At 40.4% G+C, this 72089-nt stretch overlaps 3 protein-coding genes and 1 long non-coding RNA gene across 5 annotated transcripts; 3 read left to right on the forward strand and 1 right to left on the reverse strand.

Annotated features, from left to right (window-relative positions):
* The first annotated feature begins 3941 nt into the window (after window positions 1-3941).
* On the forward strand, window positions 3942-12690 carry LOC139390052 (ectonucleoside triphosphate diphosphohydrolase 4-like). The gene is made up of 13 exons (XM_071137166.1): window positions 3942-4112; window positions 4356-4469; window positions 4627-4821; window positions 4967-5172; window positions 5603-5753; window positions 5862-5965; window positions 6330-6389; window positions 6548-6678; window positions 8380-8546; window positions 8664-8988; window positions 9136-9221; window positions 9326-9487; window positions 9624-12690. Exons 2-13 carry the CDS (start codon window positions 4462-4464, stop codon window positions 9856-9858), a joined length of 1830 nt encoding a protein of 609 aa, XP_070993267.1. The 5' UTR covers window positions 3942-4112; window positions 4356-4461; the 3' UTR covers window positions 9859-12690.
* Window positions 12691-31746: 19056 nt separating this feature from the next.
* On the forward strand, window positions 31747-42427 carry LOC139389324 (solute carrier family 25 member 37). 2 transcript variants are annotated; one of them, XM_071135990.1, is made up of 4 exons: window positions 31747-32053; window positions 37940-38168; window positions 38403-38459; window positions 38625-42427. In XM_071135990.1, the coding sequence occupies exons 1-4, from the start codon at window positions 31859-31861 to the stop codon at window positions 39155-39157; spliced, it is 1014 nt and encodes a 337-aa protein (XP_070992091.1). In that variant the 5' UTR covers window positions 31747-31858; the 3' UTR covers window positions 39158-42427. The 2 variants fall into 2 exon arrangements, with proteins under 2 accessions (XP_070992091.1, XP_070992092.1); XM_071135991.1 differs by lacking the exon at window positions 31747-32053 and adding an exon at window positions 37135-37254.
* Window positions 36230-37123, forward strand: LOC139389325 (uncharacterized). The gene is made up of 3 exons (XR_011629400.1): window positions 36230-36299; window positions 36490-36693; window positions 36892-37123. It is a non-coding gene; the product is annotated as an uncharacterized lncRNA (long non-coding RNA).
* Window positions 42428-56786: 14359 nt separating the features above from the next.
* On the reverse strand, window positions 56787-57951 carry LOC139390029 (homeobox protein koza-like). The gene is made up of 2 exons (XM_071137140.1): window positions 57659-57951; window positions 56787-57450 (listed from the first exon to the last, which is right to left on the reverse strand). Exons 1-2 carry the CDS (start codon window positions 57858-57860, stop codon window positions 57044-57046), a joined length of 609 nt encoding a protein of 202 aa, XP_070993241.1. The 5' UTR covers window positions 57861-57951; the 3' UTR covers window positions 56787-57043.
* Between the last annotated feature and the right edge of the window lie 14138 nt (window positions 57952-72089).

The raw sequence follows: 72089 nt of genomic DNA on the forward strand, positions 1-72089 counted from the left end.
CTCTCATCTTTTTAAGTGGGAGAACTTGCACAATTGGTGGCTGACTAAATACTTTTTTGCCCACTGTGTGTGTGTGTGTGTGTGTGTGTGTGTGTGTGTGTGTGTGTGTGTGTGTGTGTGTGTGTGTGTGTGTGTGTGTGTGTGTATATATATATATATATATATTACTCATGGCCTTCCTCAACCTAACCCATCTATTTCTGATGTCCACAAAAGTTCTGAACCTATGTACATCTTACGGACAAAGTATGTTTTACATTAGTTATCTCCATTCAACCCCTCCCATCTATCTCTTAACACCACCACATTGGATTTCTATTTGCCATGCATTTTTCAACTGAACTGTTTCCCAAAAGTTCAGAACCTTTTAAACTCATTGTTTCTACAGATTGAAAATAAACATTTTTGCTAAAAGTATATTATTGATCGATTGACTGATATTTCAGATCACCCAGTAGTGCTATCTGAAAAGTTAGCCCTAGGTAAATATTGCAATTCTTTAGCCATTCCTGGACATGTGGCCAAAAACAAGCTACATATGGACAGTAGCAAAACATATGATCTAATGATTGTCCATTTGAAGCTAAATCTGCAGAGCTGGGAAGGTTGTATCCCCCATATAAATACATTATATTTGTTGCAAGAATTTAGTATAATTTTAATTGAAAAAGGAGTTTTGCGTATCAGTTCATAAACCATGTGCCATTGAATCGGTACGTCAAAAATATTTTCCCAACTATTTAGCAATCTATATGGCACGCAGGGTTGGGGTAACGGATTACAAAACCCGGTAAGTAATCCGTTACGTTACAAGCAAAATATATTGTACTCAGTTTTTCAAAAGTATATGCAATCTAAATTACTTCACAATGTGTTTGATCAATTGCGGGAAAAAAGCAAGAATAGGCTTTTGTAGGCTACAGTCCAAGCTATGTCTTCCAATAGTGCGACTGCTGTCGGCATCCAAATATTGTACCATTTGAATAAACGCTTGGAGGTAAGGATGACCGCAGTGGTGTAGTCTACGGCGATACGGATCTGACTTATTATTGCTATCTACATAGCGCATTGATGTGAATCATATTGCTGCTCTCTCATGTAGCTATTTGAGCCTTACGAATTGTGGATGACTGTTCACAAAGCTATGTATTTGAACCCATAATGGTTCAATTCAAGAAATGTAAACTGCCTATCAATCATTGTTTTTGAAACCAGTGGCAGCCAGCGAAAAATGCTCTCTTGCAACAGTTTCATAGTCCGAATCCCAGCCTATGGAATAAAAGTGGGGCTTTTTATTGCTCAATCTAATTCATGTTGATAAAATAAATATATAGGCCTAATGGACACATGCTCAAACTCGCACACTTTTGATAGACTTAAAGGGCCAATCTGTACTTGCAACATCCATTATTGTACTTATACATTATATATATATATATATATATCCATTGATTATTGAAGAATATAAATTATAAATGTCTCATGAGCTTAATTCAACTGTCACACTCCATGAGAACCCAAAATATATGCTTGTTTTTCTCTGTAAACATTGTAAATGTAAACACACACTATAGCCTTTTAAAACATGGTTAAAACAATCATTTTGATATCATGGATTGCCAGTCCTTGCATCCATAGCTCTGTCTAGTAATCTGAGAGTGGTGACATTTCTCCAGCCCATCCCTCAGCTTTTTACCAAAACAGGCGGGGTGGCATTTTGTTATTGTTTCATCTGTGGATTTGCCCTTTAACATTTGCCCTTTAACAAGATATCAAAGTGTCACCAACAAAAAGGTAAACAGTAGGCCTATAGAAAATGCAGCATATGGCATTCATTTTTCACATGTAAATAGCACTTTTCATTAGTGCTCTAAGCATGCCATTCCATTAAAAATAAATGCTATCAAAGTCCTATTCTTGAAGATCAAGGGGTTTAACATTTATTGGATGACTGGAATTCTGATAGTCTTTGGTTTTTAATGTAAATATATTATTATTATTATATGTAGAAGTAAGCGATGGGTTAGAAGAAGCCTACATAACCAACCCAGAAAGTAAAATTTAACATCTATATATGGCCAGCTATGTAAACTTTAGCATTGATTTATCATGCAATAAATGTATTTTAATTGGTAACATACATTTTTGTCTTCTTCTAATGCCTCTTAGGGGGAAAGTAATCTAAAAGTAAATAAATGTAATCGGATTACGTTACTGATTACAATTTTGGGCAGGTAATTTGTAACTAACGGATTACATTTAGAAAGTAACCTATCCAACCCTGATGTCACGGCTGTTATTTTTGTTGGTCCTTAAATGAAACTGGTGTACTTTTTATTTATCACAATTTTCTTTAACCAATTATGGTATTTTAATGCAGGGCCGACAGACAAGTTCCTTACTTTTTCCCCCTTCCATTTTTGTGGTAATTCTGCAATTAGTTGTTGTAATTTTGGGTGGAGCTGAACATTTCTTATGTTTTTGTTAGTTGCATGTGTGACAACTCCACCAGTCCTATTGATGAAAATCTAAAAATAATAAATTTTTATCAATTGGTATATTTGAGTTTAACCACAATATTTGTTGTATTATTTGTTCTGTCTTTTCTGGTGGATTAAATTGAAATTGCAACCAACTTTCTATGGCTTGTTTTAAAAATAGCGATATTTGGGATATTATTTCTCTTTCAAATAACGGAAAGAGAGAGGTTGTAATCTGAATAAAACGAAAAGGGTCATTCTTGAACATAGGGTGAGCCATTCTTACAAATTTTCTAGAGAACCAGTTTGGATTTAAGTATAACTTTTGTATGACTGAATCCTTTAGTGAGAGGTCTAATGCCTTAATATGTAATCATTTCTGCCCTCAGAATTCATATTAATTATATAGATAGGCCTGTTTAATTTTGTCTGGCTCGCTGTTCCAAATAAAATGGTAACTTTTTTCTCATAATTTAAAAACTGTTCGCTAGGTGTAGGCAAGACCATAGACCAGCAAATGGGTAAACTGCAATGTGACTAAAGAATTAATCAGGGTGATTTTTCCACAAGATCTTGTATCTATTTTTGCTGACTTTCTATTCAAATTCATTGGAGTGAGATCATTTATTTCGGGATATGAATACGGAGTATATCCACTCCACCATCAGACCATTTTATTGGTAAACTACACAGTAATGTAAAAGTTGTCTTTTTTTTTGTGATCCAATACGTAAATAGTACATTTATCATAATTTGGTTGTAATCTAGATCCTCTATGAGGCTGTGGATTTAAAAGAAAACATGAATCATCAGCGTACAGTGACACCTTTGTTTTAAAACCCTGGATTAAAAGGGACTTCCTTTTTAAATACATTTTTACAGGGGCGTCAAATTTATTCCATGGAGGGCCTAGTGTCAGCTGGTTTTGTTTATTTCCTTTCAATTAAGACCTAGACAACAAGGTGATGGGCGTTCCAAACTAATTAGTGACCTTAGTTCAATCAATCAAGTACAAAGGAGGAGCGAAAACCCGCAGACTTTCGGCAAAATAAGTTTGACAAGTGCATTTATAGATGATAAAAAGCTACTTTCAGATCCACTAATGGTTTGGGTGTTTTGATAACAATATCAGTTTATATACCAAATATGTATTAAATGTATTGCAGGCATATCCACACTGTTCAGTTTTGTTTCTGTTTCCAATGAACTTGCAAATGTTTCTTCAATTGTGGCAATTTGGGAGTTGTACTATCACAGTTGCCTTGGACCCGTGAAAGCTATCAGAATACTCAGGAACCAATTAGCCTCTTGAGGCATTGAAATTATGTCTCAAAAAAATTATTTGCTCAAACCCCAAATATGCATGGGGGAAAAGCACACGTTCTTGAAGAATGACATACTGACTGACTTGCTACTTACTTACTGCAAGCGGGCTACACCAGTGAGAAATTGACGTCACTCACATCTGCCTGACCTGCGTATTGGATAGGTAGCTATCTAGCCTAGCCACTGTGCTTTCAGAAATTCCTCCTACTAGCTAAGTTAGTATTAGTAATAATAGTCCTTAGCAAAGTAGCTAATGTTTTATGTAACGAAGTCGTTTGAAACTCAATGGTTTTAGATGCACCGTAGGTGGGTACAATTGCGTACTGTAATGTTAACGTTACTTGCCTAGGCTAATTTAGTGTTCTGTTTTCCGCTAGCTACAGATCAAACATTAGCCCAGTTACATCCTATGCAAAACACTAACGTTGATAGCTACGTGGCAAACGTGGTGCATGCGCTGGTGGCCAAATGTCACCATTTAGAATTGGTTGGTTTCAGTAATAATGACAGCATATCTTGTAGCTCAAGTGTAGATGTTCTTTTACCAAGACCATGTGCAGGTGGGACAATGTTGGTGAGGTTCCGAAGCCAACACATCCGGTCTTCAGTGGCCCATTGGATTTTTATCCAGTGAACTAGTAAGACAGTTCACGTCATGGGAAGGTACTGAGTAGAAGACCAATACATGTTTTGGCAAAATGTAGCAACTCACATCTTGCTCAACCTTTTAATTACTATGCGGTGGTCGTCAGTCATGTTGTATCGCTATTATATAGATTAGTCCGTGTATTTAACCATACTGAGGTTTCTCTTCTTACAGGATCAGCTTATCATGCTTCCCAGCCTCCTGGCACTTCAGCCTGTCTCCCCTGGTTCTACCCAGTGTCCCACTACCTTCTTTCAGGCAGCTGCTCTTCTTTGGTCTGCTGGTGGGACTGCTAGGACTGATTTACCTGTTGCTGGTAACAGGAAAGGGCCAGGACAGCTGGAACAGAAAGGACAACTATTTCCACAGGTGAGACACTTGTACCACATTAGAAGATATACATTTGTCCCCCAGTTGTTTGTAGAGGACACATGCAGTGTATGCCTTTTATTTATCTTGATACAAAGTACATTTTTGCCAGAATTTGGCCTAAAATGTTCAACTTTTCACCAAGACACTTGGCGAGGGTCACAGATGTGGAGGCCACAGACACTAGCAATCACAACCTAAACTATGGTCTGGTGGTGGACTGCGGCAGCAGTGGCTCCAGGGTGTTTGTGTACTGTTGGCCCAGGCACAATAGTAATCCCCATGACCTGCTTGACATCCGACAGATGAGAGATCAGCACAGGAAGCCAGTGGTCATGAAGATCAAACCAGGTGAGGCATACCAGGTTGCTGATGACTGGTGTGCTGCTGGGAATAGGCACATGCACACATTCTCACTGTTCTTTCATAATGTAGAAGACATTGGCTTCTAGTTGACATTGGGCTCCTAAGTGGAGCAGCCGTCTAAGGCAGTGCATCTTACTGCAAAAGGCGACACTTCAGTCCCTGTTTTGAATCCAGGCTGAATCACATTCGGACATGATTCGGAGTCCCATAGGGCGGTGCACAATTAGCCCAGCGTCATCCGGGTTTGGCCGGGTAGGCTGTCATTGTAAATAAGAATTTGTTCTTAACTGACTTGCCTAGTTATATTCAATTAAAAAAACATGTTTTAAAAAAATAGTTAAATGAACTCATCTGTTCCATCCTAGAAAGACTGAGCCATGGTCATGACTTTCTGGTGTTCTTTAAAAAAAAAAAGGTATCTCGGCACTAGCAAAAACACCAGAGAAGGCCAGTGATTACATCCACCCCCTGCTGAGCTTTGCTGCCCGGAACATTCCTAAACACAAGCACCAGGAGACCCCTCTGTACATCTTGTGCACAGCTGGAATGAGGGTGCTGCCTGACAGGTATCGTTACCCACCACACCTGAGAGTATTTCTCATCTTGAGATGGAAGTTGTCAAGTTTTTTTACGCCACTATGACGATGCTGAAATTGGCTTGTATACTTTTTCAGTCAACAGGAGGCACTTCTTGAGGATCTACGGACTGACGTCCCTGTCCGTTTCAACTTCCTCTTCTCTGATTCCCATGTGGAGGTCATTTCTGGCAAGCAGGAAGGCAAGCTAAACACTGACCATTCTGATGGAGAATGTCATCATGCCCAGTGTTGAAAATTTGTAACATAACAGTAGAAATTCTGGAATATGTGACCGGACTCTACAGTGTGACCATTTTACTCTCATATGCGGCTAAATACTTTGCTGTGTGACCTAGAATTGTAATTTAGGAGCACCAGTGCGTTTAGAAAAATGTAAGAATTCTAGCTTTATTAGCTCAAATATTTTTCATTGTGCCCCTACCTTTCTTTGTGTGCATCTACATTTTTCAACTGAGGGGTACACATGCTCCTTGTAAATGTATCTTTATTTATTTTTAAGTCAGCATAGAGCCCTGTATGAATTGTCCTTTCTTGTTTGGACAGGTGTGTATGCATGGATTGGAATCAACTTTGTCCTTGGAAAGTTTAATCATGTGGATAGTGGTAAGTATACTAACTAAAGAACTTTCCTTAAGAGACCAGCTTATATTCACATTGAAGACTTTAATTTCCTCTTTCCCTTGTTTTACTTACCTCTGACACTCCCCTGTCTCCCTTTCCCTTCTTCAATGGGACCTTCTGCTCTTCTATCCTTACTATAGAGAGGGATGCAGTAGTAGAGGTGCAGGTACCGGGAGGTGACCAGCAGGAGGCGCTGGTGAGGACACGGACCACCGGTGTTCTGGACATGGGTGGCGTCTCCACACAGATAGCATACGAAGTGCCCAAAACTGTAAGCTTTGCTTCTCCACAACAGGTTATTATAAACAACAATTTAACTTTTTTGTGCTATCTTTTTGGGGTTTTGTCACTCACCTATTTTCTCTTCAGCCCCACCACTCATTCCCTGGTTAAACCTGTAAACATCATGTTTGTCCTCTGGAGATGAAGTCCTCTCCATTCAGAGTGGACTATTGGAGTTCTGCTGTAAAAATAAGCCTGCTGCATGGCTTCATAACAGGATTTGGGCTTTAGAATTAGAATACTAGCCACAATGTGTTACTTCGAAACTTGAACGAAGATCAAAGATAATGCATGAGAGCCATCATGCAAAACATCCATGACCGGTTTATGTCTATGGTTTTTAATTTACTCTGACAATTTGCATGCTTACCTTCTCTTTTTCATTGTTTTTGCTCTCCACTGAACGTAATTCACCTGGAGCTTTTGCTATATGTGGAACTGTCTTGGTCCAAGTTTCTTTAAGTAAATGGTTTTTAAAGTGCATTCTGAAAGTGTTCAGACCCCTTAAATTTCCCCACATTTTATGTTAGTCTTATTCTAAAATAGATTACATTTTTCCCTCATCAATCTATACACAATACCCCATAATGACAAAGCAAAAACAGGTTTAGACATTTTAGCAAATGTATTAAATAAACTGAAATATCATATTTACCTAAGTAATTCAGACACTTTACTCAGTACTTTGTTGAAGCACCTTTGGCAGTGATTACAGCCTTGAGTCTTCTTGGGTATGACGCTACAAGCTTGGCACACCTGTATTTGGGGAGTTTCTCCAATTCTTCTCTGCAGATTCTCTCAAGCTCAGTCAGGTTGGATGGGGAGCGTTGCTGCACAGCTATTTTCGGGTCTCTCCAGAGATGTTCGATCGGCTTCAAGTCCTGGCTCTGGCTGGGCCATTCAAGGACAGTCAGAGACTTGTCCTGAATCCACTCCTGCATTGTCTTGGCTGTGTGCTTAGGATTGTTGTCCTGTTAGAGGATAACCTTTATCCCATTCTGAGGTCCTGAGTGATCTGGGACAGGTTTTTATCCAGGATCTCTTTGTACTTTACTCTGTTCATCTTTCACTTGATCCTGACTAATCTCCCAGTCCCTGCCGCTGAAAAATATCCCCAAGCATGATGCTGCCACCACCCTTTCTTCACCGTAGGGGATCGTGCCAGGTTTCCTCCAGACATGACGCTTGGCATTCAGGCCAAAGAGTTCAATCTTGGTTTCATCAGACCAGAGAATCTTGTTTCTCATGGTCTGAGAGTCCTTTAGGTGCCTTTTGGCAAACTCCAAGCAGGCTGTCATGTGCCTTTAACTGAGGAGTGGCTTCCATCTGGCCACTCTACCATAAAGGCCTGATTGGTGGAGTGCTGCAGAGATGGTTGTCCTTCTGGAAGTTTCTCCCATCTCCACAGAGGAACTCTAGAACTCTGTCAGAGTAACCATCAGTTCTTGGTCATGTTTTTGCTTTGTCATTTATGGGGAATTGTGTATAGATTGAGGGCAACATTTTACTTAATCCATTTTAGAATAAGGCTGTAACGTAACAAAATGTGGAAAAGTCAAGGGGTCTGAATACTTTTTCGATTGCACTGTATATATGTAGCATTAATCAATGTTTTATATTAGTGTAGACTTAGTCTTAGATAATAGAGAACCATTTCCTGTCTGATATTGAATGTTATTATTTTTTGTAGGAGGAAGTGGCCAAAAATTTGCTTGCAGAGTTCAACCTGGGTTGCGATGCCCACCGGACAGAGCATGTCTACCGGGTGTATGTGTCTACCTTCCTGGGATTTGGAGGAAATGCTGCTCGACAAAGATACGAGGAGAGCATTGTCATGAACACTCTCACTAAAAACAAGTAAGACCCTTCAACACTTGCTAATTATGATACTGATAAAGAGTGTACTAGTTTGACATTATTCAGTGCTGCTGTTGCTTGCCTTTATGGAGAGCTCATTTGAGTTGGTTTGTCCAGGCTCCTGGGTCAACATGTAGGTGAGACAGGAGAGTCCCCCCTCCTGGACCCATGCCTACCCTCAGACCTGCAGGATGAGGTGGGGCCAGCCACACAGAAACTCCACCTGCTTGGCACGGGGGATTTTGATCACTGTAGACAGCTGCTTCAGCCCTTCCTCAACCACACCAATGAGACTCACTCCTCCCTCAATGGCATCTACCAGCCTCCCATTGACTACCCCAACAGCCAGTTCTATGGGTTCTCTGAGTTCTACTACTGCACAGAGGATGTGTTGCGCATGGGCGGGGATTTTAACTCCTCAAAGTATGCCAGTGCTGCCAAGGTGTGCCCTTACCACAGCAAAGCAGCATCTCTTCAGTGTAAATGGCAGTCCTCTAACTGCATGTAAAATGCATGTATTTCACCAAAGATTAGACTAATTGCAGTTAGTGTGGCTGTGTTTACCAATTACTTTGCGCTTCATCTACAGAGTTACTGTGCCACCCAGTGGAGAACTCTGAAAGAGCGATTTGACTCAGGCTTGTATGGCTCTCACGCTGATGTTCACAGACTCAAGTAAGTCCCACCACTGGCTCTGGCTATTTTAGGAAGACTTGAGTCCAGTAATGATAAAGGGTTGTCAAGGAGATTTCATGTTAACATTTATGCATTGTGTGCAGGTACCAGTGTTTTAAATCAGCCTGGATGTATGAGGTATTTCACACAGGCTTCTCCTTCCCTATGGACTACAAAAACCTGAGGACTGCCCTTTTGGTCTATGATAAAGAGGTACAATGGACTCTTGGAGCCATCCTTTACAGAACCCGTTTTTTGCCTTTGAGGTAAGAGAACTCTTGCTCTGTCACACTTTATTATGCTTGTACGTTGTGATAGCCAATATATTTGAGCTAATTAGGTTATGGAGACGTTGAAAAATAGTTCATGTTCTTCACTCACACTTTTACCTTCCTCTCCAAGGGATATTCAGCAGGAGAGTCTGAAAGGAGTCCACTCCCACTGGCGTCACAGCTTCTCCTTTGTCAACAACCACTACTTGTTCTTGGCCTGCTTCCTGGTTGTCCTCCTATCCATCCTGCTCTACTTGCTGCGCCTCCGACGTATCCACAGCTGTACCACGCAACGCTGCACCCCCTCTACTGTTAAGTGGCTAGAGGAGGGTCTCAGATCCCACCCACTCCCTATCACCCTTTAGACTTCATATCTGTCACTCCAAAATCAGCCTTTTCTTCCCCAGCTGGAATCCATTTGCCTGCACCTTTATGTTAAGGTCTTCATTTCTTAGCTGGAAATGACAAAGACTAGAACTTAGTTGGATTTTGAATGAGTCCAATGAACAGAGACGTCAGACAGCATTGGGATGAACTAGTGTGGGAGATATTGCATGTTGAGTTTGCACCATCCATGAAATTCTTTGTTAATGTATTTTTTTTATGATATCAAAATATCAGCCTTTTTTTATGTTTCTGGAAATGTGAACGAGGTGCAAAAAGCGTAACTATCCTTGCCTGAAGTTTGTGAGGTCCCAACCGTGTACATGGTCCAGTTAGGCAGGCTTGTTCAAGCTTCCTGTAAGGTTCAAATGGCAGCTGCCTCACAACTTACCCTAATTAGTCATTCCTATAATGGCATATTGTGAAAGAATGCCCCTAAACTGCTGATTTTTCCAATGAAGGAGCACATCATTGAATGAATGTGACAAGACAATAGTAGGTTTATGAGGACGATGATGAAACAGTTGCTGTTTTACAGTACATATTTATAGATTCACTGTTCTTGAGTAGAGTTTCCCTTATCTGTCACATTATCCTGATGCAATTTAATTTCAGTGTCTCTGTTTGCATTTTGGGTGCATGATCAGTGAATGTTTATTGGTTGTGGGGAGGAATGTTGTGTGCACCTCTGTTCACCCTCAAAGTTTACTGCTCTGCTTGGCACCTGTCATACTTTGATTTACAGCTTATTTTTTACTTAGACTGCTGCGCCACAGAAAACTAAGGTTATGCATCTCAGTGCAAGAGGCGTCACAATAGTACCTGGTTCGAATTCAGGCTGTATCAAATCCGGCTGTGATTGGGAGTCCCATAGGGCGGCACACAATTGGCCCAGCGATGTCTGGGTTGAGCGGAAGGTTGCAAGTTCAAACCCCCGAGCTGACAAAATCTGTGGTTCTGCCCCTGAACAGGCAGTTAACCCACTGTTCCTAGACCAGTTAACCCACTGTTCCTAGGCCGTCATTGAAAATAAGAATTTGTTCTTAACTGACTTGCCTAATTAAATAAAAAAATATGCAGTTAACTACTTACAGCTCTTCAGAAACCACTATTCTAAGTTTGTTTTGATCTATTGTAGGAGGCTTTTGTTACACTAGGTCCTTTTTTTCCTCACTTCCCCCCCCAACCCTATTGCCGAACAGGTAGTGTTTATCAAAGCTGCAATGGTGAAAAATGTATTAATGTATTATCACTGGAGAGATGCTCCTGTCCACATCAGCTGAATTCACATCGAGGGCTCAGAGCTACAGTAGAGTAAAACTGCTGTCTCCTCAGTTCAATGAAGTGACAGGGTGAAGATAATTTAATTTGGGAATCCCTTCATATACTGTCACTCACTGGGCTTTCTTTTTAGAAGCTGTTATTTCACTGCTGTAAAAGGGATAGTTTATCAAAGCACATAACACATTTCACCCCATGCTTCCTGAAGCATCTCCCACAAGTTGGATTGGCTTGATGAGCACTTCTTACGTGCCATACTGTCAAGCTGCTCCCACAACGGCTCAATAGGGTTGAGATCCGGTGACTGTGCTGGCCACTCCATTATAGACAGAATACCAGCTGATTGCTTCTTCCCTAAATGGTTCTTGCATAGTTTGAAGCTGTGCTTTGGGTCATTGTCCTGTTGTAGGAGGAAATTGGCTCCAATTAAGCGCCGTCCACAGGGTATGGCATCGTGTTGCAAAATGGAGTGATAGCCTTCCTTCTTCAAGATCCCTTTTACTCTGTACAAATCTCCCACTTTACCACCACAAAAGCACCCCCAGACCATCACATTGCCTCCACCATGATTGACAGATGGCGTCAAGCACTCCTCCAGCATCTATTTATTTTTTCTGTGTCTCACGAATGTTCTTTGTGATCCGAACACCTCAAACACTTTTTCCCCCCAATCTTCTTCTGTCCAGTGTCTGTGTTCTTTTGACCATCTTAATATTTTCTTTGCAACTCTGCTTAGAAGGCCAGCATCCCGGAGTTGCCTCTTCATTGTTGATGTTGAGATTGGTGTTTTGCGGGTACTATTTAATGAAGCTGCCAGTTGAGGACCTTAATCAGTTGTACACCGGGGCCTCTCACTCCTCTTTCTATTCTGGTTACAGCCAGTTTGCGCTGTTCTGTGAAGAGAGTAGTAAACAGCGTTGTATGAAATCTTCTGTTTTTTTGGCAATTTCTCACATGGAATAGCCTTCATTTCTCAGAACAAGAATAGACTGACGAGTTTCAGAAGAAATGGCTTTGTTTCTGGCCATTTCGAGCCTGTAATTGAACCCACAAATGCCGATGCTCCAGATACTCAACTAGTCTAAAGTAGGCCAGTTTTATTGCTTCTTTAATGAGAACAACAGTTTTCAGCTGTGCTAACATAATTGCAAAGGGGTTTTCTAATGATCAGTTAGCCTTTTAAAATTCTAAACTTGGATTAGCTAACACAATGTGCCACTGGAATACAGGAGTGATGGTTGCTGATAATGGGCCTCTACGCCTAATGTAGATATTCCATAAAAAATATCTACATAGCCGCTTCCAGCTACAATTGTCAATGTTGTAAATGACTGTACACTGTAATTCTGATAAATTTGATGTTTATTTTAATGGACAAAAAAATAGAAATGTCCTTGTTTTTGAAAGAAAAGCTAAGTGATCCAAAAGTTTGGACACAACTTCTCATTCCAGGATTTCTTTGTTTTACTATTTTCTACATTGTATGAAATAACACATGGAATCATGTAATAAACCAATTATTCAAATAGCCACCCTTTGCCTTGATGACAGCTTTTCACACTGCATTCTCTCAACCAGCTTCAACTGGAATGCTTTTCCAACAGTCTTGAAGGAGTTCCCACATGCTGAGCACTTGTTGGCTGCTTTTCCTTCACTCTGCTGTCCAACTTATCCCAAACCATCTCAATTGGGTTGAGGTTGTATGATTGTGGAGGCCAGGTCATCTGATGCAATACTCTATCACTCTCCGTCTTGGTCAAATAGCCTTTACACAGCCTGGAGGTGTGTTGGGTCATTGTCCAGTTGAAAAACAAATGATAGTCCCACTAAGCGCAAACCAGATGTGGTGTATCGCTGCAGAATGCTGTGGTAGCCATGTTGCTGAAGTGTGCATTGAATTCTAAATAAATCACTGACATTGTGACCAGCAAAGCACCATCACACCTCCTCCATGCTTCACGGTGGGAACCACACATGCAGAGATCATCCATTCACCTACTGTGCATCTCATAAAGACACAGCGGTTGGAACCAGATATCTAAAATTTGGACTCATCAGACCAAAGGACAGATTTCCACCGGTCTAATGTCACTTGCTCGTGTTTCTTGGCCAAAGCAAGACTCTTCTTCTTATTGGTGTCCTTCAGTAGTGATTTCTTGCATCAATTCGACCATGAAGGCCTGATTCTCGCAGTCTCCTCTGAGCAGTTGATATTGAGATGTCTGTTACTTGAACTCTGTGAAACATTTATTTGGGCTGCAATTTCTGAGGCTGGTAACTAAGGAATGTATCCTCTGCAGCAGAGGTAACTCTAGGTCTTCCTTCCCTATGGCAGTCCTCCTGAAAGCCAGTTACATCGTAGCACTTGATGGTTTTTGCGACTGAGAAATGGTCTGTGGTCACCACCTGCAGAACCACTCCTTTATTGTGGGTGTCTTGCTAATTGCCTATAATTTCCACCTGTTGTCTATTCCATTTGTACAACAGCATGTGAAATTTATTGTCAATCAGTGTTGCTTCCTAAGTGGACAGTTTGATTTCACAGAAGTGTGATTGACTTGGAGTTACATTGTGTTGTTTAAGTGTTCCCTTTATTTTTTTGAGCAGTGTGTATATATATATATATATGTATGGGTGTACAGGGATCAATGTACGGTTTGCGCGGGAAACTAATGTTATCAACAATCCATTTGTTGAATAATAAAAATATACAATCTAATGCAATCTGTTGATTCTCCTCTTGTATTATCATGTGGAGTATATTGTGTGCCCCCAGAGTCCCACTAGGTGACACAAGGATTTGAGTAAACAAATATACAGTCATAGTCAGGGTTTACAAGTCCCCAGTAGCATGGGAAGAGCAGGAGTGTAGCACAAGGATATCAGTCAAGACTACTAAACTGCAGACAGCTACTAATGATCCCCTCACCCAAGCACAAGTTGCCCATTAGAGGCCATGTTGTTGTAGCCGGCCTGTCTAAATCTCTGGGTGGCCTAATTTGAGACACTGCACTGTGGGGGTTTGTTTTCGCTCCTCTCCCCTGTGTTACATTTCAGGTCTGCCCCAGCTGGTGATGGATGAGTCTGAAGAGGAGTTAGGTTAAACCAGGTTGGCCATTTAGGATGGGTAATGTAAACACTGGATTGAACAGATTATATGCAATACATTTGACAGATTTTTACCATTGAATTGTCCTTGGGTATCTCTTTGGTCACTTGACTTTTGTTATCGTCTTGTGATTTCAATCAAGTGTGCGACTGCTGGGCTGGAATAGACATCTGCTCACCCAGTAGATAGATCAGGGATGAGTGGATCAAGGTTGAGTTTTTTTGTTTGCCTGAAATGATACTTTAGTAATAATAGACTACTTGTTACTACTCAATTATCTATTAAAGCAATAAGGCACGAGGGGATGTGGTGTATGGCCATATACCACGGCTAAGGGTTGTTCTTAATCACGACACAATGCTGAGTGCCTGAATACAGCCCTTAGCCGTGGTATATTGGCCATATACCACAAACCCCCAAGGTGCCTTATTTCTATTATAAACTGGTTACCAACGTAATTAGAGCATTAAAAATAAAAGTGTTGTCATACCTGTGGTATACAGTCTGATATACCACGACTGTCAGCCAATCAGCATTCAGGACTCGAACCACCCAGATTATAATGTTGTTTAGACTAAAATGTCTAATCTTTACTTACGAGTTAGGTTATTTGTACATTTTGAAGTTAGTGAAGTGTTGATTCTTTGAGGGTAAGTGTTTAATTGTTATTCAAAATGAAGTAGTGTCAATGTTGTATTCTCAAATGAACATTTCCTTTTTGACTAGTTGTAAGATCTCCAATCTGTTTTATTTTATTGTCACTCTCTCTCTCAGTATATCAGCTATGTGAATCTATTTTGCAGCTTATATGGCAATCAATGGCCAATGCTGCCATAGGATAACAGTACGATTATGTTACTGGCCTTATGGGCATCTGTCATCTGAAGCAGAAAATAGCTAAACTCACATTGTTTACATATTGAGTTATATGTTCTTAATTTAAAATGATAACAGTAGACAATGTATTTGAGGTAAACCATATACCATAGATTGTGTAGGCCTATAGATTGTGTAGGCCTGATCACCAACAACGATGAGACAGCCTATAGGGATGAGGTCAGAGACCTGACCGTGTGGTGCAAGGACAACAACCTCTCCATCAACATGATTGTGGACTACAGGAAAAGGAGGACCGAGCACGCCCCCCTCATCGACGGGGCTGTAGTGGAGCAGGTTGAGAGCTTCAAGTTCCTTGGCGTTCACATCACCAACAAACTAACATGGTCCAAGCACACCAAGACAGTCGTGAAAAGGGCACAACAAAACATTTTGCCCCTCAGGAGACTGAAAAGATTTGGCATGGGTCCTCAGATCCTCAAAAGGTTTTACAGCTGCACCATTGAGAGCATCCTGACAGGTTGCTCGGCCTCCAACCGAAAGGCATTACAGAGGGTAGTGCGTACGGCCCAGTATATCACCGGGGGGGGTCAAGCTTCCTGCCATCCACGACCTCTATACCAGGCGGTGTCAGAGGAAGGCCCTAAAAATTGTCAGACTCCAACCACCCTAGTCATAGACTGTTCTCTCTGCTACCGCACGGCAAGTGGTATCGGAGCGCCAAGTCTAGGTCCAAGAGGCATCTAAACAGCTTCTAACCCCAAGCCATAAGACTCCTGAACAGCTAATCAAATAGCTACCCAGACTATTTGCATAGCCCCCCCACCCCCACATTGCTGCTACTCTCTGTTATTAACTATGCATAGTCACTTTAATAACTCTACCTACATGTACATACTGTAATTACCTCGACACCGGTGCCACCCGCACATTGACACTTTGACTCTGTACCGGTACCCCCTGTAAATAGCCCCGCTCTTGTTATTTACTGCTGCTCTTGAATGATTTGTTATTCTTATCTCTTACTTTGTTTTTAGGGATTTTCTTAACTGCATTGTTGGTTAACACGGAACCCAAACCGGCTGCGCGCGTGCACCATCGTGCGATATCGTGCATACATTTATTTTGTTCCCCTACACCAAACGTAATCACGACACGCAGGTCAAAATATCAAAACATACTCTGAACCAATGACATTAATTTGGGGACAGATCGAAAAGCATAAACATGTATGGCTAGTTAGCTTGCTAGATAATTTGTCCTATTTAGCTAGCTTGCTGTTGCTAGCTAATTTGTCCTGGGATGTAAACATTGAGGTGTTATTTTACCTGAAATGCACAAGGTCCTCTACTCCGACAATTAATCCACACGTAAAACGGTCAACCGAATCGTTTCTAATCATCTCTCCTCCTTCCAGGCTTTTTCATCTTTGAACTGATATGGTGATTGGCATCTACACTTTCATAGTATTACCACGACAACAGTGAGTATAACCAATGAGGAGATGCCACATGGGTACCTGCTTCTATAAAACAATGAGGAGATGGGAAAGGCAGGACTTGCAGTGCGATCTGCATCAGCAAAAGGAACGACTTCTATTTTAGCCCTTGGCAACGCAGACGCTCGTTGGCGCGCATGAGCAGTGTGGGTGCAATAATTGAATAACATGGATTTCTACATTTATTTTGCAATGCTCGCCCACGCGACTTGTCCGGTCTGGTCAGCATGTAAGGGCTTGTAAGTAAGCATTTCACTGTAAGGTCTGCATCTGTTGTATTCGGTGCATGTGACAAATACTATTTTATTTTATTTGTTCCCATAGATGGACAGCACACGGTACCTCTATTTATCGCTGACCCTTGATAAGCTAGACACTGGGCTATCACTGATAACCTTTTAGGTCAATAATATGCTGTTTTATTAGCAATTTGTTGTATTTATAATTGTGAGAGAAATTGAACGAGCTAATAGCTAGCTAGTTAGTTATACCTAGGTAGCTTACGAGGTTAGCTGACTTTTCTCAAAACTAACCTCGTAGTGGCTAGCTAGCTAGGTACTTCTTGTCCCCCATGCTAGCCTTTACAAACAAATATCACTTCAGAAACATCAAAATTAAAATATTCTGTCAGCACAATAGAGTAACACTTGAGTAACACACAGTTCGCATTTGGTAGACTGCGACAGCAGGATAAATACACCATTATTATAGTCGTACTTGTACCCCAATGACAATTCAATTCAATTTTGTGTGATTAGGAAACATCTGATTTAGGAAACTTTATCTGAATTCAGTCAAATAACAGTACAAAACTACAAGAAAAAATTAACAGTATAGTACTACAAGAAACAGAGCCCTGCCTAACCTAAATACACTTGGTCCTTTTGTAAACTGGGTCTCTTTCCTCCATTGGAAAAGGCTATAAGACTGTCACACTTTTGCTACTCCATGCTGTCCTAATTTAGCTAGCTACAGTATGGTCAGTAAAAAAATTACTGAACTCCAAAATGTAAACATAATATTGGCAATATTGTGTATTTTTATGCACCAGTACATAGTATGTACATTTACATCAGAATAAAAAAAACTCACAGTACATTATTTATGACAGTTTTATAACCTTAACATCAAAACAAGAAAAAAAGCTATGTCACTGATCTTACCGTGTGTTTCGCGGGATGAGCTCCCTGTTTGAAGCTTGCTATGCACCCCTCCTATAATGTCACACCAATGAAGTGATGTGATTTTAATCACGTGGTTTCTCTGCAAGGGCTTAGTTTTGATTTTCTCTTGTCAGACCAAGAAATAAACATCTCAGGATTATTTCTCCCCATTTATATGATGTCCCACTTTATTTGAATTTACCCTATATGTAAATCTCTAATACCTAGAATGTAAAACTCAAGGCAACAGTAAACATGTTGTCCCCCATGAATGCAGCACATTACATGTTGTCCCCCATGCATTATTCACTCAAGTTTAGTCAAAATCGGTCCAGTGGTCTCTCAGAAAGATGCATATCCCCCCTCCAATTTTATTGTGGGGGACAATAACGTTTTAGCCCTCCATTGTGAAAATGTAAATAAGAAATAAATAAACGATCAGGTAAAAGGTAGGAGCTACCGAATGTCATTTTTGGTGAGTTTGGACATTAAAAACGAATGAGAACAAGAGACATTGTGGAAACGAACAAAGTGTTGAAGCATTCTTGTTTGAAGGAAGATCAGTACTGGCTCTGAAGCACTGTGTACACGCTGTGTCTGGATGGCAACGGGCCAGCATGCTCTGCTCAGAGAAGATGGGGGAGAAGCAGGGAGAAAAAATGCAAGGAAATCAAAAGATAGCAGTGGCAGTTGTACAGATAACTCATCCAAAGGACTTTGACTTCTCAGACACGTCAGAAAGCTAACACACTATGATGCCCCGTCACCTTATTAATTCAGCCACTAGGAAGTTACATTTAGGGATTGCATTAACTCCGAATTTTTGTTTTTTACACAGGAAAAATATAAAATGCCTAAGAAATATCTTGTTGCGTTTTGTAAATGCAGATCTAAAATCCTTATTGTCATTTCTGCTCGGCATCAGACTTATTTTGTGCTTCAGTTGCACTTTTCCACTTGGATGAAAATTCTTGAACAGACGCATTCTATCAGCAGACAGCGCTCTGACTGATGTGTTAGTTACTTTTCGCCAGTACTTTTCTCTGTGTAGCCAGTCTACTTTTCTCTGGTAAAGTGCAAGATTAACTTTAATCTCTACGGGATCGGTGTGCCTAAACTGGGACGGTTGTTGCTCAATATGCAATAATGTGACTAGAAACCGTTGTATACAACAGCCAACTTTCCTGAACATGTCTTATATGGGCAGAAAGCTTAAATTCTTGGTAATCTAACAGTGTCCAATTTACAGTAGCTATTACAGAAGACAATACTATGCTATTGTTTGAGGATGGTGCACAACAACAAAACACTTATCACAGCAACTGGTTTGATACATTCAACTCTGAAGATAAGTAATGCACTTAAATTCCCTAATCTTGCGCTGATTTAAAGTGTAGCATATTTTTTTTATGATAAAATCCATATTTATATTCAAATGTAGGAACTAGGGCTCCCGAGTGGTGCAGCGGTCTAAGGCACTGCATGTCAGTCCCAGTCCCTAGTCATGTCATTACAGTCGCTAGTTCGATTCCAGGCTGTATCACATCCGGCCGTGATTGGGAGTCCCATAGGGTGGCGTACAATTTGCCCAGCGTCATCCAGGTTTGGCACAGTGTGGTAGTGGGGTAGGCCGTCATTGTAAATAAGAATTTGTTCTCAACTGACTTGCCCAGTTAAATAAAGGTTAAATAAAACATTTCATAATAAAAATGGGGTCTACAATTTGACCCCACTGCTGTCTCTGGCTCCACAACCACCCCGCCTGGCCATCTAGATGTGTGAAAGTTAGTGTATTTTCTGTAGGGAAGCTAATGATTCATCATGTATGACATTCCTGGGAGTGTGTAAATGTTTTATTGCCATAGCATTTTTGTATGTTCTCTATAGCTATGTACTTCAAAATGAATACATTTACAAATTTGGCACATCCTGGCAGAGAATATAACATATTAGATTTGGTAAGAAATAATACAACAACAACAAAACTCAATATATGGCCTTTCTCTTGCATTTCCAAGATGATGGAACAAAATCAAATAGAAAACGCATGTTTTTTTGTTTGTATTATCTTTTACCGGATCTAATGTGTTATATCTAAAGATCATCAAGAACATCAACCACCCGAGCCACTGCGTGTTCACACCGCTACCATCCAGAACGCGAGGTCAGTACAGGCAGTTAAATTTGGGTATGTCATTTTAGGCGAAAATTGAAAAAAAGATTCCGATCCTTATTAAGCAAAACAAGGAAATGTAGCTGGCTACATTTATGTCTATGATAAACATTAGAAACATGATGGCCATGTATCATTTTTGCAAAAAATACTTTGCTTTTTCATTGTCAGGCCATTTACTTGTCGCTCATTTACTTGTCTAGCTGTCAGCCACATAGCGTTGTTGTCATTTGATGAAAATGAAGCTATTTTCTGACGAATGTGTTGCACTAATGTATTTTCTGTGAAAGCAAAATATAGTTGCACCTCCCTGACCACTCTATTGAAGCAAATAAACAATTGGTTTTCAATATAAATCGCGGCCCATGTCAATACACAGCTGGACTCACCTGCTTTCTCCTGTTGTGCTATTTACAAACAATCAGATGAATGGCTCAACTTCTCTGGGGAACTATGGTGAGCTTCATAATGTAAAATAACATGACAGGTGAAAGGAAGAACGCAATCTGCTTTATCTCCTAACTTATTGCACAAGTTGACTGCAGGTATTTACTTAAAAAAGGGCTACAAATATTAAAATGTATTAAAAAACTTAAAATAAATAGTTTCAACGGTATTGACGGGATTGAAAAACGGTATGCCGCCCAAGCCTATCACGAACCATTATTTTTTTAAAGGCTACAGTAAACATGTAGTCCCCCCTAGTCCTGTTCTTCCTTCATACAAGCATGCTTCAAAACTTTGTTAATTTGCACAATGTCTCTCGTTCACATTTACTAAATGTCCAAACTCACCAAAATTGCATTCAGTAACTCATATATATAAACAGCAGTTTTCAGTTCTTTCCACAGATTCTCGATTGGATTCAGGTCTGGACTTTGACTTGGCCATTCTAACACCTGGATATGTTTATTTTTGAACCATTCCATTGTAGATTTTGCTTTATGTTTTGGATCATTGTCTTGTTGGAAGACAAATCTCCGTCCCAGTCTCAGGTCTTTTGCAGACTCCATCAGGTTTTCTTCCAGAATGGTCCTGTATTTGGCTCCATCCATCTTCCCATCAATTTTAACCATCTTCCCTGTCCCTGCTGAAAAAAAGCAGGCCCAAACCATGATGCTGCCACCACCATGTTTGACAGTGGGGATGGTGTGTTCAGCTGTGTTGCTTTTACGCCAAACATAACATTTTGCATTGTTGCCAAAAGTTCAATTTTGGTTTCATCTGACGAGAGCACCTTCTTCCACATGTTTGGTGTGTCTCCCAGGTGGCTTGTGGCAAACTTTAAACGACACTTTTTATGGATATCTTTAAGCAATGGCTTTCTTCTTGCCACTCTTCCATAAAGGCCAGATTTGTGCAATATACGACTGATTGTTGTCCTATGGACAGAGTCTCCCACCTCAGCTGTAGATCTCTGCAGTTCATCCAGAGTGATCATGGGCCTCTTGGCTGCATCTCTGATCAGTCTTCTCCTTGTATGAGCTGAAAGTTTAGAGGGACGGCCAGGTCTTGGTAGATTTGCAGTGGTCTGATACTCCTTCCATTTCAATATTATCGCTTGCACAGTGCTCCTTGGGATGTTTAAAGCTTGGGAAATCTTTTTGTATCCAAATCCGGCTTTAAACTTCTTCACAACAGTATCTCGGACCTGCCTGGTGTGTTCCTTGTTCTTCATGATGCTCTCTGTGCTTTTAACGGACCTCTGAGACTATCACAGTGCAGGTGCATTTATACGGAGACTTGATTACACAGGTGGATTGTATTTATCATAATTAGTCATTTAGGTCAACATTGGATCATTCAGAGATCCTCACTGAACTTCTGGAGAGAGTTTGCTGCACTGAAAGTAAAGGGGCTGAATAATTTTGCACGGCCAATTTTTCAGTTTTTGATTTGTTAAAAAAGTTTGAAATATCCAATAAATGTCGTTCCACTTCATGATTGTGTCCCACTTGTTGTTGATTCTTCACAAAAAAATACAGTTTTATATCTTTATGTTTGAAGCATGAAATGTGGAAAAAGGTCGCAAAGTTCAAGGGGGCCGAATACTTTCGCAAGGCACTGCTCAAAAAAATAAAGGGAACACTTGAACAACACAATGTAACTCCAAGTCAATCACACTTCTGTGAAATCAAACTGTCCACTTAGGAAGCAACACTGATTGACAATAAATGTCACATGCTGTTGTGCAAATGGAAATAGACAACAGGTGGAAATTATAGGCAATTAGCAAGACACCCCCAATAAAGGAGTGGTTCTGCAGGTGGTGACCACAGACCACTTCTCAGTTCCTATGCTTCCTGGCTGATGTTTTGGTCACTTTTGAATGCTGGCGGTGCTTTCACTCTAGTGGTAGCATGAGACAAAGTCTACAACCCACATAAGTGGCTCAGGTAGTGCAGCTCATCCAGGATGGCACATCAATGCGAGCTGTGGCAAGAAGGTTTGCTGTGTCTGTCAGCGTAGTGTCCAGAGCATGGAGGCACTACCAGGAGAAAGGCCAGTACATCAGGAGATGTGGAGGAGACCATAGGAGGGCAACAACCCAGCAGCAGGACCGCTACCTCCGCCTTTGTGCAAGGAGGAGCAGGAGGAACACTGCCAGATCCCTGCAAAATGACCTCCAGCAGGCCACAAATGTGCATGTGTCTGCTCAAACGGTCAGAAACAGACTCCATGAGCGTGGTATGAGGGCCCGACGTCCACAGGTGGGGGTTGTGCTTACAGCCCAACACCGTGCAGGACGTTTGGCATTTGCCAGAGAACACCAAGATTGGCAAATTCGCCACTGGCGCCCTGTGCTCTTCACAGATGAAAGCAGGTTCACACTGAGCACATGTGACAGACGTGACAGAGTCTGGAGACGCCGTGGAGAACGTTCTGCTGCCTGCAACATCATCCAGCATGACCGGTTTGGCGGTGGGTCAGTCATGGTGTGGGGTGGCATTTCTTTGTGGGGCCGCACAGCCCTCCATGTGCTCGCCAGAGGTAGCCTGACTGCCATTAGGTACCGAGATGAGATCCTCAGACCCCTTGTGAGACCATATGCTTGAGCATGTGTGCCAAATTTCATCACTCCAAGTCAAACAGATCAAGAGATATAAACATGTGCCCACCATGTGGGCGACATGTATGCTTTTGCATATGTTGAGTCTTGACTATGTTTGCAACATGTGTACCAAATTGTGTTCCAATATGAATATCCTTGACTGATTTATTTGCATTTATGTGCCAGACCACGTTCATGTGAATGCTTTTTGGACAATAGCGGCCATGTTGTTTTAGGTACTAGTCTGGAAAGTATTGTGTTGAGAGTTTTGTCCATAGATGCCACATATCGAGTTGCATGCAGTTCGGTCATTCGGTGCCAGAAGAGTAGTGTTAAGAATTTTTCACAAAATTCCAAATATATCATGGCAGACCTTATGGGTCCCTGGGGCAAATTTGTTCCTTGTGAGGAGAGGGACCTATGTACTAAATTTCATGACTTTAGGTCAAACAGGGTGATGGGTGTGACCTTTTAAAGTTATCATTTTCAATCTGTTGTTATGGCGCCACCATCTGGCTAACCAGTATAATTTTGTAAATCCCGTATCTCTATGGTAAGACACCAGTGCTGTCTGAGATATTGCATGTGACCACCGAACGAACGAATACACGTACAAATGAACATAATGACGGAGGCAGGTCCACAGTCTCCTCCCCGATTTCATCATAGGGGAAAAAAATACAATAAGAAATTAAATCTACTTTCCCCCCTGATCCTGATCCTAACCCTTACCCTCAACCTAACCCTAAATGGTGTGCAATCCTTTTGTAAATGCCTTTATAAATGGTTTATTATGTACAATTTAAATATAGTGTAACACCATAGAGCCTTTTAAACCCCTGAAAACAGCAAGTTCTCAGCAGCCAAATATGTTAATTCCAGTAGGTGGCATTGTGTTACTGCCCAAATGCTCACACAATTTTTGTCTCATATATTACAAAAAAGTTAAACAGTTTTGGATGCCTATTACACAGTTAACATTCATAAATTACTGTATGTCATATATAATTCAGATGTATGTATAAAAACAAGTAGAAATTGTACAAATCAGTAATAGTCATATAATAGCCAAAGTGTTTGTGAATGAGATGGAATATAGTCCAATCTTTGCTTTAAAAAAAATCCCTATCTGATCAATGTTGAAAGTAGGCATACTTTCAGAGACTGCTCTCCACCTGCTGAGTCAACACTTCAGCTTTTGCGCTTGCCTCTGAGTGGCACTGCAGTCTGTTAAACGTGATGAAGTTGCAAGGGGATGTTTGAGGAGCTTATGTTACAAACTGTAAGGTAGTGTGAGGGGGGATACCCGTCTGCTTCTCTTCATTCACTGTTTTGAAAACATAATAAAAATAAACCATAAACTAATGAGGTAATTCATTATTTCCACAGCTTGGATTTGGGAAACATTTGTAGTGACAGAATATTACATTTTAATTTACACACGAGACATACAGTTACAAGTATCTTGTATTTGGACAGGTGACTCTAGACTAGGGTGAACTGCTGATCATTTAAGTAACCTAATCTTAAATGTTTTCTGATTGATAATGAGTGGATTATTATTCTTTTTTTTTGAGACTGTGGCATTCTTTTCAAGTGCCTTCAGGAAGTATTCACACCTTTTTTTTTTGAATTTTACCCCTTTTTCTCCCCACTATCTTGTCTCATCGCTACAACTCCTGTACGGGCTCGGGAGAGACAAAGGTTGAAAGTCATGCGTCCTCCGATACACAACCAACCAAGCCGCTGCTTCTTTAACACAGCGCACATCCAACCCGGAAGCCAGCCGCACCAATGCGCCGGAGGAAACACCGTGCACCTGGCCACCTTGGCTAGCGTACACTGCGCCCAGCCCACCACAGGAGTCGCTGGTGCGCGATGAGACAAGGACACCCCTACCGACCAAGCCCTCCCTAACCCGGGCGACGCTAGGCCAATTGTGCGTCGCCCCACGGACCTCCCGGTCGCGGCCGGTTACGCCTGGGCGCGAACCCAGGACTCTGATGGCACAGCTGGCGCTGCAGTACAGCGCCCTTAACCACTGCGCCACCCGGGAGGCCCATATTCACACCTTTTGACTTTTTCCACATTTTGTTGTGTTACAGCCTGAATTTAATGTCAAAGTGGAATTATGTTTTTAGAGAGTTTTACAAATTAATAAAAAATGAAAAGCTTCAGTCAATAATTATGGCAAACCTAAATAAATTCAGGACTAAAATGTGCTTAACAAATAGTGTTTAACATGACTGTTGAATGATTACTTAATCTCTGTACCCCACACATACAATAATCTGTAAGGTCCCTCAGTCAAGCAGGGAATTTCAAACACAGATTCAACCACAAAGACCAAGGTTTTCCAATGCCTCGCAAAGAAGGGCACCTACAGTATTATTGGTAGATGGGTAAAAATAAAAATAAAGCAGACATTGAATATCCCTTTGAACATAGTGAAGTTATTTATTACACTTTGGATGTTGTATCAATACACCCAGTCACTACAAAGAAACAAGCGTCCTTCCTAACTCAGTTGCCGGAGTGAAAGGAAACCACTCAGGGATTTCACCATGAGGCCAATGGCGACTTTAAAACAGTTACAGCGTTTAATGGTTGCAATAAGAAAACTGAGGATGGATCAACAGCATTGTAGCTACTCCACAATACTAACTTAAATGACAGAGTGAAGAGAAGGAAGCCTGTACAGAAAAAAACTATTGCAAAACATGTTTACAATAAGGCACTAAAGTAAAACTGCAAAGAAATGTGGTAAAGAAATTCACTTCATGTCCTGAATATAAACTTTATGTTTGGGGCAAATCCAACACAACACATCATTGAGTACCACTCTTCATATTTTCAAGCATGGTGATGGCTGCATCATGTTATGGGTCATCGGCAAGGACTAGGGAGCTTTTGGGGGAGATTAAAATAAACATAATAGCTAAACACAGGCAAAATCCTAGAGGAAAACCTGGTTCAATCTGCTTTCCAACAGACACTGGGAGACAAATTCACCTTTCAGCAGTACAATAACCTAAAACACAAGGCTAAATATACACTGGAGTTGCTTTTTATTTGTGCATTTTTTAGAGGGCCTAGTTACAGTTTTGACTTAAATCGGCATAAAAATCAATGCCAAGACTTGAAAATGCCTGTCTAGCAATGATCAACAACCAACTTCGCAGAGCTTGAAGAATTATTAAACTAATAATGTGCAAATATTTAACAATACAGGTCTGCAAAGCTCTTAGAGACTTACCCAGAAAGACTCACAGCTGTAATCACTGACAAAGGTGATTCTAACACGTATTTACGTATTTACTCAGGGGTATGAATTATATATTTCTGTATTTAATTTTCAATACATTTGCAAATATTTAAAACATCTTTTCACTTTTTCATTATGGGGTATTGTGTGTAGATGGTTGAGATTTTTATTTTTTTATTTTTTTCCATTTTGAAATCAGGCTGTAACACAACAAAATGTGGAATAAGTCAAGAGCTATGAATGCTTTCTGAAGGCACTGTATATATGTACTGTATATACACAGTACATTGTCTGATGGTCTGCAACAAGAGTCAGTGGATAGCAGAATGCCAGATTATGAATTGTTGAGAGATGTTACGTAAAAAATGTGAGTGGTTCTTGAACACACATCACAAATTGACTATTTCCAAAGTTACAGTTTGGGAGCAATAAACCTCCCATTGAAAGTTCCCAGACCAACTGCGACTGATAATTTCCTATTATGGTATTTTAGAGTATCTGAAACTAAAGGATTGATATGCTGCTCCTCCTTGTAAAAATGCTGTACATTGTTAAGGACTTGTATTCACCTGAGGCTAATTCATATTACTACCACTCACATGGCCAGCAGTGGGGCTGAACGTCTCTCGGTCAGGGGAGTGAGATGAGGTTGATTATACTCAGGAACTTTTACATTGGCACCATTCAGAGATACTGGTTGTTTAATAGTCTGGTATGGCAACTGAGAAAGGACCAAAACATTTCAAAAAACTCCAGTCACCCCGATACATGGACTGTTCTCCATGCTCCCTTTCGACAGGCAGTACCTGTGCATCAAGGCTCAGACAAACAGACTCCTAAAGAGCTTCTATAAGACTGTTAAATGGCTAACAACCACTGCTCTCCCGCAGACTATCCACACGGACTCTATGCCTATCCATAGGTCTCTACCCACTCAGATACAACCTACGCTGCTAAAATGATTATTGGTTAGATGTATTACTCTATTACACTGCTGTTCATTGATTATTGATTGCCATTACCATTAATTTTATATATTTATCCTGCTACTAGTCACTATTACTCCTGTTTACATGTATATAAACTCAGCAAAAAAAGAATCGTCCTCTCACTGTCAACTGCATTTATATTCAGCGAACTTAACATGTGTAAATATTTGTATGAACATAAGATTCAACAACTGGTTGATCCTGGACATCTTGACGGGCCGCCCCCAAGTGGTGAGGGTAGGCAACAACGCATCCTCCACGGTGATCCTCAACACAGGGGCCCATCAGGGGTGCATGCTTAGTCCCCTCCTGTGCTCCCTGTTCACCAATGACTGCGTGGTCATGCACGACTCCAACACCATCATTAAGTTTGCCGAAGACACAACAGTGGTAGTCCTGATCACCTACAACAATGAGACAGCCTATAGGGAGGAGGTCAGAGACCTGGCAGTGTGGTGCCAGGACAACAACCTCTCCCTCAACTTGAGCAAGACAAAAGAGCTGATCATGGGCTATAAGAAAAGGAGGGCCGAACACGCCCCCATTCACATCAACGGGGTTGTAGTGGAGCGGGTTGAGAGCTTCAAGTTACTTGGTGTCAACATCACTAAGGACCTATCATTGTCCAAACACACCAACAGTTGTTAAGAGGGCATGACAACGCCTATTCCCCCTCAGGAGGCTGGAAAGATTTGGTATGGGACCTCAGGTCCTTAAAAAGTTATACAGCTGCACCATTGAGAGCATCCTGACCGGTTGAATCACCGCCTGGTATGGCAACTGCCCGGCATCCGACAGCAAGGAGCTACATAGGGTAGTGCGCACGGCCCAATACATAACTGGGGCCGAGCTTCCTGCAATCCAGGACCTCTACACCAGGCACCTAAAATTCTCAAAGACTCCAGCCACCCAAATCATAGACCATTCTCTCTGCTACCACACGGCAAACAGCACTAGAGCAACAGGTCTGGGACCAAAAGGCTCCATAGTGGTTTCTATACCCAAGCCATAAGACTGCTGAGCAGTTAATAAAATGTATACCCAGACTATTTGCATTGACCCTCATGTTTCTTATTTTTTTAACTGACTCTTGCACAGGCTTGATGTACAGTGCCAGTCAAAAGTTTGGACACACCTACTCATTAAAGGGTTTTTCTTTATTTTTACTATTTTCTACATTGTAGAATAATAGTGAAGATATCTAAACTATGAAATAACACATATGGAATCATGTAGCAACCAAAAAAGTGTTAAACATATCAACATTTATTTTATATTTGAGATTCTTCAAATTAGTCAACCTTTGCCTTGATGACAGCTTTACACACTCTTTTTATTCGCTCAACCAGCTTCATGACGTAGTCACCTGGAATGCATTTCAATTAACAGGTGTGCCTTGTTAAATGTTAATTTGTGCGTTTGAGCCAATCAGTTGTGTTGTGACAAGGTAGGGTGGTATACAGAAGATAGCCCTATTTGGTAAAAGACCAAGTCCATATTATGGCAAGAACAGCTCAAATAAGCAACGAGAAACGACAGTCCATCATTATTTTAAGACATGAAGGTCAGTCAATACAGAACATTTCAAGAACTTTGAAAGTTTCTTCAAGTGCAGTCGCAAAAACCATCAAGCACTATGATGAAACTGGCTCTCATGAGGACCGCCACAAGAAAGGAAGACCCAGAGTTACCTCTGCTGCAGAGCATAAGTTAATTAGAGTTAACTGCACCTCAGATTGCAGCCCAAATAAATGCTTCACAGAGTTCAAGTAACAGACACATCAACTGTTCAGAGGAGACTGTGAATCAGGCCTTCATAGTTTAATTGCTCCAATGAAACCATTACTAAAGGACACCAATAAGAAGAAGAGACTTGCTTGGGCAAAGAAACACGAGCAATGGACATTAGACCAGTGGAAATCTGTCCAAATTGGAGATATTTAATTCCAACCGCTGTGTCTTTGTGAGACACAGAGTAGGTAAACAGATGATCTCCGTATGTGAGGATCGCACCGTAAAGCACAGAGAAGGAAGTGTGATGGTGTTTTGCTGGTGACACTGTGATTTATTTCGAATTCAAGGCACACTTTACCAGCATGGCTACCACAGCATTCTGCAGTGATATGCCACTCCATCTGGTTTGCGCTTAGTGGGACAATCATTTGTTTTCAACAGGACAGTGACCCAAAACACACCCCCTGGCTGTGTAAGGGCTATTTGACCAAGACAGAGAATGATGGAGTGCTGCATCAGATTATCTGGCCTCCACAATCACCCGACCTCAACCCAATTGAGATGGTTTGGGAGGAGTTGGACTGTAGAGTGAAGGAAAAGCAGCCAACAAGTGCTCAGCATATGTGGGAACTCCTTCAAGACTGTTGGAAAAGTATTCCTTGTGAAGCTGGTTCAGAGAATGCCAAAAGTGTGCAAAGCTGTCATCAAGGCAAAGGGTGGCTATTTGAAGAATCTAAAATCTCAAATATATTTTGATTTGTTTAACACTTTTTTGGTTACTATGTGATTCCATATGTGTTATTTCATAGTTTTGATGTCTTCACTATTATTCTACAATGTAGAAAATAGTAAAAAATAAAGTCTCAAACCACAAACTTACAACCCCCCCAACACACAAACATGCATATTGACACCACACACACACCCATTCCCATTCCTTCACATTCTTCACATATGCAGCTGCTACTTTCTGTTTATTATCTATGCATAGCATAGTCACTTTACCCCTACCTACATGTACATATTACCTCAATTACCTTGGCTAAGCTACCACTGCACATTGACTCGGTACTGGTACCCCTTGTATATTATAGCCCAATTATTGTTATTTTAATGTGATACTATTTCTCCATTAGTTTAGCAAATTTTTCAAACTAACTTTTTTAAAACTCTGCATTGTTAGTTAAGGGCTCGTAAGTAAGCATTTAACATAAAAGTCTACACTTGTTGGATTTGGCACGTGACAAATGCACATGTATTTTATTTTATTTTAATTTGAGGTTTAAAAAGGCTTGATTTTCCCTTTTGAAAAATGTGTCAACCCCCACCAAAATGTCCATAAATTATAATCCACATTATAGTTCATATTTTCTGTTGCTGCAGCCTGCAGGATTATTTTCCTTCTGTAGCAAACTGGCTCAAAATAAATTCCTATATCTGTGACTTCCAAGCAACAAGTCTCAAGTTTCAATCATACAGGCTTGTTGGTCTGGGAAAACCACATAGGAAACCACATTTGGGGTAGACACACTTCTACTAAAAAGGGTGAGGTTGAACATTGTCTGTTTCAGATTGCTCTACTACCATGTACTGAACAGATGGTGTGTGATAAGGGGACCACAACCCTGCTAATCTACACACCCACCCCTAGGCACCCACCCTCGGTGAGGAATACACCCTACTTTACTATTTGATGGGATTACAGCACTATGGCCCAGCCCAGTCAAAATATACATTTACTACCAAACACTGGTATTGAATAGCACCACAAACCACCAAAACAAATTATTTTTAAAAATCGAACAAACCAGAGCGGGATAAATCTGTTTGCTTTCTTAATTCAGTTTATCTTATGCAATATGGCATACCGTATGCAGTGCCATATGCATTTAACATCATAAGTAGGACTACCATTGACAAATAAAGCTCATAGAAAAAAAGGCTTGGAAAAAGGCTACATCACTATCATCATGACATACATAGTAGGAGTTTTAATGTGCATCCGCCTAGCCTGTTTCCACTCCTTGTAGGCTTCTCCATGCTAGCAGCACTCAGCTCATGTTGATGATATTTTGAGTGATTCCTCATGCCACATGCTGTATTATATTGGCAATTTAGGTTGTTTTAATAAGGGTAAACATGTATTACTTTTGAAATAGACAGGAATCAATTACCTTTGTGACCCCTTTGTCCATATTATGATTAATGAGGGAGTTATTTAAGCTGCCCAGAGTTGAACCGGTCAATGGCCCATCACTTCATTGGGTGAAAGGAGGGAGGAGCACCTTTCTCAAAATGAACAGTAATCGGCAGGGCTCGGTCATGTTGTCAACAAAGCAGCAGCACGATGCATCTTCCAGAAACATACAACTTTTCCACAAAACAATTGTAATAAGTTTCACTGGGAAGGCAGATAAAGCGTTTTTTTCTAAAGCAATCACATTTGCATGGGAAAACCCAGAATCCTACTAATCCCACGTGTTCAACTACGTCATTTTTGTTTTGAGCAGACTTCTCTGTTTGACAGAGCGGGGTTCCTGACTCACGTCTGGGAGGTAGCCCGGTTCCAAATCGAATGCGAACAAATTTCCGCCGGTGCAACACGAGCGCCCGGACGAGATTAATCGAACCCCCTCATTGAAAAGCACTGTCAATTCTGTAAACAGGCTAGCACTAGTGGGCTACTTTTCATTGGACAATTCCGGCTGTTGGTTCCGCCTCATTTTCGATTTTCTGGATGTTCATTGCTCAAACTAGACAGCTATCGTGTATTCTTCTGACGTCATCTAGGCGCTGGAACTCGTTGATAATGTTGTGGTTGTCCATGCCGCCGATTCAGTGCTTGTTCGTAAAGATCTCCTTTTGATCAGTCTCCCCCGCATGGAGTTGCGCGCTGACCCGGTGGTGGCAACCTTGGACATGTCGGAGATTAAGGGTAAAGATGGGGAGCCTTCGGAAGGCGACGGTGACTACGAGAGTTTGCCAGCGCATGCCTCATTGACAATCCACATGACAGCAGGAGCCGTGGCTGGAATCCTGGAGCACACGGTGATGTACCCCGTGGACTCTGTCAAGGTAGGCTTGCTAGCCCATCAACCAAGTGATGGGCTCAGTAACACTTTTCATTCGTATCATTATGCATTTCTGCTTTCCAACTCATCAGCACGCAGGGGAGGAAATAACCTTACCAGTTTAAATGTGTGAACGCTAGGTAGTTGGCTAGCTAGCTAGACGCTAGCGCTAATTAGCCAGCTACTAGCCAGCCAACTTACGCGTTATGAGACATGCCTCAGCATAGCAAGACACTCGCTCGCATATGTGAAATTCTGCCTGTCTTCCTGAAAGTACTCACCCTGTTAATGAAACATCATGCAATTGAACGTTTCCAGTATTTAACCGCACACTTAGCTACAGCTGCTAACCAGCTAAGTTAGCTAGCTTGTTTGCTAAAACTTTAAAATCCAACAACCTTCAAGTTCAGAGTGAAGCATGGACCTGTAGACATAGCTATCTGACATTACACACTCAGTGCCCATTTGTTCTGTACAATTTTTTTTATCTTACCCACATCTGAACTTATTAAACTGGTTGTCAGACAATTGAGGCAAACAGGTGAAGGTCACATGGCTGTGTGCCAGTTTAGAGCTGTCAAAGGTGCTCAAATTTAGGTGACATTGTGGTCAACTGTAGCTAGTGGTTATTGTAAAATATACTAAACCAAATAATTTATTTCTGGACTAGTCAAAGTTTATAGGCTTCTAGGTAACCTATAGTATAAGAGGACATACAAGTATTGAGTAATTGGCTTTGAACTCTGTACCCCGCTATGCCCCCTCATTGCATACCAGTAGTTATTTCCCAGATCATTTCATGAAGTTCATTCATACATTTTTATTTAAGTACATTGCATGTACATTTGAAACATGTTTGACTTGACAAATAAATAGAGAACACTGACTACCTACAGAGAATAACGCTTGTGGCAAAAAAAGGCATAGGCTACATGGTCCAACATTTTTAATCAGTCAGACCATCAGAATGAGATGATCGGATATGGAGCCAAATTAGCCTGTGTCTCTTCAACAGGGTTACACAAGCCATTGTCGCCACTTCCTCCTCTGTAACTGCAAGAATCTGTAGTTGGACCTTTCATGCTGCCCATCTTACAACGAAAGGTTTTAGAGCCAGACTTTACACATCTAGTCAACACAGCCAAACCTAGCCACAGTGTTTCATTAACTCCGCTGCTGGGTTGTTCCACCAATTAGGTGCCTTTGAGCACTAACTTGGTGAGAAAAAGTTATATTTCACCTCATTTTAACATTCTGTCATAAAGAGCACATGTTCAATTAAAAAAAATGTTTTCCCCTCGAGACAAAAAAATAAGACTTAAGTGCAAAATAAAGTGACAGGGTTGACTGTGATAGGGTAGAAAATCCTCTTGTGACGGGGGAATGGAAGCTTGTGTGAAACAGGGAGGGGCAATTGAATGCAAGCTTCACAAAACATTTTACACGGTTAAAACATTTGTAGCCTGTCTATGGGTAATAGGGTTGATGTGTTATGCTCGACCTGCTCAGTGTTCCACCACAAAACACCAGAAAATGTAGTAAAAGAGTAGAAGCAGCTCACCTGCTTTTACACTATTATTTGGCTATTCAATGTTTCTTTTAGAATTTCATTTTTCAAAAGGAATAGTTTCACCATGTTAAAATGTGTTCAGTTCACATAACAGGATTGACCTTCAAATAGAGGACAGGTTGTTTTTTTTTTACCTTAAAAGTAATATTCAGAAATCACTGTCAAAACAACAATATTAACGAGGGCTTTACAATAATGTTGAAGTGTGTTAATCTTCCTAGAAGTCAGAGGATGCACGGAGGGGCATGTAAAAATGCTGCATTTTGGCACTTTAGCAAGTCTTATTCCCCTTAAAATTAAATATTGGTGCACAATTTATACTTAACGTATGAAATGGATGCAAAAGGCACTCATTTTGTGGACGACCCTGCTATGAACTTATTTTTTTTTATGGAGGAATGGTTTAAGAGTTAAGTAGATATACTATAGGCCTACTTCTAGTAACTATACGTCCCTCTGTGCTACTACTAGAAGTGTTATCTTCATGTCCCAATGGGCGTAAGCATTTGGAATCAGTCAGAAAAAGGGTGTGTGCACCGTCTTTCTCTTATACAGCTGATTAGCAAACTGCCATACAGCCTCTGCAAGCCATGGGATTAACTCCTGAAATGCATTTACACTCATGCCATGCACACACATTTAATCATTACTTTTCGTTTAAAAGAAACACAGAACACACTGACGTCCACAGCCACCAGTAGGTTCTGGTATCACAGTAGGGTGACTTTAACCCCTACAGTGTGTGAGGTTTCTCAGGCTTCTGAAGTTAGCTTGCTACTGATGAGCCCCTCCCGCTGAAGAGTTAAAGCAGTGGTGGCACACAGAAACAGAGATTCCCTGCCCCATGTCTACACTACAACATCCATTCATTGTCATGGAAGAGTGGGGGGAAAAACAGTACTTCTTATGCTGGCCATAGAACCTTAATGAATTTTGCTGTTGCCAGCCCTGCTTTTCTCTCCAGCCCAAAACAAGCAGGATGAGCTGGTGCGATTTTTCCACTCCAGAACCCAATGGGTCCCCTTCCTCCTCGCCAGTTGGAAGGATGCCATTAATGTTAAAACAGAAAGAGTTTTTGAACCAAAATCTTCTGTAAGAAATACAGTTACTGAAACTATTTGAGTTGATCAGGTGGCTGTATTGGAGATGGGAGTTGGGGTATACTTGTGTTATAATGGCTTCACAGAGTTAGCCTAGCCCTAGATCCTGGTAGCATATATTTACTAAGAGTTTTATTACTGTGTCATTACCAAAACGTCTTATTTTGAGAAATGTACTGCTTCCTCTCATGAAGTAGTTCTTAAAGGTCCAATGCAGCTGTTTTAAATCTCAATATCAAATCATTTCTAGTAAAAAAAAAAAGTACCTTACTGCGCTTTGTTTTCAATTAAAACCACATCGCTTCTTGGCGAAGAGAAATTCTTGCTTGAGAAATTGATCTAGGACTGAGTGAGGTGCCTCATTGGATGAGACTAATGGGAGGGATATGTAACCTGAAGTAGCCGTTATTGGCAGAGAGGTTTGGAACCCACTTTGTTATTGGTCTATTAACTTATATTGTCAGGCAGACCAAAACACCATCCCACCAAAGCAGGCTGAAATTTCCAGCAGCCTTTTCAAACCGCTCTAACACTAAAAGGCCGTTGTCATTTTCACAATTTCAGTATTATTCCAACCTCAGTGTGGAAATGTATATAAAACACAGGAAAATCACATCTTTGACTGCTCTGTGCCTTTAAGCCCATCAGGAATGCATTTCCTGGTAGTAAACTGAGATCAGTGGCAGTAGAATGCAAACAAATGACTCATTGTGTGCCATGCAGCAGATTTATTTCTCCTAATTATTACGTTGTTGGAGATTTTACATTACTTAATTGTCGGACAAGGTGAGGAAATAAACCAAATTAAGTAAGGTCTACAAGTTTGTCTAATATTCAATCAATAGGTTTGTTTCCTGGTTCTTTGGCACGGCATGGCACAGCCAGAAAGAGTAGCGATTTGAATGGCCAGAGGCATTGTACCGTCACTGTGATAAACGCCAACTGGGATAAAGCTAGCTCTGTTTTGTCAAGTTGCCTAATGATTACAGACAGAGGCAGGCAAAGTCGCTCTCTCGCTCTCTCTGTAAGGCTGAGGCCAGAAGTACTTAATGAGCATAGAGTATCAAAAAATAGTAAGATGTTTGACAGCAGTCTCATTCTGTACTCTTTCTTCACCTCTTTGCTCAATTTCTTTTTAGAAACATTTTGCTTCAGTGGTGCTTAAGAGGGACTCTTATCACTTAAAGTAGGATCTGACAGGGGGTGGCTAGAACCTGGGCAGAGGTCCAACATGTATCAGTATTACAGCTTTGAGCCACCTTCCGTCTGCAGGTGTATCTCATTCTCCACACATATCAACTGCTTGTGTATTGGTTTTTTCTTCTCCCCTTTAGAGCTCAACTACTGTAGCACTCCTGCAGGAATGTGATTATATTATTAAAGTAAATAGTATTAAATATAAATGTATAGCCCTTCAAAATGGTATATTTGTCTGTAATACAGTACATCATGCAACCTAACTGATATCATGCAGAGATAATCCTGTGAAGCTGTCCTGTGTGTTGGTTTCTCTAGAGCAAAGCTGCTAAGTAGATGGAATTACTTGGATGTGGAGGCTGAGATAATAACATAATGGGGAGGTAAGCTACAGACATGCAGTAGGCTTGCTGCTGGTAACTAAGGGCTGAATCATAACTCACTCAAGGATTAGGCCTACATTGTTAAATTGTGAGCCAGGTTTTCCCGAGTAGAGCCTTTTTTGTTTACAAAAGTACTCTCACTAGGCTAACTCATTTGTCCCCTTGTGACAATATCTCTCTGTTCTCCCAGGCGTCGATCAGATGTGGAAAAAAAGTTAACACAAAAACCTGAACAGTTGAGGACCAAAGCTGCTTGGAGTTGGAGTAGGATCAAAGTCCTAGTACGGAATTGTTTGAGCAAATCATTTATCTGTGTTTGATAAATGAAGGAAGGTCGTTGTTTCCAATTCAATTGTCTAATCTTGTCTCTGGCTAGTTGGTGTGCCTTGTTATGGTGGGTATACATTATTCCATACATTTGCCTAAGTAATAACAGTACTATATATATATATATATATATATATATATATATATATATATATATATATATATATATATATATATATATATATATATATATATGTCTCTCTCTCAAACATTAGAAACACCTTCCTAATATTGAGTTGCACCCCCTTTTGCATGACTCTACAAGGTGTCGAAAGCGTTCCACAGGGACGCTGGCCCATGTTGACTCCAATGCTTCCCACAGTTGTCAAGTTGGCTGGATGTCCTTTGGTTGATGGACCATTCTTGATTCACACGGGAAACTGTTGAGCGTGGAAAAACCCAGCAGCATTGCAGTTCTTGACACAAACTGGTGTGCTTGACACCTACTACCATACTCTGTTCAAAGGCACTTAAATATTTTGTCTTGCCCATTCGCCCTCTGACAATCCATGTTTCAAGGCTTAAAAATCCTTCTTCAACTAGTCTCCTCCCCTTCATCTACACAGATTGAAGTGGACTTAACAAGTGACATCAATAAGGGATCATAGCTTTCATCTGGATTCACCTGGTCAGTATTTCATTGCACGAGCAGGTGTTAATGTTTTGTATAGACTACAGATAAGACATTGGATTCACCCTTTCAAAGATGCGTTGAGAGAAATGAGTAATGTCACCTATAAGTAAAAGATGACTACAGAAGCAGTCTTGAAGGCACATACAGAAATCATTGTCTCCTTGAGGTAGAGCTCAACAATGTCTGTGATAAGTGTAGAGTTTTTGTTCAGTTTGACAAACTTAAACTCAAAGTTTTATGAATCCCTCAAGCCTCCAGATGTATCTGAAGGAAATGTAATTGACATTTTATTGTTGGGGGGGTGGAAGGAAACAAGGCAATATGCTAAGAAAGATAAAAATGGCATGTCTTTTGGGCTGCACTACATTTTGGGCTAAATAAAAACGTTGTTTGTGCTGTCCAAATAACTTGGCGTGTCAGGGTATAACAAAGAACTGACACAGCCCCCCACCCTAGGCCTGGGACAGACACACATCACTCAGAAAGGACATGAGTTCTGCCAAGAACAGATATCAAAAACATGGTGAGACATCACATCACAGGAGAAACAATTACCTCAGAAACAGACAGCCCAGGTGAGTGTGTAGGTTTGACTACAGTCTGTAGTTTAGCAGGTTGTACAGACTACTTCATGAGAAGCTAGGGTCTCTCACTTAAAATATCCCTCTTCTTTCTCTAGACCAGGATGCAAAGTTTGCAGCCAGACCCTAAGGCTCAGTACAGCAGTGTGTATGAGGCCCTAAGAAGGATCGTCCGGACGGAGGGTCTCCTCAGACCCCTGAGGGGCCTCAACATCACAATGCTGGGGGCCGGCCCTGCCCACGCCCTCTACTTTGCCTGCTACGAACATGTCAAGCGCACACTCAGCGAGGTCATTCAGAATGGAGGAAACAGCCACATAGCCAATGGTGCAGTACAGTTCTGTTTCCCTTGGAATTCTAACCCACATTACATACTGACCACTGGAAGGTCAGGGAACATGGCACAGGAAGAAGTTAATTGTTTTGGTAGTTGTGCTGGCAGTTTTGATAAACTAACATTATAAACAATTGGCTTGGTGAGAACTGATGTATTATTACGTGAGGTATTGTATGTTGATGGGTGGTAACATGCCTGACTTTGACTGTCTTTGTTCCATCTAGGACTGGCAGGCTGTGTGGCCACTGTGCTGCATGACGCAGTCATGAACCCAGCTGAAGGTAAGGCTTTGAAAGGGGGCTTTGGGTTTTTTGTGACTTTTTCAATTAGAAATCAAGATGGTAACAAACCGTTCTAGCTGGAGGGGGGAGGGTTATACAGTATATCAACCCCCTTCTCTTTGTTCCCCTGTCTGTGTGGTGGTGCTGTCCTTCATGGTGTCTTAGTGGTGAAACAGCGGATGCAGATGTACAACTCTCCCTACCGGAACCTGTTGGACTGCATTGGGACTATACAGCGCACTGAGGGGCTCGCAGCCTTCTACCGCAGCTACAGCACACAGCTGGCCATGAACATTCCCTTCCAGGCTGTCCACTTCATGACATATGAGCTGATGCAGGAGCGGCTCAATCCCCACAGACAGTACCACCCCGGCAGCCACGTGTTGTCTGGGGCTGCGGCGGGGGCCGTATCTGCAGCCATAACCACCCCGCTGGACGTGTGTAAGACCCTGCTCAACACACAGGAGAACGTAGCGCTCAGCTCCATACACATCAGTGGTCACCTCACAGGCATGGCCAACGCCTTCAGGACAGTGTATCGCCTCGGTGGCATGGCTGCCTTCTTCAAAGGGATCCAGGCCCGGGTCATATACCAGATGCCCTCCACTGCCATCGCCTGGTCAGTCTATGAGTTCTTTAAGTATGTCCTGACCAAGCAGCAGATTGAGCGTGAGGCTGGGCCAGCTGGCCCAGTCTGAGGAAGGGCTGTGGACACCGCAATGTGACCACACCTGTACTAGAGGCTCCTGGTTCTCATGTGGGATCAATGCAAAAAGCCTCATGGTGACATCGTGTTCATAATTTATATCTGTGTGTGCTTTTGTATAATAACTCAAAGGGAAGTCACTGCAATGGAGGAAGTTTGAAAGACTTGCTGTGGTGGACCGTGGCACTCCTTACCCTTCACTTTCCTACCCAGCAAGCCCTTCCATTGTGCACTGTCATTCATTAGAGGAGTGGAGGCTGTTACAGGAACTGCACAGAGATGTATACAGAGAAAAGGTCATCTTCATATGGCAACAGGCCCTTTTCCCAAATCACCCGTTCACTAAGCACACAACACTACCAACTTCATCTATCACTATCTGGTGACAGTATTTTCATGATTACGTTGGGTTACATTCATACAGTATGTTTGTAGATCTGATATGGGAACTTTTTATTTATTTGATTTGCTTACCATGGCTTGCATTTTATGGATTTGGAAGATACACATAGTTGTTTGCTTGTTTTATTTCCTTGTGTATTTATAAAGGACTGTTTTATTGAACACATTCCTGAGTTTCGCTGCACAGTAGACACAATTGCGCTTTCAAAGTGCCTCTTTAGCATTGAAGGCAGCCACAACTTTAAAGTGTTTTGTGTTGTCCATGTCCTTAATAGGAATGGATTGGATCAGTCACCATTAACATAATCATTGTTTGCCATTGAAATGTAGATTAAATCGTATGATCTTTATATGTTACCTTTTCATCAATCATAGCAAGAAACCACTTGTTAAAACCAAATGTACTGAAATAGGACCATGTTACTTTTCCTTGGCCAGAAGGTTGGCATCATACAATGTGCCTATAATCTGAGCTAGCCTAAACCTTTCAAGATGAGGGCCTGTTTTCTATTCTGTGTTGGAAATGCAGTTCTGAGAGTTAAATTTCCTTTTGGCTGAACCACTAAATGTTGTGCTGGGTTTTTTAACTTTAGATAGGTCTTCATTCTAACCTCTGCGCCAGTCAAAGTCTGCAGTAGTTTAGTAGTTCAGTTTCAGTAGTTTATTTTGACCACCCAGTGAAGTGAGTATTGCCTCCCTTTCCTGAGAGGTTACTGGAATCCCTCTCAATAATAAAGGTGTATAGGCCATAACGGCCCAAATATTAGCCTTGTTTGAGCACAGTAGTATGCTCTGGACTCTCACCAATGTGAGTGTTCGAGTGTATTATATAACAATCTATGTTGCAGAGAAGCGGCAGTGTTTTATATATTTTAGTGAGTGATTGTTTCCCAGGAGGCCTTTCATGATGCTGGTCCTCAGGTGAACCAAACCTCAGCATCAAGCCTGTAAGAGGCTGGTGGCATGGACCGCCTCATCTCTGCATCACACATCTGTGATGTTCATATTTAGCTTTGGAGTAAAATATCATGCTTGTAATAATGTACTTAGTTTATATCTCTAAAATGATTTTATGTGAGATGAGCAAATTTGACAGATTCTCAAACTACTACAAAACAAATAAAACATTAAATGTTAGACAGCAGAATTTGGAATGAGTACCACTGCAGCCCAGGGCAGTTAATCGGGCGAATCCTTTAAGCATTGGGTACAGTCTGTGACAATGGGCCCATTACTAATGGGTTACCAGATCAGCTGGTTGGCACGCTCTATTTATTAGACTTTTTTTTGGCCCATTTTAGTCACTTCCTGTGCTCTCCCTGCTCTCTTCCCAGCCTCTTGGCTCCGAGTTTTCCACTCAGAAGGCAGACATTCCTCCACATATTGCTGTAATCCACAGAGCTGCAAGATTTGTTTGTTTGCTTTTAATTAAATGTTGTTGGGTTTGTTCACCAGTGAAGTACAGCTGGTTCTATGAGATCTCCAAAGGTCCCAGTCCCTCAAATATAGGTTTATTCCTTGTTAAAGATCCCAAAGATATGTATTGTATGATTTCCTATTTGCAAACCTGTAGTGGTGAACATACCTGTAAAATGAAGCACTCATTCTTGTCCTCGTACTTATTGGCAGTCCTCTCATTCCAAGCATCATCTGCAACCAAAAAAAGCTTTAGCTTCTTATTCTTTGGACCTCTTTAGTTGAGCTAGTCATATAGCTGTCCTTATGATGTTTCAAAAGTCACTTTGTGCCTCAACATTTTCACAAGAGGTAGAGATGAGAATTTCTTCAAATGTTTCTGTGAAGGCTGAAGGGTTAAAGGGGACATTTAGTCTGAACTGAGACGAGCAGGTGAGCAGTGGTCAAACCTGTTGCAGTATTCATAACGGAGATAATTTGGCCCACTGCATGACCATTTCTCTATTTAAATTTGAAGTCCTTTTGAGCCCTGTGGGTGTTTTTTATAGAGTTACACATGTTTTTGCTAAATATCACAGCTATTGTTTATGTAAATGAATATGCAACACAGTAACACATTTAGGTTGATTTAAAGTCAATCTTATTGACAACAATACTGGACAGCTGAAGGTTAATTCATTTGATGTTTCTGGCATATTGTTTATTACTATTTCTGAAAAGGGGGAACTCCAGACAAATGTAATGTATTTTACTTACTATACAAATGCCAACATGCCATTTCTGTTCTATGCATTTCATTCAATTTTAATGAATCTTATGTTTTAAGAAATGCTGGTCATACAGTTGATGGAATTAGTTCCATTAAGAATCACTCGCCAGATATTACAAACAATACTGCTCCTATGCATTAATGTTGAGTAGAACTGACCTTTTTTAAGAAACTTGGAGATCGAAATGGATAGTTACATGGACTGGATGATAATCAAATGTTTAAAATGGTCATTAGACTAATCTGGTTCAGGTATTTAGTATTGCTTTAGCTTCTGAATCATTTTTGATAAAGTATCCACAGAACACAGGTCTTGTTTTGCTCAGGCATTACATTAGCCCTAGAGATCTAAGGAAAAATAAGTCTTAAACCCATGTTTATTGTCTAGCTTGTATAACTTGACTGTGAGATCATTTCAATATAATGTACTTTAATTATTATGTATGCCCCATGAATAAGAGTGATTGTGTTAATGGAGATTTGGTGAATTTATATCTTATCTAGGGATGCTCATGTTACATCTTTGCTGCTTTTTTGCGCACAAAACAGCGGGGGAAACTGGGAAGATTTATGACTAGAGTGCCATCTACAGCACAAGAATGTTAAATGACTGTGGTAATGCTGCTACAGTGTATATAACACTGGAGCTGAAATAAAAATGCAGGTGATAAATGATATGTGTACTGGATTCTATTATTATTGTTAAACAATGTGATTTAATGGAGTGTCACTGAGGGCTCTCAATCTTAAAGTATGTGGAAAGACCAGTCTGTACCTTGAACTTTATGACTTTAGAACCAATAGAGGGCACTATAGTTCATAATGGATAGTCACCTCAAAGCACACTGCTCACATGTGTTGTTGGAGTTGTAGCCAGGTGTCTATTTCTGAAAATGATGTGCGGTTATGGTGAGAGTTAGGGAATTTTTACAATGTTTAATTGTTGCATTTGATAAGGTATAATATTGACCTATATACCTTAATAATTTTGAAATCACCTCATTTCGTCTCTTACCTATGCTTTGACCTTTTTTAAAGCTATTGTGACTTGAATAACATCTCAAATAACTTAATTTGTATAGGCTATGAAAGCGATGCGACATTACAGCACTTCCGGGGTCAGTCCCCTAATTTTTTGAATGGGCTTGTTGATTATGTGGTTATTATATGTGGTCATTTAAGATGTATATAAAATTGTGTTTGTGGATAAATGCCAGATGCCTCTTATGAAGGTTTTGTGCTGAAGACCAATGCGCTACATTTTTGCCCGTTGAAGACCTTTCAAAAATCCTATGACAGTTTGACAAGGCTGCTTCCTGGAAAATGCAGTATCACTTTTATAGTGTATTGTGTTGTATCATTGTATAACAGCATACATTTATAACATTAACTACAATGCTATGAATGTAATCACTAACCACTCACACAATATGAGGACAGGGCATAAAAGCATGACAACCATCTGACGAGTCGGATGCAAGAGTATATCTGCTGATGGGAGAAAAAAAGGAGCTGTGCTGGTGCCATGGTACGTACATCAGGGATCCAGTTTCACTGCTGTCCAGGGAATCTTCCCTTGTGCAACGATCAGGGCTGATTTAAACCACTTTCAGCTCCAGCAAATTTGTTAGCCAGTCACGGCATATTAGAGCACTGACAATGCCCATCTTTGTAGTGGAGTTTGGTTTTTCCCTGTCTTTAAAGGAAGTAATCTCTTTGTTTTCCAAAGTATGAGTGGGTACCATGAAGAGCAGCATGATGGTGTCACGACCACACTATGTGCTGAATCTTAAGGGCCAATCAGATTCACAGGGAGATAGACCGTTAAAGCACAGAGCTAAACAGAGGAAAAGTGCAGGATTTAAAATAAAAATAAACCATTTCATTCTGTCTATTTGTTTCTGTTCAGACATTAGGGGTGCATTTCCATGAACTCTCACTTCACTTTTGTCTTTATAGATATACAGTGGGGAGAACATGTATTTAATAACCTGCAAAATCGGCAGTGTTTCTTACTTACAAAGCATGTAGAGGTCTGTAATTTTTATCATAGGTACACTTCAACTATGAGAGACGGAATCCAAAACAAAAATCCAGAAAATCACGTATGATTTTTAAGTAATTAATTTGCATTTTATTGCATGACATAAGTATTTGATCACCTACCAACCAATAAGAATTCTGGCTCTCATAGACCTATTAGTTTTTCTTTAAGAAGCCCTCCTGTTCTCCACTCATTACCTGTATTAACTGCACCTGTTTGAACACGTTACCTGTATAAAAGATACCTGTCCACACACTCAATCAAAGAGACTCCAACCTCTCCACAATGGCAAAGACCAGAGAGCTGTGTAAGGACAATTGTAGACCTGCACAAGGCTGGGATGGGCTACAGGACAATAGGCAAGCAGCTTGGTGAGAAGGCAACAACTGTTGGCGCAATTATTAGAAAATGGAAGAAGTTCAAGATGATGGTCAATCACCCTCAGTCTGGGGCTCCATGCAAGATCTCACCTCGTGGGGCATCAATTATCATGAGGAAGGTGAGGGATCAGCCCAGAACTACATGGCAGGACCTGGTCAATGACCTGAAGAGAGCTGGGACCACAGTCTTAAAGAAAACCATTAGTAACACACTACGCCGTCATGGATTAAAATCCTGCAGCGCACGCAAGGTCGCCCTGCTCAAGCCAGGTCATGTCCAGGCCCGTCTGAAGTTTGCCAATGACCGTATGGATGATCCAGAGGAGGAATGGGAGAAGGTCATGTGGTCTGATGAGACAAAAATAGAGCTTTTTGGTCTAAACTCCACTCACCGTGTTTGCAGGAAGAAGGATGAGTACAACCCCAAGAACACCATCCCAACCGTGGAGCATGGAGGTGGAAACATAATTCTTTGGGGATGCTTTTCTGCAAAGGGGACAGGACGACTGCACCGTATTGAGGGGAGGATGGATGGGGCCATGTATCGCGAGATCTTGGCCAACAACCTCCTTCCCTCAGTAAGAGCATTGAAGATGGGTCGTGGCTGGGTCTTCCAGCATGACAACGACCCGAAACACACAGCCAGGGCAACTAAGGAGTGGCTCCGTAAGAAGCATCTCAAGGTCCTGGAGTGGCCTATCCAGTCTCCAGATCTGAACCCAATAGAGAATCTTTGGAGGGAGCTGAAAGTCCGTATTGCCCAGCGAAAGCCCCAAAACCTGAAGGATCTGGAGAAGGTCTGTATGGAGGAGTTTGCCAAAATCCCTGCTGCAGTGAGTGCAAACCTGGTCAAGAACTACAGGAAACGTATGATCTCTGTAATTGCAATTACAAAGGTTTCTGTACCAAATATTAAGTTCTGCTTTTCTGATGTATCAAATACAGTGCCTTGCGAAAGTATTCGGCCCCCTTGAACTTTGCAACCTTTTGCCACATTTCAGGCTTCAAACATAAAGATATAAAACTGTATTTTTTTGTGAAGAATCAACAACAAGTGGGACACAATCATGAAGTGGAACGACATTTATTGGATATTTCAAACTTTTTTAACAAATCAAAAACTGAAAAATTGGGTGTGCAAAATTATTCAGCCCCCTTAAGTTAATACTTTGTAGCGCCACCTTTTGCTGCGATTACAGCTGTAAGTCGCTTGGGGTATGTCTCTATCAGTTTTGCACATCGAGAGACTGACATTTTTTCCCATTCCTCCTTGCAAAACAGCTCGAGCTCAGTGAGGTTGGATGGAGAACATTTGTGAACAGCAGTTTTCAGTTATTTCCACAGATTCTCGATTGGATTCAGGTCTGGACTTTGACTTGGCCATTCTAACACCTGGATATGTTTATTTTTGAACCATTCCATAGTAGATTTTGCTTTATGTTTTGGATCATTGTCTTGTTGGAAGACAAATCTCCGTCCCAGTCTCAGGTCTTTTGCAGACTCCATCAGGTTTTCTTCCAGAATGGTCCTGTATTTGGCTCCATCCATCTTCCCATCAATTTTAACCATCTTCCCTGTCCCTGCTGAAGAAAAGCAGGCCCAAACCATGATGCTGCCACCACCATGTTTGACAGTGGGGATGGTGTGTTCAGCTGTGTTGCTTTTACGCCAAACATAACATTTTGCATTGTTGCCAAAAAGTTCAATTTTGGTTTCATCTGACCAGAGCACCTTCTTCCACATGTTTGGTGTGTCTCCCAGGTGGCTTTTGGCAAACTTTAAACAACACTTTTTATGGATATTTTTAAGAAATGGCTTTCTTCTTGCCACTCTTCCATAAAGGCCAGATTTGTGCAATATACGACTGATTGTTGTTCTATGGACAGAGTCTCCCACCTCAGCTGTAGATCTCTGCAGTTCATCCAGAGTGATCATGGGCCTCTTGGCTGCATCTCTGATCAGTCTTCTCCTTGTATGAGCTGAAAGTTTAGAGGGACGGCCAGGTCTTGGTAGATTTGCAGTGGTCTGATACTCCTTCCATTTCAATATTATCGCTTGCACATTGCTCCTTGGGATGTTTAAAGCTTGGGAAATCTTTTTGTATCCAAATCCGGCTTTAAACTTCTTCACAACAGTATCTCGGACCTGCCTGGTGTGTTCCTTGTTCTTCATGACGCTCTCTGCGCTTTTGACGGACCTCTGAGACTATCACAGTGCAGGTGCATTTATACAGAGACTTGATTACACACAGGTGGATTGTATTTATCATCATTAGTCATTTAGGTCAACATTGGATCATTCAGAGATCCTCACTGAACTTCTGGAGAGAGTTTGCTGCACTGAAAGTAAAGGGGCTGAATAATTTTGCACGCCCAATTTTTCAGTTTTTGATTTGTTAAAAAGGTTTGAAATATCCAATAAATGTCGTTCCACTTCATGATTGTGTCCCACTTGTTGTTGATTCTTCACAAAAAAATACAGTTTTATATCTTTATGTTTGAAGCCTGAAATGTGGCAAAAGGTCGCAAAGTTCAAGGGGGCCGAATACTTTCGCAAGGCACTGTACTTATGTCATGCAATAAAATGCAAATGAATTACTTAAAAATCATTTTTTGTCTCTCACAGTTGAAGTGTACCTATGATAAACATTACAGACCTCTACATGCTTTGTAAGTAGCAAACACTGCCAATTTAGCAGGTTATCAAATACTTGTTCTCCCCACTGTACTTCAAAGCAACATTTATTTCCTCATTATTGATATCACAGGCATGAGTATTAAAAATATGTGGTGTCCCTCTGTTCACATGCAGATCCTCTTTCTACAGTATGGCAACTATGTACTCATGGCATGCTTTGATGGCTCCATGTTACGATGGGGGCTTATGAGCCTCTGTGTGGGAAGGTGAATTGGGACCTCCCCCTTTTCAACTCCTCATCTTTGATTTTGGAAAAGACTGTTTGTACCGGTGGCGGAGAGACACTCCCTCTGTCTGAGCATAAAGAAATACGATGTGGATGAAGAGAGACAGTGAGGAGGTTATTTTACTCTACTGTGTTTGTAAATCAATGTACCATGTCCCTCACAGCTCCTGGAAGTGCAGGCTACACAATAGCACATGGGGTTATTATAGTTCTAACCTTCAGCTATGGCCGTCAACAAGCTCCTTTATCTTGATGGGCATGTTCTTTTACACCATGTTGCCAGAGACACACTGAGAGATACTGTCAGATTTCTAATTCGTCAAAACAGATGCTATCTCCTCTTCACTACCTGTGTCCTCCAAGGGCCTTGTTCACAAAATATAGCTTGCTAGAGATGAATGAGGATGTAGTCATCATTTTTACAGTTATTCTTTCATTTAGAACATCTGTTTAGATTTGACTTCACACTCGCATAATAATGAGAAACCATAAGCCAGCAGCACCTGTACAGTGCAACTTATTGTTAGACTATGCATAGTGAAACTACACTGAACAAAAATATAAACGCAACATTCAATAATTTCTAAGATTTTACTGAGTGACAGTTCATATAAGGAAATTAGTCAATTGAAATAAATTCATTAGGCCCTAATCTAAGGATTTCACATGCGTAACTGGGAATACGTATATGCATCTGTTGGTCACAGATACAGTTGAAGTCGGAAGTTTATGTACACCTTAGCCAAATACATTTAAACTCAGTTTTTCACAATTCTTGACATTTAATACTAGTAAAAAATCCCTGTTTTAGGTCAATTAGGATCTCCACTTTATTTTAAGAATGTAAAATGTCAGAATAATAGTAGAAAGTGATTTATTTCAGCTTTTATTTCTTTCATCACATTCCCAGTGGGTCAGAAGTTTACATACAGTTAACTAGTATTTGGTAGCATTGCCTTTAAATGGTTTAACTTGGGTCAACCATTTTGGGTAGCCTTCCACAAGCTTCCCACAATAAGTTTGGTGAATATTAGCCTATTCCTCCTGACAGAGCTGGTGTAACTGAGTCAGGTTTGTAGACCTTGCTCGCACACGCTTTTTCAGTTCTGCCCACAAATTGTCTATGGAATTGAGGTCAGGGCTTTGTGATGGCCACTCCAATAACTTGACTTTGTTGTCCTTAAGCCATTTTGCCACACCTTTGGAGGTATGCTTTGGATCATTGTCCATTTGGAAGACCCATTTCCGACCAAGCTTTAACTTCCTGACTGATGTCTTGAGATGTTGCTTCAATATATCCACATAATTTTCCTGCCTCATGATGCCATCTATTTTGTGAAGTGCACCAGTCCCTCCTACAGCAAAGTACCCCCACAACATGATGCTGCCCCCCCCCCCCCCCACCCCCCTGTGCTCCACGGTTGGGTTGGTGTTCTTCAGCTTGCAAGCCTCCCCTTTTTTCTTCCAAAGATAACGATGGTCATTATGTCCAAACAGTTCTACTTTTGTTTCATCAGACCAGAGGACATTTCTCCAAAAAAGTATGACCTTTGTCCCCATGTTCAGTTGCAAACTCTAGTCTGGCCTTTTTATGGCAGTTTTGGAGCAGTGGCTTCTTCTTTGCTGAGCGGTCTTTCAGGTTATGTCAGTATAGGACTTGTTTTACTGTGGATATAGATACTTTTATACCCTTTTCCTCCAGCATCTTCACAGGGTCCTTTGCTGTTGTTCTGGGATTGATTTGCACTTTTCACACCAAAGTACGTTCATCTCTAGGAGACAGAACTCGTTTCCTTCCTGAGCGGTATGACGGCTGCATTGTCCCATGGTGTTTATACTTGCGTACTATTGTTTGTACAGATGAACGTGGTACCTTCAGGCGTTTGGAAATTGCTCCAAAGGATGAACCAGAATTTTTCTTCTGAGGTCTTGGCTGATTTCTTTTGATTTTCCCATGATGTCAAGCAAAGAGGCACTGAGTTTGAAGGTAGGCCTTAAAATACATCCACAGGTACACCTCCAATTGACTCAAATTATGTCAATTAGCCTATCAGAAGCTTCCAAAGCCATGACATAATTTTCTGGAATTTTCCAAGCTGTTAAAGGCACAGTCAACTTAGTGTATGTAAACTTCTAACCCACTGGAATTGTGATGCAGTGAATTACAGTGCCTTGCAAAAGTATTCGGCCCCCTTGAACTTTGCGACCTTTTGCCACATTTCAGGCTTCAAACATAAAGATATAAAACTGTATTTTTTTGTGAAGAATCAACAACAAGTGGGACACAATCATGAAGTGGAACGACATTTATTGGATATTTCAAACTTTTTTAACAAATCAAAAACTGAAAAATTGGGCGTGCAAAATTATTCAGCCCCCTTAAGTTAATACTTTGTAGCGCCACCTTTTGATGCGATTACAGCTGTAAGTCACTTGGGGTATGTCTCTATCAGTTTTGCACATCGAGAGACTGACATTTTTTCCCATTCCTCCTTGCAAAACAGCTCGAGCTCAGTGAGGTTGGATGGAGAGCATTTGTGAACAGCAGTTTTCAGTTCTATCCACAGATTCTCGATTGGATTCAGGTCTGGACTTTGACTTAGCCATTCTAACACCTGGAATGTTTATTTTTGAACCATTCCATTGTAGATTTTGCTTTATGTTTTGGATCATTGTCTTGTTGGAAGACAAATCTCCATCCCAGTCTCAGGTCTTTTGCAGACTCCATCAGGTTTTCTTCCAGAATGGTCCTGTATTTGGCTCCATCCATCTTCCCATCAATTTTAACCATCTTCCCTGTCCCTGCTGAAGAAAAGCAGGCCCAAACCATGATGCTGCCACCACCATGTTTGACAGTGGGGATGGTGTGTTCAGGGTGATGAGCTGTGTTGCTTTTACGCCAAACATAACGTTTTGCATTGTTGCCAAAAAGTTCAATTTTGGTTTCATCTGACCAGAGCACCTTCTTCCACATGTTTGGTGTGTCTCCCAGGTGGCTTGTGGCAAACTTTAACCAACACTTTTTCTGGATATCTTTAAGAAATGGCTTTCTTCTTGCCACTCTTCCATAAAGGCCAGATTTGTGCAATATACGACTGATTGTTGTCCTATGGACAGAGTCTCCCACCTCAGCTGTAGATCTCTGCAGTTCATCCAGAGTGATCATGGGCCTCTTGGCTGCATCTCTGATCAGTCTTCTCCTTGTATGAGCTGAAAGTTTAGAGGGATGGCCAGGTCTTGGTAGATTTGCAGTGGTCTGATACTCCTTCCATTTCAATATTATCGCTTGCACAGTGCTCCTTGGGATGTTTAAAGCTTGGGAAATCTTTTTGTATCCAAATCTGGCTTTAAACATCTTCACAACAGTATCTCGGACCTGCCTGGTGTGTTCCTTGTTCTTCATGATGCTCTCTGCGCTTTTAACGGACCTCTGAGACTATCACAGTGCAGGTGCATTTATACGGAGACTTGATTACACACAGGTGGATTGTATTTATCATCATTAGTCATTTAGGTCAACATTGGATCATTCAGAGATCCTCACTGAACTTCTGGAGAGAGTTTGCTGCACTGAAAGTAAAGGGGCTGAATAATTTTGCACGCCCAATTTTTCAGTTTTTGATTTGTTCAAATATATCCAATAAATGTCGTTCCACTTCATGATTGTGTCCCACTTGTTGTTGATTCTTCACAAAAAAATACAGTTTTATATCTTTATGTTTGAAGCCTGAAATGTGGCAAAAGGTCGCAAAGTTCAAGGGGGCCGAATACTTTCGCAAGGCACTGTATAAGTGAAATAATCTATCTGAAAATAATTGTTGAAAAAAAATACCCTGATCAGGATGACTAGATGATGCAGAAGATGTTCCCTGAGACAGTTTCTGACTTCGGTTGTGCAAAACCCACAGTTTCATCAGCTGTCCAGGTCGCTGGTCTCAGACGATCCCACAGGTGAAGAAGCCGGATGTTGAGGTCCTGGGCTTGCGTGATTACACGTGGTCTGTGGTTGTGAGGCTGGCTGGACGTTCTGCCAAATTCTCTAAAACAACGTTGGAGGTGGCTTATGGTAGAGAAATTAACATTAAATTATCTGGCAACAGCTCTGGTGGACAATCATCATGCCAATTGCACGCTCCCTCAAAACTTCAGACATCTGTGGCATTGTGTGACAAAACTGCACATTTTAGAGTGGCCTTTTATTGTCCCCAACACAATGACATGCTGTTAAATCAGCTTCTTGATATGCCACACCTGTCAGGTGAATGGATTATCTTGGCAAATGAGAAATGCTCACTAACAGGGATGTAAACAAATTTGTGCATAACACGGAATAAGCGTATGGAAAATGTTTGGTTTCTTTTATTTCAACTCATGAAACATGTTACCAACATCTTACATGTTGCGTTTATATTTTTATTCAATGTAACTATGTAAGTATTACACTTTTTATAACTGTACAGTTACACATTATTTGTAAACAGGTTACTATTTGTTATTATTCATTTTATAGGGATATGATCCCTATATTTGATATTGGAGTTACCAGTTAAATACCACTGTATGTAACATGTTGGGCACGTTGCCTGAGGAGGATCCCTAAGCTCAGTGAGTTAGTTATCGGTCTCAAACAGGTTATTGGCATGGCCTCGTCAAACCTCCAGATAAAGGCTTTGGTTATCTGAACTGGATCAGACCTCTGTCGACACTGGAGTTGTGCAACTGTAAACATACCCTTCCTCATACAGCCCCAGACCATGTCATCTTATCAGCAATGTTTGGATGATGTTGTCCTCATTTCATTTTCTGTTTATCTGGCTACTCTTATAGCTAAAACTTCACTTTGTTGCTGTGTTCCTCACAATTTATTTGTTTTAGTGGGGGATTATTTTTAAAATAATTATTTCAATCTACAAGATATAACAGTGCATTCGGAAAGTATTCAGACCCCTTGACTTTTCCCACATATTCAAAAATGGACTAAATAAATAAAAGCCCTCATCAATCTAGACACAATAATGACAAAGCGAAAATAGGTTTTTAGAAATATTTGCTAAATATTTACATAAGTATTCAGTCCTTTTGCTATGAGACTCAAAAAAACTGTTTCCATTGATAATCTTTGAGATGTTTCTCCTACTTGATTGGAGTCCACCTGTGGTAAATTCAATTGATTAGACATGATTTGGAAAGGCATACACCTGTCTATATAAGGTCCCACAGTTGACAGTGCATGTCAGAGCAAAAACCAAGCCATGCGGTCAAAGGAATTGTCTAGAGACAGGATTCTGTCGATGCACTGATCTAGGTAAGCGTACCCAAAAAAAGTATTCAGCGTTGAAGGTCCTCAAGAACACAGTGTCCTCCATTATTCTTAAATGGAAGAATTTTGGAACAACCAAGACTCTTCCTAGAGCTGGCCACCCGGCCAAACTGAGCAATCGGGAGAGAAGGGCCTTGGTCAGGGAGGTGACCAAGAACCCAATGATCACTGACAGAGCTCCAGAGTTCCTCTGTGGAGATTGGAGAACCTTCCAGAAGGACAACCATCTCTGCAGCACTCCACCAATCAGGCCTTTATGCTAGAGTGGCATAAACTCCTCAGTAAAAGGCACATGACAGCCCGCTTGGAGTTTGCCAAAAGGCACCTAAAGGACTCTCAGACCATGAGAAACAAGATTCTCTGGTCTGATGAAACAAAGATTGAACTCTTTGACCTGAATACCAAGCGTCTGGAAGAAACCTGGCACCATCCCTACGGTGACGCATGGTGGTGGCAGCATCATGCTGTGGGGATGTTTTTCAGCAGCAGGGACTGGGAGACTAATCAGGATCAAGGAAAAGATTAACAGAGCAAAGTGCAGAGAGATCCTTGATGAAAACCTGCTCCAGAGCGCTTAGGACCTCAGACTGGGGCGAAGTTTCACCTTCCAACAAGACAACGACCCGAAGCACACAGCCAAGACAACGCAGGAGTGGCTTTGGGACAAGTCTCTGAATGTCCTTGAGTGACCAAGCCAGAGCCCAGACTTGAACCTGATCGAACATCTCTGGAGAGACCTGAAAATAGCTGTGCAGCAACGCTCCCCATCCAACCTGACAGAACTTGAGAAGATCTGATCACTTTTTTTCACACTTTTACAGTTAATTTCATCAGCTGTTATACATATGATACGAATCACACAGGAAAACAGAATTTTGACTACACTGGGACGATAAAAATGCATTGCACCCACTACCCTCTTTGTATCTGAGATCAAATCAAGACAGGCTCTGCTCGAGCAAGGGGGACCAGTGATTATCAGGGGAGGGGATCAGAGTGGGTCTGTGCTGCAGGTGAATGCTGCTTGGTCTGACTCAGCGTCATGGCCCATTGTTCCTGCCCTCACTCTGTGTCATGGATGAGAACTCATCTGTCCAGGAGAGCACCAGGAGAGGGGCTTCTGGAGAACAAAACCACCAACTCAAAACACGTCTGAGTCATGTACAATGAGTCACAAGAACAGGCCAATGACAATCAAGGTACATTGAGCTAAATTGAGATGGAGTAGTAGACAGCCCCTCCAGACACTGAGACCTCAGGCTTGGGAAAGCAGTGTCTCTGTCTCTGCTGATAAAAGCGAGCCCCTTGCCCTTTGGCAACATGCCTACAGGAGGCTATGTGATTGAGTGGGGTGAGGAGGCACCAAATACAAGCCATGGATTTCAGAGTTTGCTGGAAACAGTCAACTGGAGAGAGTACATTCCATGGCTGCCACAGAGGTGAGTGGGTGGCATTCCATTTTTCACCATGATATCTTACTCTAGGCTACCCTTCCGCCACCCTGCCTATCTCAATGAAAACATTGTCAGTACAGAGATTGCTATTATTAACTGGCTTGACATTACTGAGAAATACAGTGTGGGTGGCTCTGTTTTACACATAACCACATGCTAGTGGCAAGGACAATAGTGCTATCTTCTGTATCAATTTGACGTCAGGACAGGACAACAATAATGTCTGAGAGAGACAGATCTAGACAAGACATTTCCTAGATAGATGTTGTTGTTTTTTTATGCTGAAGGTATGGCTACCTACAGTACCTGTATCTCCTGTTCCTGTTCCATCATCAAATATGTTATAAGTGTTTATTACTGATTTATAAAATATAAACAAAAACTAACTATAGTAGCCTACTTATAAAGCATTTGCGAAACCTTCATAAACCATGACAAAAATGCACCTTAAAATGTTACCAAAGTATCACCACAATTACGTGTAAGATTGCCTGGCTGCCATGCGAGAGTCACATGCTGAACTCAACAACCATTTACTTGTGGGCATTCTACCAATAGTGTTAGTCCCATATTTGATCCTGAAGGATACACTAACTTTGATTTCCCCCATAGCTCCATGTGTCCATCCCTTGCCTGTCTCACATCCCTTGCCTGTCTTAAGTGTGATTGTGGAGGAAAACATTTCACATTTCACGTAGTCACCACAATGAGGAACTGCCTTCAGTATAGGTCAATTAACTAAGGTCTATTTCCGAGCCCCCGAGGAGATCTAATTTGCATAATACAAACATCCCCATAAAAATCTATCAGTTTAATTTCGAGATTTTTCTTTTTTCATGGGATGTGTCTCAATCAACCGCATCCTCTTATGTAACACTTCCACATTTGTGGTGAAAGGTGACAGAGCTAGAGTGGAATTTGTCAGAAGGTGAGACATCCGGAAAATTGGTCTTCTTACAAAATCGTCTGTAGTGTCTGAACTATTATGATCCCTCTATGGAAAGATGAGACTCTCACGGACACATACATGTCTGTTGTTTTGCTCTAGGAAGCCCACTCCTCTGAAGGTCCCGCAGTACCAGTTGACAAAATGAATGGAAGTGTATATATAGACAATGTTTAGTGCCAAATAAAAAGGGTTAAATGCATGTAAAAAAAAAAAAAATTATAGTAATGTTTCCTGATCTTTCTTATATTGCTCAGATATAGGACAGACACTTCATAACAAACTTCCTTTAGATTTTTTTTGGGGGGGACTATCAGTTGTTCCATGTAGTGAATCTGTTATTCAATGCGTTTGTATGGGCTAATAGCAGTTAGGAAAATATTTTTTCATCAAATACATGTTTTGTATATTTTTTTGATACTTCAAGGGGTCTTAATTAAAAATCAATCAGCTAAATGATCCTTGGTATGACCTTCTTAAAACCTTCTTAAAACCTTCTTAAAACAATCCCATATAGCTATGTACAGGTTCCCAAACTGTACCCCCGCAATGCCGTCGGGGGTACGCCAAATAAAAATGTGATTCACATTAAAAAATACATAAAAACTTGACCGCTTGCATGATGACGAGTTTCTCCCACAACTGGCCTATCTGGGTGATGTCTTTTCACGCCTGAATTATCTGAATCTAGGATTACAAGGACTTTCCGCGACTATATTCGATGTGCGGGAAAACATTGAGGCTATGATTAAGAAGTTGGAGCTCTTCTCTCTATGCATTAACAAGGACAACACACAGGTCTTTCCATCATTGTATGATTTATTTGTGTGGAAATGAACTCAAGCTTACGGACAATGTCAAATGTAGTATATCGAAGCACCTGAGTGAGTTGGGTGCGCAATTACGCAGGTACGTTCCCGAAATGGATGACACAAACAACTGGATTAGTTATCCCTTTCATGCCCTGACTCCAGTCCACTTACCGATATCGGAACAAGACAGCCTCATCGAAATTGCAACAAGCGGTTTTGTGAAAATTGAATTTAATCAGAAGCCACTGCCAGATTTCAGGTTTGGGCTGCGCTCCAAGTATCCTGCCTTGGCAAATCGCGCTGTTAAGACACTGATGCCCTTTGCAACTACGCGTCTATGTGAGAGTGGATTCTCGGCTCTCTCTAAGCATGAAAAGTAAATACAGGCACAGACTGCTTGTGTAAAATTATTTAAGACTGAGACTCTCTCCAATACAGCCCAACATTGCAGAGTTATGTATATCCTTTCAAGCATACCCTTCTCCTTAACCTGTGGTGAGTTATAAACAATTTTTGATGAACAAATACGGTTTTATATGTAAGATGGTTAAATAAAGAGAAAAATTATTGATTATTATTATATTATTATTTGTGCCCTGGTCCTATAAGAGCTCTTTGTCACCTTCCACGACCCGGGTTGTGACAAAAACTCACGCTCATTCTTATGTTTAATAAATATATCGTATAGTGTGTGTGTGGCAGGCTTACAATGATGGCAAAAAACAACATTTGAGAGTGTGCTGACCCTGGTGCTAGAGGGGGTAAGCAGCTGGAGGTTGAATGTTTGAAGGGGTATGGGACTTTAAAAAGTTTGGGAACCACTGGCTTAGTAGAACCCCTCCCCGGCTCAGACAGGGTTTAGACTCTAGTTTTTTTTTTTAAGACAAGTTGATGTCGAATCAAATCTCAGTTTAAATTGATGGATAGGGGCTATTTATCTGTTAAAGAAGACAAGCATTGTTGTTTAGAGAAGGCCCTCATCACTCAGGTTTTCCAGCCAAACCCTTATCTGCTCATGCAATTTGCTAGTATTATCAGAGTTTAACTACAGGTACAACCATTGTTTGCCTCGAGCAACAGTTTCTGTAGACCCTATTTCAAGCATTCATTCCTGCATGTAAGTATATACACATTCAAATATACATTCAAATCAGTCACTATTTATTTTCTTGCAACATACATTTTCAGGAAAAAAACAAATAAATAACTATTTTTGCTGTGATAACATACTTATAGAGGTATAGGCTACAAATAAAAAAGAATGACAGCTGACAGTTTATGACATAGGTAGGTTACAGTGTATAGCCATAGAAAAGTAGATCAAATACCTATGTTACATAATTAGCTTAACATGCTCCCTCATAAGGAATAGTGACCATATTGACATTAATATTATCCAGTAGATTTAATGTTCACCACAGAGTTGGTCTCCATGTGCGATTAAAGTCATACACATATGGTCGGAATTGATATGTTTTGTACAACGTGGTGAGAAGTGATGCTCTGACTAAATCGTCCTCTGTATTTAGTCCTTCTGACTTTTGAAATAAATCCTTACAGTACTCCGTTGCTTGCTGCTTGCGTTTGGTTTTGTATCTTCTGTTCTGAAACCAGATTTTAATTTGCGTCTCCGTCAGTCTCAACGTGTTAGCAAGATTGGCTCTTTCAGGAGCGGACAGGTACTTCTGGTGGTTAAATTTAGTCTCCAGTTCTAGCACTTGCAGATGCGAAAAGGCAGCGCGCGAGCGTTTCTGTTTTCCCGCTGATGTAAAACTTTTCATAGCATCTGGGGTGTTGGAACTAGAGCTGGCAATGGAATCTGTAAAAGAAAGTAATGATTAGCCCGTTTGTGGTCAAAATTTGGCTATTGACTGGTGAGCTGCCTACTCCACAGGTTCATATATCGAATATTACCTTTTATAAATTTGTATAATTCCAGGGAATCTGGCACACCCCCGTCAAAATATAAATTTGCCTATAGGCCTACACTTTCTTTAAGTTGCCTAAATAAGATCCAATGTGCTCACCTTTCCGCGCTCCAAATGCGGTGTGCTTTGCGCAAAGTTCCGCGGACTGTGATACCTGATTGTGCTGTTGGTTATTCCATTGAGCGCATCCCTCCTTGGACTTGTGTGAAGAAGAGCACCTTACGTTTAGCCGTGTCTTTTCTTTAATGGACAAGATGTCCTCGATGAAAAATGAAGTTAGTGGCTTGACAGTCTCCGACATTTCTGCAGTTAGTAATCCAATTTATTTGCCAACGAATGTAGACTAAGGCTTGAAAGAAGCGCGCAAGCCAAGTACGGAATGTTGTCCCGGACACTGGGCTGACTCATATCTTACTGGCGCCTCAATTTATACTAATACTGTAGTGGTCATGACAGCAGCAGCGACTGGCGAGGCGGGTCATCTTGTCGAATCAAATGCATCTCTGCCACATGGCAAATGATTAGAATAGCATGAATTAGTTTAATTAAATTGCACAATTTTCTCTACGCCTCAATGTCAAATATGTAGAACTGCAGAAAACTTCACAAATGTAAAGTACCAGTCAAAAGTTTGGACACACCTTCTCATTCAAGAGTTTCTTTATTTTTACTATTTTCTCCATTGTAGAATAGTAGTGAAGACATCAACACTATGAAATAGCACAGATGGAATAATGTAGTAACCAAAAAAGTGTTAAACAAGTCAAAATATATGTTATATTTGAGATTCTTCAAAGTAGCCACCCTTTGCCTTAATGACAGCTTTGCATACTCTTGGCATTTTCTCAACCAGCTTCACCTGGAAAGGTTTTCCAACAGTCTTGAAGGAGTTCCCACTTATGCTGAGCACTTGTTGGCTGCTTTTCCTTCACTCTGCAGTCCAACTCATCCCAAACCATCTCAATTGGGTTGAGGTCGGGTGATTGTGGAGGCCAGGTCATCTGATGCAGCACTCCATCACTCCTTTTTGGTCAAATAGACCTTACACAGCCTGGAGGTGTATTGGTTAATTTTCCTGTTAGAATAAAATGATAGTCCCACTAAGCGCAAACCAGATGGGATGGCGTATCACTGCAGAATGCTATGGTAGCCATGCTGGTTAACTGTGCTTTGAATTCTAAATAAATCACAGACAGTGTCACCAGCAAAGCAAATGTCAATTGCTTGTGTTTCTTGGCCCAAGCAAGTCTCTTCTTCTTATTTGTGTCCTTTAGTGATTTCTTTGCAGCAATTTGACCATGAAGGCCTGATTCACACAGTCTCCTCTGAACAGTTGATGTTGAGATGTGTCTGTTACTTGAACTCTGTGAAGCATTTATTTGGGCTGCAATTTCTGAGGCTGGAAACTCTAATGAACATATCCTCTGCAGCAGAGGTAACCATTCCTTTCCTGTGGTGGTGCTCGTGAGAGCTAATTTCATCATAGAGCTTGAGGGTTTTTGAGACTGCACTTGAAGAAACTTTAAAAGTTTTGCATTGACTGACCTTCATGTCTTAAAAGTAACGATGGACTGTCATGTCTCTTTGCTTATTTGAGCTGTTTTTGCAATAATATGGACTTGGTATTTTACCAAATAGGGCTTTCTTCTGTATACCAACCCTACCTTGTCACAACACAACTGATTGGCTCAAACACATTAAGAAGAAAAGAAATTCAACAAATTAACTTTTAACAAGGCACACCTGTTAATTGAAATGCATTCCTGGTGACTATCTCATGAAGCTGGTTGAGAGAATGCCAATAGTGTGCAAAGCTGTCATCAAGGCTACTTTTACTTTGAAGAATCTCAAATCTAAACTATATTTGGATTTGTTTAACACTTTTTTGGTTACCACATGATTCAATATGTGTTATGTCATAGTTTTGATGTCTTCACTATTATTCTACAATGTAGAAAATAGTAAAAATGAACAAAAACCCTTGAATGAGTATGTCCAAACTTTTGACTGAAACTGCATCTCTTCCCCATTGCAAAATGAGTAGAATTGCTTTTAAGGTGTTATAAAATTGCTACATGTTTTCTCTGCCCCATGACAAAATGTGTAGAACTGCAGAAAATGTACTTTAAAATGGCAACATTTTCTCTATGCCCCATTGCAAAATGTGTATAATTACAGGAAATTCACTTTAAAAAGTAAATTTTTCTCTCCTCAGACCAGAGGGGGGCCACTAAAAGATTCGACCTGCTTGAGCCGGCCCTGTGTTGATGTAATTAGATTTTATTTTAGTCATTTAGCAGACAATCTTATCCGGAACAGTTAGGGTTAAGTACTTTTTGCTTACTGGCCCAGCACTCTTAACTGCTAGGCTACCTGCCACCCATATGACCTAGATGACTAATGATAGAGACAGACCTGCTGTGGTCAATTACATTGTTTTATTATTTTAAGATCTCTTTATGTCATGCCAGTTCATATATGTGACATGTGTGACTAAAATTAACCATTCTATAAATAATATTTCATGGATGAAATTATTTATATTTATTTGTTAGTACAAGAAATTCAATGTACAACTGTATTTACCAGTGTCTCCCTGATCTTTAGAAATCTTTAGAAATGGCAGGATTAATAAATAAAATATTACTGTTCAATAGTGGAAATACTATTGTGATGTGATCAGATAGGACTTGGAAGATCTGGGGATGTGGCCCTTTGTTTTGTGCTCGTTATTTCAGCTGTAAGATGTATTATTGAGAGATTTATTACTAAGTGTTTGTAACAGGATAGTCATATTCATTACTGCCATGGCCTGGGTTAAAGGCCCCTGTTACCTCAGGTCTAGGGGAGTAAGTGACCCTTGTGTCTTCGCCTGCAGTGGGCTGCTAGTGCCAGGGAGGGGTCAGGGTGGGTGGCCAGCCGTCTTGGAGTGGGTAATGTGTTCAGCAGATTTAGGCCGGCTCCTTAACCAACAAATACATTGTTCAACGGCTGTTTGTTTGTTGTGCTCTACCATTTTCTGCCTGACCTCTGCCTGGGAAAGGGGGGTGTTGCAGTGGCACTAGTCCTCTGAGAATTGAGACTCTGTTTGTAATAACAATAATCTAGGGATGACAAACAGATCCGTTTTCCTCCACATGCCCTCTGCCCTCGCCTATTACCTCCATCAGCTTCCCTTGACATCTCTCTTCCCTACCACACCATGGAAAGCTACTCATTCTACGTTCAATTTTACTTTCCCTTTTTTTTTTTATTACACTGCAGGTCAAATGCAAATAACATGTTTGTTTTAGAGATGTACTTCAATTTATTGTCAATTCATTATACCCCCAGTTTTGTTTATTCCCCGTATTTTATATGACAGATTGGATCTCAGTTACCTTTCTAAGTAGATCATGTAGCCTAGTGCTTTAAGTAGAAAAACTTTACCAGTGCATGGATATTTTAGGGTCCAACTTAATTTCAAACATGAGTTGCTTTCATGTAAACATTGTATTAAGATGTTTTGTTTGATAAGGTTCACCTTGAATTCTTTCTCTATCTGCCTCTCTCCCCCAGATCCCTCTGTGAGTAAGTTTCACTGTAGGATGTATCTTCTCACAGTGTCTTTATCCCGTGTGTACGTCTTTGAGTCTCTTTCCTGTTTAATGTTTTCCCCCGATGCCTATCTTAATTGTAAATGCACAAACCCTGTTTATCCAGTATCCTGGCTATGTCATCCTCTACCCTGACTATTAAACAAGCTGAGTAATTAAGATTGCATTTCTCATATCATGTGGACACTGGTCTCTGTCTCTCCTATAGACCACCATTGTGTGCCTAAAGTTCATAGGATGGTGCAGATATGTAGTAGCTTTCACTTGGCTGGCCTCACCAGATGTTTGCTTTTTAGAATCTGACCCTTTAGCCTAGGAAGGCATTAGTCTTCCACCCTACATAATAATGTGTTACAGTCTGTTGTTTTGTTTCCACCCAGTCAGGAAGTCTTGGTTTGGACTATCAGGCTTGTTTTTATTCAGTACCTCAGTGCTATGTTCCTGACTGAGTGGAGGAATAGTTGAATATAAAACCAAATGGATGTGGATATTTTGCACATTTTTCCTTATTATCAAATATTTTTTATAATTAACCCAAGATGGACCAAAGCCTGTTGTTTCCAATGGGAGCAAATTAATCCTAGTGGGCCGAACAAGCAAGGAGGTGAGCAGAGCCAAGCATGAGCTAGTGAGATCCTATTAGCGTGTTCTAGCATTTATTATCATATTTCCGTTAGGGCACTGAAGTGTGTGCGTGCAATAACTCAATTCGCCCTTGAATTCTTCTAAACAATGCGATTTTTGACAACTTTGGAAAAGGGTCAAGTCTACAAAATGCAGTCCACTCTGTTTGTTACAGATTCTAGTTTTGGAAACAGAAAACTTTATGTAGAGCAAATGTTTCATTGATGAGAAAATGAGAAGAATGTCAGCCAAAAACATTTCTCCATTTTCTCCCACTGCTGGCCACTGGGCTTCTTCTCATCACCATATTTGGTAGTGAGTGGAAACTACAACCGGATGCTTCACATTTATACATCCGGTGAAATACTGTGTCAGGCTTATTGTTCTCTCTTTGTTATTAGAAGGCCTACAGTATCAATTGTATTTTGTGTAATTCATACTGTTTGTAATGAATACATTACACATTTAATGTACAAATCACTTTTCTCTACTTTTTGCCTCAATACAGCACCGTCAAAAGTTGTCCAGATGTTCCATGTCTCATTATGCAACCCTTATTGAAATGAGTCTGGCTAACACCTACTGTATCATGAAGTGGAGATGCCCTCTATTGGTGCAAATGCAGCACAGCAAAGGATCCAATACTTATCTCTCACTTGGCACATAGCCTATGATCTAAAGGAGTGTGTAAAAAAAAAAGGCTATGTATAGTACAACATAAATGTTGCAGGAGGCAGGCAGGGTCAGGTGCAGAAGTTGTGATTTTATTTACAGATGACAATAGGGATCCAGATGTTCAATTTACAAAGTAATCAAATGTCATATTTACATTAGGCTCCATTGTAAGCCTATAAGAATAGTCCAAAGCAGACATAATCGTCGCCAGAACCCTTTCATAAAAGAAACGTCAACTTCATTTAATTACCAATTTACAGACCACTCATTCACAATATTAGCATCCTGGCGGGAAGACCACGTATAAAGATTGGAACGTGCCAGCTACAGGACCAGGCATTTAACAGAAGAGGCTGGAGGGGTGTTAACAGCCTGACGCTCGGTCCGAACATTAATAGACATGGCTTGTGGTACAGGTATTGAGCGCATAAGGACCTTATCTTTCATATCAGCGAGAAATAATAATAATAAAGAAAAGGTTAAATTGATACCATTTTTAGGGTTAGGGTTCCCACACAGCCATATTTCCAATATACAATGTTAGGCTCTAGGACGAAAAGAAAAGCAAACAAAACAATAGGCTCGAGATTCACAAAAAGTGTGATATAGCCTTCTGCTATTTCCAAAATTCCAGCTGATTTAACTTACTGAAGGAGGTATTTGTGGTTCACCTGACATAATTCAAACAGTACAAAATCTTGCAACTCTCGCTTCCTCAACTTTACATGTAGACCCTGACCTGCCCTGTGTTGAAGAAGCACTAGGCAAGCATGTCTCTCCACTCGTGCCCTCTCCAAACTCCCAACAATTGAGAGCATTGAAAATGCATGAGGTTTTCACAAGTTAAACTAGATTTGTTAAATCTATATTGCATATTATCTAACAACAATTAGTTACACCATTCCCTTATCGTTTATTGCAACATTTTATACATTTGTTACATTTTGGTATGATATAGCTTTCGAAAACTCTAGACGGCATTCTGCCTTCTCCCTAAAGTTTTCAGCCATTAGCTTCATCCACGACTGGCTCATGTGATCTACAATCCTAAACTGCATTTTAACATTTAGAAATGCCAATAATCATCGCTTGCGAAACAGTTCTCGAAGCCTATGGCCTGTATCTTTCATAATCGAGAAGGAATCCTTAAAAAAAACTTACTGTAGCAGTTTTGCACAGATGCATACAGCAATGGATGCCCACATCTGATGAAACTACACTTCAGCTACACTTCCCGAGTTACGCTTAAACACAGGTGTTCGGAGCATGTTATATAGCTAATTAGCACAGGTGGTCGCCTGTCTTCCTGTTTTCCATAAACAAGAGCTGTAACATGGAGATATGGCAATGTGGGAACACAAACCCTAACCCTATAAAAGGTGTAGTATTTTAACCTTTTTTAAAAATGCGTTATTTATAGCTTGCTGTATTGAAAGATATGTTCCTCATGTTTCCAAAACCTGTCACGACTTCAGCCGAATTGGTCCCCCTCCTTGTTCGGGCTGCGGTCGACGTCACCGGCCTTCTAGCCATCGCCGATCAACTTTTTATTTTCCATTTGTTTTGTCCTTGTTTTACACACCTGGTTTCAATCCCCCAATTACTTGTTCATTGTTTAACCCTCTGTTCCCCCATGTGTGTTTGTGAGTGATTGTTTATTGTATTGCGGTCCGTTATTGTGGCCTTGGATTTATTTTACGTGTATTGTGATTATTGTTGAGTAAAATTGCGTACATTACTCATATCTGCTGTCCTGCGCCTGAGTCATCTACACCAGCTACACACAGACGCATTACAAAACCGTACCGATGCGTGTAAGAGCAAGCGCTGTGGCTCTTAACACAATTCCTCAGGCCAGAAGATACATACTATCGTCAATAGGCGCTAAAAGTAGATAGAATCTATGTATACTTTGTAGGGTAATTTAGGCCTACCAAATATATGCATCTGTTCTTTCTTTTCAAGAATCAATCCAGTAATAATCTACACATAGCAAAAGGTCAATTGAAACCGATCATCACTGCACTGTTGTCATAATTTATGTACCATAATATGTTATGAGTCTTGTTACAGTGAGAAATGTAAAAAAGGAGACATTTAATGATAGTTGGAGTAAGACACCCAGGCTTAAAATGATTTTCACACTTACAACAAGTGTTGTGGCCTTTTTGTTGTGTAATAGCATTTTGTTGCTGTTTTCCTTGCAATTGCGTCATAAAAGTGGGGTCATGTAATTCTGAGGAAATTGGTTATCTCTATTTAGGATAAATGTTATGATTACTGCTGTATTTAAAAAATATATTTATTTCACCTTTATCTAACCAGCTAGGCAAGTTGAGAACAAGTTCTCATTTACAATTGCGACCTTGCCAAGATAAAGCAAAGCAGTTCAACACATTACAACAACACAGAGTTACACATGGAGTAAAACAAATATACAGTCAATAATACAATAGAAAAATAAGTCTATATAAAATGTGAGCAAATGAGGTGAGATAAGGCAACAACAAAAAAAGGCCATGGTGGCGAAGTAAATACAATATAGCAAGTAAAACACTGGAATGGTAGATTTGCAGTGGAAGAATGTGCAAAGTAGAAATAATGGGGTGCAAAGGAGCAAAATAAATAAATACAGTAGGGGAAGAGGTAGTTGTTTGGGCTAAATTATAGATGGGCTATGTACAGGTACAGTAATCTGTGAGCTGCTCTGACAGCTGGTGCTTAAAGCTAGTGAGGGAGATGTGTTTCCAGTTTCAGGAATTTTTGTAGTTCGTTCCAGTCAAGTAGTTGAGAAAATATTATTTCATATGTTGTTTATTTAGTAGATAGAGAATGAATACACCTGCTCTCCTGCCTGTCTGTCAGTGATATTTTGTGTGTCAACGGCTAATTTGTGTTGGATTAGAGTCTGACATAGCTGACAGTTATTATTTTAGGAGGAAAGCCGTCTATCCCTGTTGGCTTTGAACATTGTCTTCAGCCAGTTTATCTTGGTTCTGCCTGTTTATATTGTGTGTGTCTGTAGAGATACAGTATGGTGGTCTCGCCAGCAGAGGGGGCTCCAAGGCCATATTATGTTTTTAAAACGTTCAACTCCACAGGCAAAAAGGTAATCAGTCACTGCATGTACGTATATACTGTAGACGGGAGTGAACATGGGGATCGATATGGATTACGCCTGGTTGGTTGTCATCTTGAAATTAGTTGCAGTGTTATGGCAGAAGGCTCCATTGCAAATATATTAGGTTGATTTGCACACTAAACCAAAGGAGGCTGGTGGGAGGAGCTATAGGATTAGGGCTCATTGTAATGGCTGGAACGGAATTAATGGAATGACGTCAAACATCCTGTTTCCATATGCTTGATGTGTTTGATACTGTACCATTTATTCCATTCCAGACATTACGATGAGCCTGTCCTCCTATAGCTCCTCCCACCAGCCTCCTCTGCACTGAACATTCTAACCTGAATTATCTTTCACATGCAATTTTATTGGTATCTTTTACTGTTTTCTTATTATAGCTAGATGGACAGGAAATCTGAAATGTGCTATGCCTACTGTTTGGTAAATGTTTGAGAGATGTAGAAAAACACAGCCACAATATAGGGATATAGGTGGAAGTAAATGAGGACGGAAATGTAATATCTTTCCAGATTTTTTTTATCCCTGACTAAATAGACTTTGGCTATTTACTGACTTACTTACTGACTTACTTAGGCCATAGTAAGTCAGTAAGTCAAAAGCCTTTGGTGGGCTGCCTGTATCACATCCTCATGGTGTGAATGTAGTCATCCTCATGAATGAACAGTGGTGTCTGTATCAAGCCATTTCCAATATCCACATTCCATAGCGTTGCATTGTTCTGTGTTTATCTTTCATACTTTTATCCCAATAACAGATAACATTGAGATGGCATGCCTCTGTTTCAATTACATCTCTGGTCACGAACACTGTTGAGATAGTTTTACAACTGTTATTCTATTCAACATAATTTTAATCCTACAACACAGATTTCAGTCATTGGTGGAATAGATGGAAGAGTATTGATTAAATAGAGAGAACTCCAAGTTCTAACTGTTTTCACAACAGCATCAAACAACTTATCAATACAAACAGCACACGAATGAGTTGTTTAAAGTTGTTGAGAATGTTGTCTTTCCAGTATTTCAGTAAGCTGCAGCACATCCTAGCCAGGGGACAAAAGAGTGTTTATGGATGGTAGACAGTTGAGTGATGTGTCTTGAGTAAGAACATGTCCATCTGCAGATGTTTAGATCTAGGCCATGAGGGGGAAGTGCTTATGTCCTGGTTTGATTTGGACAAACTGTTCTAAACATCGCTTGACAAACTGTACTAAACATCGCTTGACAAACTGTACTAAACATTGCTTGACAAACTTTTCTAAACATCGCTTGATATCACAGATTAAGATCATTTAAAGCAGGGATCATCAATTAGATTCAGTTGCTGGATCATTTTTTCTCGAGAGGATGGTTTGTAGACTGCAAATTGACTCCAAGAATCCCAAACAGATACAATATTTGACTAAAACATAATAATTTGAAACTTTGCATTCATTTGAATACGATCATACAGTATGTCTCTCTACTATGTGTAGGAATACTTAAAATCACTTAATGCTGATTTCCTAGTGTTTTTACAGTCTTTTATCTCCAACTATACAGTTCTTCTTATTTAACACACACACACACACATATATATATACATATGTCCATCTATATATATATATATATATATACAATATATATTCCTGCAATTATACACATTTTGCAATGGGGCATAGAGAAAATGTTGCAGTTTTAAAGCAATTTTTCTGCAGTTCTACACATTTTGTCATGGCGCAGAGCAAACATTTAGCAATTTTATAACACCTTTAATGCAATTCTACTAATTTTGCAATGGGGCAGAGATGCAATTTCAGTCAAAAGTTTGGACATACTCATTCAAGGGTTTTTGTTCATTTTTACTATTTTCTACATTGTAGAATAATAATAATATGAATGAGTACTATGAAATAACACATATGGAATCATGTGGTAAACAAAAAAGTGTTAAACAAATCAAAATATATTTTAGATTTGAGATTCTTCGAAGTAGCCACCCTTAGCCTTGATGACAGCTTTGCACACTCTTGGTATTCTCTCAACCAGCTTCATGAGGTAGTCACCAGGAATGCATTTCAATTAAAAGTTAATTTGTGGAATTTTTTTCTTTCATAATGTGTTTGAGCCAATCAGTTGTGTTGTGATAAGGTAGGGTGGTAAAGAGAAGAAAGCCCTATTTGGTAAAAAACCAAGTCCATATTATTACAAGAACAGCTCAAATAAGCAAAGAGTAACAACAATCCATCATTGCTTTAAGACATGAAGGTCAGTCAATCCGGAAAATTTCAAGAACTTTGAAAGTGCAGTCGCAAAAACCATCAAGAGCAATGATTAAACTGGCTCTCATGAAGACCGCCACAGGAAAAAAAGACCCAGAGTTACCTCTGCTGCAGAGGATACGTTAATTAGAGTTAACTGCACCTCAGATTGCAGCCCAAATAAATGCTTCACAGAGTTCAAGTAACAGACACACCTCAACATCAACTGTTTAGAGGAGACTGCGTGAATCAGGCCTTCATGTTCAAATTTCTGCAAAGAAACCACTACTAAAGGACACCAATAAGAAGAAGAGACTTGCTTAAACCAAGAAATATGAGCAATGGACATTCGACCGGTAGAAATCTGTCCTTTGGTCTGACGAGTCCAAATTTGAGATTTTTGGTTCCAACCGCTGTGTCTGCATTCTGCAGTGATACGCCATTCCATCTGGTTTGTGCTTAGTGGGACTATAATTAGTTTTTCAACAGGACAATGACCCAACACAACTCCAGGCTGTGTGAGGGCTATTTGACCAAAAAGGAGAGTGATGGAGTGCTGCATCAGATGACCTGGCCTCCACAATCCCCCAACCTCAACCCAATTGAGATGGTTTGGGATGAGTTGGTCCGCAGAGTGAAGGAAAAGCAGCCAACAAGTGCTCAGCATATGTGGGAACTCCTTCAAGACTGTTGGAAAAGCATTCCAGGTGACTACCTCATGAAGCTGGTTGAGAGAATGCCAAGAGTGTGCAAAGCTGTCATCAAGGCAAGGGTGGCAACTTTGAAGAATCTAAAATCTTAAATATTTTTTTATTTGCTTAACACTTTTTTAGGTTACTACAATATTCCATCTGTGTTATTTCCTAGTTTTGATGTCTTCACTTTTATTCTACAATGTAAAAAATAGTACAAATAAAGAAAAACCCTTGAAGGAGTAGGTTTGTCCAAACTTATGACTGGTATTGTATACAATAATTATAATTTTTTTGCTCTGCCCGCGGACTGCCAGTTGGGGATCTAGATTATAAGGGATAGTTCACCCAAATTACAGTTCATGCTTTGGTGAAGTTTCCCTGGGACTGTTTCCACCTGCTAATGTTTTAGCATTTTAGGCACAAATTTCATTCAAGGCATGAAATCGATATTAGCATTTTTCACGCATCATGTCCAGATAATCTGAAATTATGTCAAATGTATTGTGAAGCTCAACAAAATCTCTTATAGATGTTTGGAACGTGATGCGCGAAAAATGCTAATATCGGTCCCATGACTTGAATGGGATTTGTACCGCAAATGCTAAAACGTTAGCATGTAGAAACGGTGCCAGGGAAATTAAACCAAACCATGGATTGCTGTCTTACCTTGTCCATAGATTTATATTCTGGCTGAAAACCATGTTAACGCATTGAACAGCTTAAAAAATATGTCTGGCTTTAAACTCAAATTCTTATTGGTGTGTGGATGCATTATGTATTAATAGGTCATGTATTAAAAATGGTTGACCAATTCTTGCCGATTTGTACTTTTATTTTTTTGTACTACTAAATTGTCAACATTCTAGATTGTAAGTACATCCTCCGGTCACTACACACATTCTATGTTGTGTCTTTCTTATACACATATACATTATGTCCTATGTGGTATTTACATTCTTGAACTGACTGATCATGTGTACTTTGAGATTACCTCAGGTTGATGACTCATACATTTCACTGTCTGATATCTTTGATGTAAAGACTGGGTGGCAGAGCTGAATCTGTAAATCCCAGTGACTACACCACTGTATGATGTTTTCCCTGGCTGAACTGTTTTTCTCCAGTCCAGTACAAAAGGATCTCTGTGACAGCATGGCTCACATTTGGATCAGTGTGTAATGCCCTCACCTTATCAAAGTAAATGTGTTTTGTGTCCATTCAGTTAGAACAAGTTATTTTCATGGAGTTTGAATAATTTACATTACAGCATACTGGTAACTAGTCTTCAATTTCAAAACAAGCACCTCAATATAAATGACATTACTTCAGTGCAAATTGGGTATCTGATTTGTAATCAACATTGTGAAAAAAAATCCATTCATTTCAATCCTCAAAAGGGTGGACTTCTCTGTGATGACTACAGATCAGAGATGGTTACAGCATCTACCATTTATAGTCTGCTCTATTCTGTCCGTGATCTAAGCCCTAAGCCAGCTGATGAGCCCTGGTCTTTGAAAAGGGTATGTAATGCATCCCCATTCTCTGAGTCTCATCTCGCCCTTAACAAAGTGCCAACCTTATTCCATCTCCTCCTCAAACTGAGCTTCCGACACACACATCTTATCTGATCTTCTCAAGAGGTCTTGGTCTCCACTCTGTCTGCTGCTAAATTCTGCTCTGAGACACTCTCTCCCTTATCTCAGCTCTGATGTGCCTCAGCTCACCACTATATCTGCCCCACGGGGCTAAGGCAGGCAGCCACACAGGGAATCCACATTCACAGGTTGGCTACCAAATAAAATAACATTTTTTTTTTTTTTTAACTAGGCAAGTGAATTAAGAACAAATTCTTATTTACAATGACGGCCTACCCCGGCCAAACCCTCCCCTAATCCGGATGACGCTGGGCCAATTGTGGGGATCAAACCCGGGACTGTAGTGACGCCACTGCGATGCAGTTCCTTAGAGCTGTGCCACTCAGGATCCCTGAATTATTCAATTGATGACACATAAATCGAACAACAAATAATTTTTACATTTTATAAAAATAGAATTATAGAGCTGTAATTTGATTTTAGGTAAGCAGAATATGAATACATAAGAAACAATGCAGTAGGCTATATATCGTTTTATCATGAAATCTGTTATTTTCAAGTCTTGACGTGAATGTGCAAATTTGGTGCACTTTAGGCTACATTCACTGATAGTTATCTAAACTGTGCAATCCAGTTAGCACAAGTGGTGTTAGTATCTCCCTCCTATCGAAGGCTGACAGGTTAGATTGGAAGCTGTTTTCCTATTTGATTGAAAGTTAAGAGGAAAAGAGCCACTGTGTCTACGAGTTTGTTTACCTTTACCCAAGGTCCATGACAGGACAGGCTCCTCGGCCTTATCGCGTGTGGCATTGTTCAGCGGCTTTGTCGACGGAACAATAATGACCATTTGGGTTGATAGCATTAAGATTGTGGAACCATTTAAATCGTTGGGCTTATGCCAGGTCATATGTCAATATAGAGATATCTTTAGCAACAATTTATATGGTCTAACAATATAAAACGAATATTTGAAAAACATGAAAATGCTATTTTACACTGCTATCAGTGAGGAAAAGTGAGCTTTGTTTTTTTTCCGTTTTCAGGGTAATATAACTTAATTCGTTAAGTGGAAAAAATACAGCAGTAGCGTGTTGATTGTAATTGTCGTTAATTGGATGAGCAATTAGTCCTACCTCATTACAAATAGGCTATTTTAAGAAGCCCAATATCAATTTGTTACGAGTATAGATTTAGGCTATTAATTGTCAACGTCAACTCAAGTCATACTCAAATTCGTAAGTTAAATTCAGGCTCAACGATGAAAACCCTTTAATGGTTTCATAAAATGATCAACGAACTATATGCTTCTAATAGAGATGAAGCAACGTTATAGCCTATTTGTTTTGGACCATTTATCCCCTGCACAGAGCGACCCCAAACATGTATTATCAATTTGGCCGAATAGTAATAATAATAAAACTATAATTGTATTATGAGACAAATAATACAATTATAATGCAATTTATAATACAACGTATAATACAATGAATATTCCCATTAGGCCTTAACTGTTGATGTTGTTTTTAAAAATCATTTTAATCGTTTGTGTTATTTGTTGTAGATGTAGTTGTAGGTCTAATACAAGTCTAAATATAATATGATTGGGTTGCAGAGAGAGGATGGCGTGATCTCACAGCACAATAAAATATTAAATCAAGGTTTATTGTCATGTACAAAAATACCATGTCTTGAACAAAGTCCGTTAGAGCAATATTATCAACTTAGTTAAATAGCTAAACAAAACTAAATAGTTAAACAAGAAATTATAGTAGACCAATACACATAGTTATAATAAAACACATATAGTCTAATATAAACGTGTTAAACAGTATATGCTTACACTTGGATTTGCCTATTGGCCTATTCGTTGATGTTTTCAACAAGTTACCTTGCAGCTGCATAGCCAAACCTAAACAAAAACCTAAAGGAAAAAAACTTTATGAGAGTTGGGTGGTTGTTTT

This window comes from Oncorhynchus clarkii, chromosome 30 (assembly GCF_045791955.1).
Source record: "Oncorhynchus clarkii lewisi isolate Uvic-CL-2024 chromosome 30, UVic_Ocla_1.0, whole genome shotgun sequence".
NCBI classification, from domain to species: domain Eukaryota; kingdom Metazoa; phylum Chordata; class Actinopteri; order Salmoniformes; family Salmonidae; genus Oncorhynchus; species Oncorhynchus clarkii.

Excerpts from the sequence above, each read along its gene's own strand:
- LOC139389324 (XM_071135990.1), top strand. The coding sequence starts at position 31,859 with ATGGAGTTGCGCGCTGACCCGGTGGTGGCAACCTTGGACATGTCGGAG. Across the intron at positions 32,054-37,939 it reads ACCCCGTGGACTCTGTCAAG|ACCAGGATGCAAAGTTTGCA; the intron begins GTAGGCTTGCTA and ends TTCTTTCTCTAG. Across the intron at positions 38,460-38,624 it reads AGTCATGAACCCAGCTGAAG|TGGTGAAACAGCGGATGCAG; the intron begins GTAAGGCTTTGA and ends ATGGTGTCTTAG.
- LOC139390029 (XM_071137140.1), bottom strand. The coding sequence starts at position 57,860 with ATGTCGGAGACTGTCAAGCCACTAACTTCATTTTTCATCGAGGACATC. Across the intron at positions 57,451-57,658 it reads CGCATTTGGAGCGCGGAAAG|ATTCCATTGCCAGCTCTAGT; the intron begins GTGAGCACATTG and ends TTTCTTTTACAG.
- LOC139390052 (XM_071137166.1), top strand. Across the intron at positions 6,679-8,379 it reads CATACGAAGTGCCCAAAACT|GAGGAAGTGGCCAAAAATTT; the intron begins GTAAGCTTTGCT and ends TATTTTTTGTAG. Across the intron at positions 8,547-8,663 it reads AACACTCTCACTAAAAACAA|GCTCCTGGGTCAACATGTAG; the intron begins GTAAGACCCTTC and ends TGGTTTGTCCAG.